Source organism: Vulpes lagopus, chromosome 2, assembly GCF_018345385.1.
Source record: "Vulpes lagopus strain Blue_001 chromosome 2, ASM1834538v1, whole genome shotgun sequence".
NCBI lineage: Eukaryota > Metazoa > Chordata > Mammalia > Carnivora > Canidae > Vulpes > Vulpes lagopus.
Genome location: NC_054825.1, coordinates 161,823,162 through 161,895,250, shown reverse-complemented (window position 1 = coordinate 161,895,250; position 72,089 = coordinate 161,823,162). Strand labels below are relative to the sequence as shown.

Genomic DNA, 72,089 nt, shown 5'->3' with positions numbered 1-72,089 from the left:
TTCCTCATTGCTTTCATTGCCCTGGACCGCTGTATTTGTGTCCTGCATCCAGTCTGGGCCCAGAACCACCGTACAGTAAGCCTGGCTACAAAAATGATCATTGGACCTTGGATTCTTGCCCTAATCCTTACCTTGCCAGTTTTCATCTTCTTGACTACAGTAAATGATGGAACAGGGAATATATACTGTACTTTCAATTTTGCATCCTGGGGCAACAGTATTGAAGAGAGGTTGAAGGTGGCCATCACCATGTTGACAGCCAGAGGGATCATCCGGTTTATCATTGGCTTCAGCATGCCAATGTCCATCGTTGCTATCTGCTACGGGCTCATTGCTGCCAAGATACACAAAAAAGGCATGATTAAATCCAGTCGTCCCTTACGGGTCCTTACTGCTGTTGTGGCTTCCTTCTTTCTCTGTTGGTTCCCCTTTCAACTGATTGCCCTTTTAGGCACAGTCTGGCTCAAAGAGATGTTGTTTGAAGGTAAGTACAAAATCCTGGACGTCTTGGTTAATCCAACGAGCTCCCTGGCCTTCTTCAACAGCTGCCTCAACCCAATGCTCTATGTCTTCATGGGCCAAGACTTCCGAGAGAGACTGATCCACTCCCTGCCTGCCAGTCTGGAGAGGGCCCTTAGTGAGGATGTAACCCAGACCACTGACACAACAGCCAAATCTGCTTTACCATCTGCAGAAGCAGAGTTACAGGCAATGTGAGAGGACTGAGAGCCATTTTTTAGCTCTGCATGCTCCTACCGTGCTCGCATTTTCAGCTTCACATTACCATGGGTCATACTGAAGCACTCATCATGAAAAATACTTTGGTGTTCCTTGATTTGGGAGGGAAAAAGTGACATAGATGTTATTTTGATTTTGGACCTCAGCCTGTACCCTGGGATAAGTGGAGCTTGTCAAAGAGTACAAGAAAGAAAAGAAAGTGATGGGGTGTTTGTAAAGTTTACATAAGAGAGTATAGTAGGGGGAAAACGTTTGTTATTTCACCATTAAAATTTTGCTTAGGGTTTTTAAAAAGCTGTTTTTAATCAGATTATAGAAATTTCTTTGTATTCTTAGTTTTAGTACTAAGAGTTTTCTTTTTTAAAATCATGAATAGCTATTGGATTGTATATCATGCATTTTATGTGTATATGAAGATGATCATTTAGTATTATCCTTTTATTACACATTACACTGATTAATTTCTGCATGTTAAACTACCCTTGCAGTCATAGGATAAGCCACACTTAGTCATGATGTATTTGGTCTATTTATAAATTATCTCATTAGATTTGTTTAGAACTTCTGCATTTATGTGTATGTAAAGATGGGTCTATTTTCTTTCCCTTAGTGTCCCTATCACCTTTTACACCAAACTTCTAATGGCCTCCTAAACAGACTTGGGAAGCGATTCCTCTGACTCTTTTCTTTCATAAATGTTTAGACTTTCACCAGTGAAGCCAATTGGCCTTGGGTTTTCTTTCTGGGAAGGCTTTTAGCAATGAGTTCAATTTCTTTAATAGTTATGTCCCATAACTATTTCTATTTCCTCTTCTGTCAATTTTGGTAAACTGTGACTTTCAAGGAATTTAGCCATTTCATCCAAACTGTCAAATCTATTGGCATGAAACAGTATAATAACTGTACATAGTAGTTGGTATGGTTTCCTTCACATAATGGGAGTGATGTAACATAACTAAGCTATCTGAAAGCAGGGATTTTGGTCCATTTTGTTCACTGATGGATCCCTACACCTATATGTAAAATAGTGCCTAATGAGTGACAGATGGATACTCAATAAATACTGAATTAATGAATCAATAACAAAAGTGTCATCCAGGTGTCAAGTAAAAACCTTTAATGTCTAGCTAAAATGACCTCTCACCCTCATTTTATGAATTGAGAGTACCCAGGGGATTCTCACTGCAGTTTACAATATTTACAAATTCCCATGTAGTTTATGTTTTTATGAACACCTCTGGTTTTGAGTTTCTGCTTCAAGTAAAGCACTTTGAATGTTGCCTGGTGCTTTTCTTTTGGAAAAAAGTCAGTCCAAGATAGTACTCAGCTTTTTTTTTTTTCTTTCTGCAAATATCACTCACAAATTATGTTACTAGGCAACATACTTTCCTGATGCACTGGCAAAAGAAAGAACTCAAACTAAATATTAGATAGTCCTGTTATCAAAAGTTCCTCACTCAATATGCTGCTTTACTGTCATCTTCCTTCTCCTTTCTTTCATGTCATCCCTAAAGTTTTGCATTTCCAGCTCACAGCAGTGTACCCATTTCATTTGCATTTTTGACTCCTAGAAATGCTTTTTTTAGTTCCCAAGAAATGTCCAACTAAGGTGTGGCCATAGAAAATAAGAAACAAGTAAGAAATGCAAGAGTGCAAAGCCAGGCGCAAAGGATGGTGTACATCTTCTCAATAGAACCAGTGCTTCCAAATAGGCTAATTAAGAAACTTGCTTCACTGTCAGAGCTGGGTTCTTAGGATTCTGCTCACTGGCTTTGGTTATTTGCAACAGAATAGTACCTGCTACATCCTATTTTTCTGTTCTTCATTGGAAGTCTTCATTGTGTATGCCCAGTTCCTATTGCACCATTATATATTAGGTCTCCGGAAGTGAGGATTCTTATAACTTTATGGAATGCTTATCACAAAGAAACACTTATAGACCTTATTGCATCTAAAACTCCAAAATAAAACACTGGGGCTACCACCCTTGGGAAGGATGGGATTACTTCTGCTTGGAAGAGTATACAGAGATGTGGAGAGGACAGAGGGTAAGATGTGGTACAGACTGCCAGCTTCCAACCCAATATTCATCCCCCTCCATTACAAAAAGTAGGTTGAAATTCAACCACCTAAAATAATACTTTTCTCAGCCATCCTTTCAGTTAGATGCAATAAATTCTAAGCAATAACAGGCCATGGTTATATCATATCAGCATATAAAGAGCTTCCTCATTCTTTTTAATGCTTGCATGGTATTCCACTGGATTGATGTATCAAAACATTTAATCAGTTACATATTAATGACTATTTAAATTGTTTCTAATCACTTCTCTGCCCCTTTGGCTAAATTGTTTTAAAGCCTTTTGTTGTTACAAACAATGCTATGAATAGCTGTGTACACACATGTTCTTTTGCAATATGTATAGGTTTATCTGAGGGTAAAATAAAGGTTACATATAACTTAGTTGATTTTCCTGCTCTTATTTATTGCTAGGGCTATAATGCCCATTGCTACATCTCTTAGGGAGACAACTTTTCTTGGTGGATATATGGAAGCCTTTAAATTAAATTAAACTACATAGTTTAGAGATATGTAACTATGTAGCAAAATTATAAAGGAAAGTGATAAATTGACTACCATAATCAAGATAGTGATTATAGGGGCACCTGGGTGACTCAGTGGTTGAGCATCTGCCTTTGGCTCAGGTCGTGATCCTGGGGTCCTGGGATCAAGTTCTGCATCAGACTACCTGTGGGGAGCCTGCTTCTCCTTCTGCCTCTGTCTCTCTGTCCCTCTCTGTGTCTCTCTCATGAATAAATAAATAAATAAATTCTTAAAAAAGAAAAAAGATGGTGGTTACAGTTGGAAGGAGGGAGGGAAAATGATCAGGAAAAAAAGTATATTGTGGCTGATGGCTTCTGGAATGGTGATCAGGATCTATGTCTTGACTTGTTGCTGGTACATGGGTATTTCTTTTACACAAATGTATTAATTTTCATTTTTTAAGAAAAAATTTATTTATTTACTTTAGAGAGAGAGAATGAGGGAAGGAGCAGAGGGAGAAAGAAAATCTCAAGCAGACTCCACTAAGCATGGAGTCCAACCTGGGGTTGAACTCACCACCCTGAGATCATGCCCTGGGCCGAAATCAAGAGTCGGATGCTTAACTAACTGAGCCACCTAGGTGTCCCTTATCTTTATGTTTATCTTTTATTCATTTTTGCCCTTAGGTTTGTTATATCCCACTTTTTTTTTTTTTTTTTAATATTTCAGTAAAATTTGGATTCCTTTTCCTTTGTACCAGGAAGCTTCATAGCTTCTGGACTCCTCAAGTAGGGTAACTCATTCATAGAGGCATTGCAGTTCTCTAAATTTTGATTTATTAGGACAGGGAGAGCTGGGGGGTCAAAAGGAAGCAGAAGTAAACAATTCCTGTTTGGCTGTCTTTTGTGTCCTTGCTTGTCTCAAGTGCTAAAGAAAACAAACTGAGAAATTGAGCTCCACCCTGTGGCTGCCAGAACACAAAGCAAGGAAATGGGAGTCTGGCTGCCTTCGCAGCTTTACAGCCTCATTGGGATTGACCCTCTAGGAAAACCAGATTCTCTCCTCCATGAGCTCCCCCAGAGTGAATTTTGTGTGTGTGGTGGGGGGAGGAGGGCAGAGGGAGAGAAAAAGAGAATCTTAAGCAGGATCTACGCCCAGTGTGGAGCCCAATGCGGGGCTCCATCTCACAATCCTGTGATCAGGACCTGAGTAGAAACCAAGAATCAGAACTCAACCAACTGAGCCACTTGGGTACCCCTACCCAGAGTGAATTTCTAAGTGCATCTGAACAAGGAAAACTATCTTCTAATCCAGGAAGTCCTCACATTCCAGAATGTACATTCCAGAGATAGGAGAGTGGGGATCTCTCCTGTATTTCATCCCGCCCTAAGATACTAGATAAACTTGCTATTAGATAAAGAGGATCTGTGTGAATGTCTCATAATCTTGGGATGCTGAAGATAGAGCAACTGTGTTTTTCCCTCTTGTTCCCATCTCATGGCTGTCCTAGCTCCAAATACCATCTAGGTAACTATTTCCCAAGTATGAATCTACAACTGATACTGCTCTGTCAGAATCACTTGGGTATTTTTTTTCTTTTAATATGGGTTAAGTCACTGCAGCATCAAGCCATCTGATTAACAAAGTCTGGTGCAGAATGCAGGAATCCATATTTATTCACAAAGCTCTCTGGTAACTGATGTGCAATCAGATTCCTCTGATGATTAGCAGCAAGAACAAAATAAGAAATAGTATCAGATCTTGGAAATACAGATATATCTTTATAGTCTACAGCCACCAAGAACAAATGGTCTTCTTGTGGGGCTGGTGAGGCAGCTATTAGGAAGGCCATGTGGGCAGTTCAGTTAGCAAAATACATCTTGACAGAAAAGTTGCTGTCCCCCGTATCTTATTCAAGGCCCTCTGCAGTTGCTTTGGTTTTAAAGTGGCAAATGTGGGTGAGTTAAGCTGTCAGTATTCTACTCTTCCATAGGAACAGCCAACAGAATTACCAATTAATCAGAAATATATCTTCCCCACCCTTTCCAACTCCAAATTCTCAGCCTCCACAATCACGCAAGCCGATAACCTTGCAATAAATCATACAACCACAGAACCTATTGGTTCTGTTTGTTTGGAGAACCCTAATATATTTAAAAATTGTTGTCAATTGTAATGGTATGGTGGCTATAGTCTTTTTATTTTATTTTATTTTATTTTATTTTATTTTATTTTTATTTGAGAGAAAGAAAGAGATAGTGAGAGAAAGCACAAGCCGGAGGAGCAGGAGAAGAGGGAGTAGCAGGCAGCCTGACGTGGGGCCGGATCCCAGGACCCTGGGATCATGACTTGAGCCAAAGGCAGATACTTAACTGACTAAGCCACCCAGGTGCCCTGACTCTAGTCTTTTAAAATCCTTATCTGTTATAGATACTACATTATTTAAGGGCAAAATGACATGACATATGGTATTTGATTAGAAATATTCTCCAGGGGAAAAAAGGAAGGGAAAGCAAACTGATCTCTCTCACTGGAAAGATCAACAAAATGTTTTCAGTTTTTGAAGCTTTCTACTCTTGTACATGTTTCCAGTTTGCACATTAAAGTCTTTTAAAAACTCATTCTATGACCCAACAAATCCACTCCTAGATATATGTCCTGCCAACAAGCATGTGCCTATGAACACAAGGACACATACATGATATGTGAGTGACAAACAGAGCTGAACAACAGAGTGTGCCCAAGATTATAAAATACTTACATATTTCATAATAGCCCCAAACTACAAACAAACCAAATGTCTATCAACAGTAGGATGAATGATTGCAATATATTCATAAAATGAGTTACTATACAATAGAAATGAACGAAGTAGCCTGTATGTCATGGATGAATCTTAAGATCATCCTGTTAAATGAAAAGCCACATATATCAGAATAGATTTGTTATATTCCATTTATGTACAGTTTTCCAAAAGGCAAAATTAAACTGCACTACATTTAGGTATACATACTTAGGTTTACTTTTAAAAGCCAAGGGATTAGTGTGCCAAGTGGCACAGTCGGTCAAGCATCTGACTTTTGCACAGGTTGTGATCTTGGGGTCCTGAGATCAAGCCCCACATCGGGGAGTTTGCTTGTTCCCCCTCCCTCTGTCTCTCAGGTAAATAAATAAAATCTTTTTTAAAAATTTGAAAAAGTAAAAGGCAAGGGATTTATTACATAAAAGCCAAGCAGGTGATCACAGCTAGGAGTAGAGAGCAGGTTTGATCTGAAAAGTATGCAAGGTTGGCTGGCAGGCTTTTGGGATTCTGGTAAATTTCTAGATCTTGACTTCTGTGGGGGCACATGGATATTTGTTTTATTTTTTTAAAAATATTTTATTTATTTATTCATGAGAGACACAGAGAGAAGCAGAAACACAGGCAGAGGGAGAAGCAGGCTCCATGCAGGGAGCCCGATGCGGGACTCATCCCCGGACCCGGGATCACGCCCTGAGCCAAAGGCAGATGCTCAACCGCTGAGCCACCAGGGGTCTCAGATATTTGTTTTATAGGAATCGGACAAGCTGTATACTTGTTTAATTCACTTTTCTGCACCTTTGTTATCCCTTAGAGTAAGAAGGTTATTTTTAAAAGATTTTATTTATTTATTCATGAGAGACAGAGAGAGAGAAGCAGAGACATAGGCAGAGGGAGCTCCCTGCAGGGAGCTGATGCAGGACTCGATCCCAGGACCCCAGGATTACGACTTGAGCTGAAGGCAGACACTCAACCACTGAGCTACCCAGGCACTCTAAAACTTTCTTATTTTTTAAAAAAGATAAGCCACCAAAAAGATTACCAGGTGTCCTGGTAATTTTTTTTTTTTTAATCAATTCCTCTTATGTCCATTCCCCTTTACATTAAAGAAGCCTTTTGGCTTCAGCAGTTCAGGCAGCCCGAAGTAGGGCATCCTATTCATATCAGAGCTATGTTACCTAAAATTTGGCTTCTTAGAAGAGAGAAATCTGGGAGAATCAAAGTACAGCAAAAGCAAAACAACTCAGGCTTGATTTGGGGTTGACGCTACTCCCGTTACCTTTACTTAAGAGTGAATGAAAACTCAAGTTGGAACACCACTCCCACCTAGTGGTTGCTTGGGGCTAAGACACATTTAAGGAAGCAGAAGTTCTGCTGAATCTCCTCCTCTCTTCATCCCTACTGGGAGAAGCTCAAAACTTGCTTCCTTCCCTGTCAGCTTCTCTAGATGGAGTTTTCTGGGGCTCCCTGAATAAACAATCTTCCAAGAAACCCAGGATATCCTCATTCATCCAAATGTATATTCCGGAGACTCGCCCTCACCTCACCCCTCACTGTCACTAGACTGAAAATAGGTTATAAATGTTTTACACTGTCTGCCCTCATATTCCCAAACTCACCTCCCTGCCTCCCCCAAATATGGTCTGTGGTGGTGTTTCCATAATGTTGATTTCCACCATGGCCACAACAGAAGCCAGGAAAGTAGTTAAAAATACAGATAAACAGATTACATATTCTATTATTTAGCCATAAAACAAACAAACCAACAAACAAGGAAATCTTGCCATTTGGTGACAACATGGGTAGACCTTGAGGGCATTATATTAAATAAAATAAATCAGAGGAAGACAAGTGCTGTTTGACCTCACTTATGTGTGGAATCTAAAAACAAACAGGGGTGCTGGGGTGCCTCAATGGTTGAGTATCTGCCTTTGGCTCAGGTCGTGATCCTGGGGTCCTGGGATCCAGTACTGCAACAGGCTCCCTGCAGGAAGCCTGTTTCTCCCTCTGCCTATGTCTCTGCCAGATAGACAGATAGATCTATCTGTCAGATAGATCTCTGTCTCTCATGAATAAATACATAAAGTCTTAAAAAAAATGTACAAACTTCAGTTACTAGAAAAATAAGCACTAGGAATGTAATGTACACCCTGATGGCTACAGTGAACACTACAGTATCGTACTTTTTTTTTAAGATTGATTGATTGATTGATTTATTGATTGATTCATGAGAGACATAGAGAGAGGCAGAGACACAGGCAGAGGGAGAAGCAGGCTCCCCGCAGTGAGCCTGATATAGGACTCTATCCTAGATCCTGGGATCATACCCTGAACCGAAGACAGATGCTCAACCGCTAAGCCACCCAGGTATCCCAAGTATGGTATATTTGAGAGCTGTTAAAAGAGTAAATCCGGGAGTTCTTGTCACAAGGATACATTTTTTTCTTTTTGTTTTCTTTTTATTGACCTAAGAGACAGATGCCAACTAAATTCACTGTGATCATTCCACAATATACGTAAGCAATGTCTCTGCCTCTCTCTCTAGGTCTCTCATGAATAAATAAATAAAATCTTTTTTTAAAGGAACTTCAACCCTTTCAGAAATATTGGAAAAGAGTCATTACTTCTCTATATGTCCTCATTTATCCTTATCTAAAATAATAGTCTGCAGATAGTATAGTAATTCATACTACTCCAGTTACAATGATACTGCACTGTTATGACATAAAATAGATATGCTGGAATTTTTTATGGGAAGCCTATGAACTAAAAATCACATAAATTACTTTGCTGAGTATACCTTTGGGTATAGTTTTGACTTCTGGAGCCATGCTAATGTTTTGCATATAAAAAATAATACCAACATCAACAAGGATGGGTACAAAAATTCTAAGAACAGAAACAGAAAATAACTAATCTAACTTTATTATTCATAATCACTCCAATGTAATTTTTAAACTGTCCCAAGTAACTTTTTAATTTATTTTTTAGTGATCTCCACACCCAATGTGAGGCTTGAACTCAGGACTCCAAAATCAAGAGCTGCACATTCTACCAACTGAACTAGCCAGATTCCCTCCACCCCCTTCCAAAGCATCTTAACTTTTAAACACAGCATTTTAGGGAACCCCGGGTGGCAGAGCGGTTTAGCACCTGCCTTTGGCCCAGGGTGCGATCCTGGAGACCTGGGATTGAATCCCACGTTGGGCTCCCAGTGCATGGAGCCTGCTTCTCTCTCTGCCTATGTCTCTGCCTCTCTCTCTGTGTGTGACTATCATAAATAAATTTAAAAATTAAAAAAAAATAAACACAGCATTTTAAGTATACATTTTCATATTTGGGACAAAAAGAAGTATCAGTGAATAGTAGTATAGTCAGAAATTTTTTCACTACAGTAAAAGTTAGCTGCCTTAAATTCCTTTCTGTGTATTCTAGGGATTGAGAAAATAAGTAAATATTTTCACAGCAATGAGAGAAAGATCTCTTGGAGAAGACAGTAACAAATATGGAAATGAGGAAGACTAGAACGAAGCATCATGTTGGTTTAAAATGTATGGGCATGAGGGGGCACGTGTACCTTCTAGTTCTGTCTACTGAGATGGACTAAAATCTATAACATCTCAGTCGCAATGGAGTACACCCAGCAGCCTGATCTTGGTTTCTTTCTTTAATATTTTTTAAAGTTTTTTATTTATGTAACCTCTATACCCCATGTGGGACATGAACTCAAGACCCCAAGATCAAGAGCTGCACTCTCTTCTGAGCCAGACAGGTTACTCTCTTTTTTTTCTTTTTCTTTTTCTTTCTTTCTTTCTTTCTTTCTTTCTTTCTTTCTTTCTTTCTTTCTTTCTTTCTTTCTTCTTTCTTTCTTTCTTTCTTTCCTTTCTTTTTTTCTCTTTCTTCTTTCTTCCTTTCTCAGAGACAAATGACAAACTTTTAATAAAATTTGTAAATTAGATAATAGTACTGAATCAATGTTCTTGATTTTAATAGTTATACCGTGATTATGTTGAAGAATGTCCTTGTTCTTGGTATTTACACATTGAAGAGGCATCACCTCTGAAATTACTCTCAAATGGCTCAGAAAAAGAAAACAATATGTATGTATGTATACGTGGAGAGAGAGAATATAATAAAGCGAAAGCAGTAAAATGTTAATACCAGGGGAATCTGGACGAAAACCTTTATATGGGAGACCTGGGTGGCTCAGTCAGCAAATCAGTCTTGATTTCAGCTCAGGTTATGATCTCAGGACTATAAGACCAAACCTCAAGTCCCATGTTAGGCTCTGCACTGGGCATAGAGCCTGCTTAGGATTCTCTCTTCCACTCCATCTGCCCCTCCTCCCACTCACTCATGCTGTCTCTCAAAAAAAAAAAAATCTCTCTCTCAAAAAAATTTTTTTAAGTTTTTTTTATTTATTTATGATAGTCACAGAGAGAGAAAGAGAGAGAGGCAGAGACATAGGCAGAGGGAGAAGCAGGCTCCATGCACTGGGAGCCCAATGTGGGATTCGATCCTGGGTCTCCAGGATTGCGCCCTGGGCCAAAGGCAGGCGCCAAACCGCTGCGCCACCCAGGGATCCCAAAAAAAAATTTTTTTTAAAGTTCTTTGTAACTATTCTTGCAACTTTTCTGTAATTTTGAAATCAGATCAAAATGAAGTTACGAAACATGCGTTCGCTTCTTACTTATAAATAAACTTACACACATAGCTCAAATAGTCATAATTCTCAAAGCCCATAAAGCATGCTCCATGATATTGTCAGGAAATAAACACCTAGATATATAGCTGAAATTGTTGGTACTTCTCTTATTCCAAAAATTCCATTTATACACACAATTAAAAAGTCTCATACCCCACAGTGAACACTGATCTCTTCTTCATATTAAAGCCTTTTGAAATGTTTTATCAACATGGTATTCACAGGAAGAACATGACTTCCTTCATATAAAATTATTTCTAGAGGAAATGATTTCCTCAGTTTATTGACCTTAATTTTTCCTAAATATAAAGTTTTATACACAGTAAAATTGCCTTTCATGGTATAGTCACCACCATACTTAATAAATCCATAGGTTTGCAGTCTTTTAACTTTTTTAGTTAAATTTTTAAAAAGATTTTATTTATTTGAGAAAGCACAAGTCAGGGGAGAGGGAAAAGCAGACACCTGCTCAGCAGGGGGTCCAATGCAGAGCTTGATCCTAGGACCCTGGGATCATGACCTGAACTGAAGGCAGACGCTTAACCAACTGAGCCACCCAAGTGCCCACTCCCCGCCTTTTTAAGATTTATTTATTAGAGATAAAAAGAGAAGAAGCGTGAGTAGAGAGATGGGCAGAGGGAAAGAATCTCAAGTAGTCTCCCCACCTAGTACAGAGCCTGACACAGGATACCATCTCAGACCCTGAAATCATAACCTGAGGTGAAACCAAGTCAGATGCTCAACCAAGCATCTTGAGCCACCCCAGCAACCCCCTTTTAAAAAAATTATCTATTTTAGAAAGAGAGAGGGCTGAGAGGGAGAGAGAGAGAATCCTAAGCAGGCTCCTGGCTGATTGAGAAGCCCAAGATGGGGCTTGATCTCACCACCCTGAGATCATAACCTGAGCTAAAATCAAGAGTTGGATGTTTAAGCCACTGAGCCACCTAGGCACCCCCGTAGGTTTGCATTCTTTATGTTTTATCTGTGGACATTTTTTTCATAATAAGACAAGGTTTTCAAAAAAGAAAAGGTTTTCAAGCATTTTATGGCAACCAGAGTTATTCCTTAGTGTAATTCTCCACTATCACATGCTTCTGACTTTCAATAAAGATTTTTTCTCACATTTGTTACTCTTCTATGATTCACTGTGGGGTAAACTCTCTGATGCATCTGAAATTTGGTTTCTCTATGAAAATATTGCAACACTCCTCCCCTGTGTAGTTTCTTTCCCCTGTGTGAAAACTTTTGCACATTTACTGAATTCAGTTTCTCTTGTATATGCATTTTCCTGATGAACAATTGCATAGCAGATTATTACTGAAGATATTTGTCATATTTATCTACTGAAAATACTGTCATATTTATCTACGCTTAATGTCATATTTAGATTTCTTTCTCATTTTATTCTCTACGAAAGTAAACATCATAGTGGAAGCTTTTCTTTAGTCACTATAAGAACTGCTTCCCATATGCCTGCAATTTCATGTTGGGATGACCTCCTTAAATGCTTTCTCATTTTCACCATATCCATCTGATTTCTCTACTATATGATATCTTTGACATCCTTTGAGGTATGACTTGACACCAAAGGATTTCACACATTCAGCGCACTGTAGGGTCTCTCTCCTGTATGTGTTTTTTTTTTTTTTAATTCATGAGACACACACACAGAGAAAGGCAGAGATATAGGCAGAGGGAGAAGCAGGCTCCCTGTGGGGAGCCTGAAGTAGGACTCCATCCCAGGACCCTGGGATCACAACCTGAGCCAATGGCAGATGCTCAACCACTGAGCCACCCAGGTGCCCCTCTGTATCTGTTCTTTGATGTCACTTAGACCAGGCTTCCAGGTGAAAGCTTTCCCACATTCACTAAATACATAGAACTTTTCTCCTGTATGGATTCTTCAGTGTATGATCAGTAGGGACTCACAGCTGAAGGCTTTCTGACAATCACTGCATTCATATGGTTTCCCTCCTGTATGGGTTCTTTGATGTACAATGAATTGTGACTTCTATGAGAAAACTTTCCCACAACCACTGCATCTGTAGGGCTTTTCTCCTGAGTGTGTTCTCTGGCATATACTAAGTGATGATTTGGTGCTGAAGACTTTTCAACATTCACCACAGTAGAAAGGCTTCTTCTCAGTATGAACTCTCTGATGTAAAACACATTCTGACTACCAAATGAAACCTTTCTGACATTGACTGCATTTATAAGGTTTCTCCCCAGTATGAATTCTCTGCTATAAAGTGAACTCTGACTGCTGGATGTAAGCCTTTGGACATTGTTTATGCGAAAAGAGTTTTTCTCCAGTGTAAGTTCTTTGGTGTTCAATGACCTGTGATCTGCAGACGAAAGCTTTCTGAATCTGACTGCATTCATTGGGCTTTTCTCCTCTATGTGCTTTATGATGTAAAGTGAGACTAAACTTAAGAGAGAAAGTTCTTGGGACGCCTGGGTGGCTCAGTGGTTGGGTGTCTGCCTTCAGCCCAGGGTGTGATCCTTGAGTCCTGGGATCAAGTCCCATGTTGGGCTCCCTGCATGGAGCCTGCTTCTCTCTCTGCCTATGTCTCTGCCTCTGTGTGTGTCTCTCATGAATAAATAAATAAAATCTTAAAAAAAAGAAAGTTCATATTCCTTACATCCATAGGGTCTTTCCCTTGTATGAGTTCTCTTATGCTTAATGAGATGCGGCTTACTAATGAAAGTTTTATGACATTCATTGCATTCACAGGGATTCTCACCTGTGTGACACTTCTGGTGTGTATAGTGAGCTGAGACTTACTACTAAAAGCCTCCAGACATTCCCTGCACTCATAAGGCTTCTCTCCTTTGTGAGTTCTTTGATGTAAAATAAGCTCTGTCTTTTGAATAAAAGCTTTCAGACATTCATCACATTCATATATTTTCTCCCCTGTGTGAATTCTCTAGTACACCATGACCCGTGAGTTCTATGAGAAAAATTTTCTGCATTCACTGCATCCATAGGGTTTCTTTCCTATGTGACTTCTTGGTATAGAAGGATTTGTAACACATGGTTAAAACATCTTTGACATTCACTACATTTATAAAATTTCATTTCTATATGACTCATATTCAGGCACAATGTCTTCTTACAGCTTCTCTACAATCACATTCACAACAATTCCAGAATGAGTGTTTTTGTGCATACTGTGGAAAAATAATTGCTTGAGTAGACTTAACTTGTCAGCTTTTTACTTTTTTTCTGTTCTGGAAAAGTAAATCTAAACTATGTTTCAAAGTTTTTCCACCTGAATCAAATTGACCAAAGTCTCTTCTCAGGTGAAATATTCTGCCAAATACATCACATTCCTGGTGCCTCTCCATGGGATCCAGTCTGTCAGAGTTTTCCTGGAGTCAATCTGTATCATCATCAACTTGCCAGGTGTCTTCTAGAAAGACCAATGAATATGATTAGGTACTGGAAGGGGCCAAACTCTCATAAGGAGGATCAAGGATCAAGGATAGAAATGGTATTCTGGAAATAGGATACAAGTTAGAGGCATCCAGTAGAAGAGGAGAAGACAGAAGGGAAGCGGAGTGGCATAGAGCCACGGTAAAGGGGAAAAATGCATGGGTATCTGGAAGCTTAATTCTCAGTAGGAGAAAGGCAACATGAGCACTATTGGTGATGAAGAATATAAATGCTAGAAAGAACAACCAAGAAGGCCAGGTCCTAGTTATGTTCCAGATCCGACACAGAGTGCAAAGACCTAAAGCATGTATCTCTTTTTTTTAAAGTTTGTTTGTTTATAATCTCTACCCCCAAAGTGGGGCTTGAACTCACGACCCTGAGATCAAGAGTCACATGCTCTACTGACTGAGCCAGCCAGGTGCCCTTAGGATTTAAGGATTTTTTAGTGTTTTCAAAATAACTATCAAAGGTTCTAGTTCTTTAGGCTTTCACTCATGGACCTGGCTTTTATCCACTCACCTAGATGGCCCTTGAACATTACTGATTCCCCTCTACAACTCCTGACTCCCTGCTCCAGATGGAGGACTGCTGCTAGACTGGAAGCCTAACAATCTGCTTCTGGATAACCATGACACAAAGAGCTTGGTCTTTGGAACTCTGAAGATGTAGGAAGGAGCTCTTTCAGAGTTAGCACCTCAGCAAACTGAAAAGCTTTCATCTGGAAGGTGAGAGCATGATCCTTGCTCTAGGTTCAGACAGACACAAAGGTTCTACCATCTATAAATCCTAAGTTCAAAGACATTAAACACTTCAGAAAACTTATAAATCCAGGCTGTTAAGAAAGGAATGGCAATAGACTGGGGGTTCACCAAGGGTCCTTACCCATAGACATAAGGTTGCTATAATTTTCCAACATTACATCCCAGTATACGTTCTTCTGAACAGCATCCAGTAGCCACCTACTGTAGACTGTGAAGTCTACAACCACATCCTTAAATAACAATGTTACCTGTAATGGCATATTCTTATTTCAAGTGATTTTTCACTCAGTGGTATGGAAAATATACATACGAATTTATTATCCTTTTTACATTACATACCCAAGGTTTGGTGAATCCAGTTTTGTCTTTATGGAAGAAACTTAAAACTCACCAAAAATATCCTGACATTCAAAAATCAACTAGTGTAACTCACCAGATGGACAGAATTAGGATAAAAATCACATCGTCATGACAATGGGTGCATGAAAACCATGCAACACAGGTAAGCATACATATGTCAAAACTACTCAATGGTTCATTAAGATTTGTACATTTTGGGGCACCTGGGTGGCTCACCGGTTGAGCATCTGCCTTTGGCTCAGGTCATGATTCCTGGGTCCTGAGATCGAGTCCCACGCCAGGCTCTCTGCTCAGCAGGGAGTCTGCTTTTCCCTCTCCCTCTGCTGCTCCCCCTGCTTGTGCACTCTCGCTGTCTCAAATAAATAAACAATATTTTTAAAAAATGAGCATGAGATTTAACAACAGAAATCATTGGTGATCCTGATTTAAAAAAAAAAAAAAACACTTTTAGAAGAAGGAGGAGATTAAAAGCAACCAGAATGGGTTCAAATAAGAAAGGGAGAAGGGACTAGTGATACTGATTTTGGGCAACTCTTTTGATTTTTGACAAAAACTTCGTGCCTAAGTGCCAGAAAGCATTTTCTGATTGTAAGGAACTGTCTTAATGGAAAATGTACTTCAAAAAACAATGTACTTCATAAAAATGCCTCTTTTTCTTTTGATTATGGCTGTCATTGGCACCAGAGGAAAACTGGCAACTCCACTTTGAACGCTATGGTTTACATAGCAATGTTTTATTTTTTTTTAAAGATTTTATTTATTTATTCATGAGAGACACAGAGGGGTCGGGGGCAGAGACACAGGCAGAGGGAGAAGCAGGTTCCATGCAGGGACCCTGATGTGGGACTCCGTCCCAGGTCTCCAGGATCAGGCCCTGGGCTGAAGGCGGTGCTAAACTGCTGAGCCACCCAGGCTGCCCATAGCAATGTTTTAATGTTGACCTACTATCTGTATATACACCTATGTTCCAACTGGCTGCATGTTAATCTTCCTTCTGTGCCTTTTCCCACCTGACTTTCCTCTGTGTGTAGTGTTGCTCTTAATTAGGTACATTCTTAGAAATGTCCTCAAATCCTTTGGGAAGACAGCTCACCTGAGATTTGGTCATTTTCAGCTGCTCTTGGGAAATGGCCCGTGACTCCAGCATCTGCTCAAAGACTTTTCCAGGTCTTCTTTGAATCTTGTTAAGAGCTCTGGTCAAGAGCGACAAGACACTGCTTGTTCAGGAACCTCTACTTCCTCACATTGTAGAATCTGTCTTTTCTCAGAAAGTGAGACCTGTGGATTTAAGGGGAATATTTACTTTAGATGGCATATCAAGTACAACTGTATAACAGAAAGAAAATAAAAGAAACAGTTAAAAGTGCAAAAAGCTCTACAGCAGCATCTGTATCAGTAATAACAACCACCTCTTATCAAGTGGCAACTATGTTACCCACTATTCTAGCTACTCTACATAGATTTCACTTAATGTTCAGTTCACAACCCTCACAGTCACTATCAATTTAGTTTATACAAGTGAGAAACTGGACACTCAGAGTTTAGGTAACTTTCCCAATGTTCTAGCTAGTAGTATAATTGAGATATAAACCAAGACTTAACTCTAAAAATCCACATTCTTTCCAGTAAAATAATTTGAAGATTTTGTGACCATTTTTCCTTTTTTTAAAAATTTTATTCATTCATTTATGAGAGACACAGAGAGAGAGAGGCAGAGACACAGGCAGAGGGAGAAACAGGCTCCATGCAGGGAGCCTGATGTGGGACTCGATCCCAGGACTCCAGGATCAACACCCTGGGCTGAAGGCAGGCACTAAACCGCTGAGCCACCCAGGGATCCCTTGTGACCACTCTCCTAAAAAATCTCGAGAGAGAGGGAAAAAAAGGAAAACTGCATAATAATAAAAACTTGGCAATGGGCCCAGGTAGATTCTTTTTTAAAGACTTATTTATTTTTGAGAGAGAGTGCAAGCATGAAAGGGGAGAGGGGCAAAGAGAGAGAATTTTCAAGCAGACTCCTGGCTGAGCAGGTAGCCTGAAGCTCGATCTCAGGATCTCTCTCTCAGATCTCTGTGCTCAGGGTGGAGTCTGCTGGAGATTATCTCCCCCTCTCTCTCCCCATCTACTCCTCCCCCTGCTCAGGCTCTCATCTCTCTAAAATAAATAAATAAAATCTTTACAGAATATACTGGGGTGCCTGGGTGGCTCAGTTGGTTAAACCTCTGACTCTTGATTTTGCTCAGGGCATGATCTCATGGGTCCTGAAATCGTGCCACAAGTCCCACTGACTCTCAATGGGAAGCCCGCTTGAGATTCTCTCTCCTCTCCCTCTGCCCCTCCCCCCACTTAAGCAGGGTCTCTCTCTCTCTTTCTCTCTCTCAAATAAATAAATAAATAAATCTTTTTTAAAAGCCTAAAATAAGAAACATAAGGAAAAGCTAACAATTGTTATCTCTAGGTAGCATATTTTGGGGAAGCTGGCTTGTTTCTCACTACCTGTTTCACGAGCAACGGAAAGAAAAATACACGAGGGAAATTTACAAAAACCCAAGGACTAAAGGCAGAAGCCACACCTTTCATAATACATATATTTTGCAGATTAATTTAATCACTTCACAGTATTTTCAATTTTCATAGAAAGAGTAAGAAGAGAATATGACTTGGGGTCAAAGGAGAGTTGAAACAGGCCTTACGTAGAAGATTGGGTATGATAGACAAAATTGTGTGTCAGCTACGACAATCATATGCCCAGAAAGCCTGTTCCCATCTTCCCAGGTGGTGGACTCAAATTATTATTATTTTTTTAATCTTTATTTATTTATGATAGTCACACAGAGAGAGAGAGAGGCAGAGACACAGGCAGAGGGAGAAGCAGGCTCCACGCAGGGACCCCGATGTGGGACTCGATCCGGGACTCCAGGATCACGCCCTGAGCCAAGGCAGGCGCCAAACCCCGGAGCCACCCAGGGATCCCCTGGACTCAAATTATTGAAGCCCCCTGCCCATCAAGATCTCCCCAATTCACCACACTTGTCAGACCTGTGCACAACCAGGACAAGCTACTCAATCACAAACACAACCAGCCGGTCCCACCACTCATGCCCACACTGCTATGTCATCCCGAACCAAGCCACCCCATTCAGGGACCCTCCACATTTCGGTTATCCGACTCTCACAGCCAACCAAGCACGGACCACCAGCAGTCTCCGAGAAGTAACCCCCAGCCCTCGCTGACCCACTCCCGTGACGCCTGCTCTCACACGCAAGCCACCGCTCCAGTCACTCATCACAGAGCCTCCAGCCCACCTCCAAGCGCCAGACGCCCCCAGGCTGCCTTCACCAACCAAGGGCCACCCTCGCGGAGCCCCGGCTGGGCGCCGCCCCTGTAAGTGAGCAACTGCAGCCACCTCAGCAGCTGCCGCCATTTCAAAGGATGGCGACGCCACTTCCGCTTCTGGTCCCACCCAGCGCTGACGGCTTCTGGCTTCTCTCGTTCACTCCTGGGCACGTGGAGGTAAAGGGTCCCATCTTTCCAAAGACTCGAATTCTGCACAGTCGATACATATCGAGGAATACGGCCCCCCGCAATGATTGGCTTCTTCACATTGGGCGCAGTCGACCTCAAATAATGGGCTGGGCAGAAGCCTCTGCAGGCTTCTTCCGCTCTAGGTCTCGCTTCCTGGAGCAAACCTTTCCAGGCCCACACTCTGCAGCACGTCGGTCGACGCCGTTACAGACGCTCAGTAGCGCAGGAGACCCGCGGCGAAACGGTCCCCGCCCAGAGGGAGAGGTGGTTGCTCTTCCGCTAGACCGCGGAATCCGGAAAGACCTCTGATGAGGGTGGTGTGCTCTGCACGGAGCACCAGTAGACACGTGCACTGAATAGAAGTAACTCTAGGGTATTTGAAAGTGATGGTCATGGAAGCAGCAGCACCGGGGCCAGTAGGAGAGGGAAGCCAACCTGGAGGACAGACTCCCTGCCTGACGGTGAGGAAGAGGGGCGGCTGGGGGTTGGGGGGGGGAGGTGGGCAAGCTCGGGGGGCTGCGGGTAGAGGGGGCTCTCCACGAGGCAGAGGGATGGGACCACAGCAGAGCCAAAGTGGTGTGTGTGTGGGGGGGGGGGGCTTGCAAATGCAAATCCTAAACCCAGGAAAAATGCAGAGATCTACTGCATTTCTGGAAGCATCTGGTGGGCTCTGCAGATCAACCAGCCCTACAACAAACTCCAATCTGTTACACATCCTGGGAAATCAGAAAGCTAGTTACATCATCAAAGAAAAGTATACTTCACCTGAATGTCTCCAACCTAGGTTGGAGATGTCAAAGACCTTACTTTTGAGTTCCTCTTCAAACGGCAGAAGACAATTTTTGTGATCCCCCAACAAAGTGGAGACCCAGGTTCAAACAGGGCTAGTCACATTAATGTATCCTCTTGTCATGCTGCAGCAAAATCTCCCATATGCTTTTATGGCTCATATCTCTTAGGGAAATCCCCAGTGTTTTAATTTCCACTATTTAATTTCTTAGCTTTGGGAGTAATGTCATGATTACATCTCAGAGGTGTAAATGCCAACTATTCTTCCAGTCTCCACTGTGGAGGCTTGGCAAGTCTGAGTACCCACCTAGATATATGTATTGGACCTGAAACTGAGACTGTCTCTACAGGTTTATATCCAAATTGCTAGGTGTTGTAGATGAATTATCTCCCTCCCTCCAAAATAAAAAAAGGTATGCTGACCTAACCTCTGATACCTCAGAACATGACTGTATTTGGAAAGAGAGTGGTAGATGGAGTTAAAGATGAAGCCCTACAGGAGTAGAGTGGGCCTGTACTCCAGTGACTGGTGTACTTATAAAGACGGGCACACAGGGGTAAAGCCATCATCACAGAGATTAGAGGTATGCAGCTGCAAGGTAAGGAATAATAAAAATTGCCAGCAAGTCACCAGAAGCTAGAAGAGGCGAGGAAGGATTCCCCAACAGGCTTTTGAGGGAGCATGGCCCAGATGACACCTTGATTTTAGACTTTTAGCCTCTAGACCAGAGAAGACATTAAATTTCGGTTGTATTGAGCCACAGTTTATACTAGTTTGTTACGGCAGCCCTAGGAAGCTAACAAAGTAGGTGATATAAGAGAAAGCAGGGACACCTGGGTGGCCCAGCGGTTGGTCATCTGCCTTCGGCTCAGGGAGTGATCCTGGAATCCCCGGATGAGTTCCATGTCAGGCTCCCTGCATGGACCCTGCTTCTCCCTCTGCCTGTAGCCTGCTTTTCCCTCTGCCTGTGTCTCTGCCTCTCTCTGTGTCTTTCATGAATAAATAAAATCTTAAAAAGTTACTTAACTTTAAAAATATCTTTAAAAAAATAAGAGAAAGCAGTGGGAAGCACATCTGGCCATAGATCTAAGCCACATTCCTCATTTGAGAAATACCACTACCAGACGTTTTCATTTCTTTGAAAATAGCAGCTGCTTCCAGTTTTTCAGAACCCAGGGACAGAAGACATGATTACTCATCATCCTCAATATTTTTTTTAAAAAAGATTTTTAAGTAATCTCTACACCCAATGTGGGGCTCTAACTTAAAACTCCAAGATCAAGAGTTGCATGCTCAGGGCACCTGGGTGGCTCAACTGGTTAAGCGTCTGGCTTCAGCCCAGGTCATGATCCCGGCACCCTGGGATCAAGCCCCATATTGGGCTCCCTCCTCTGTGGGGAGCCTGCTTCTCTCTCTCCCTCTGCTGCTCCTGCCTGCTCATGCTGTCTCTCAAATACATAAATAAAACCTTAAAAAAAAAAAGTTGCATGCTCCACTAATTGAGCCAGCCAGTTGCCCCAATTCTCAATAATTTTTAATGGATTTATTTTTCTTGAGTGACAACCAGGTGACATTTTTAAAAATTTTATTATTCCAAAGGGCTAAAACTATTACCAGATGCATTTATTTATACCAGTAAAGAGGGTTTTTTTTTTAATATTCTTGATCTTAAGTCTAATTACTTCCCTTGCAGTTTATATGATATAAACAAATTTACAACGTTGGCATTTCTTGACAGATACTACACATACAAATGAACAAAGATTTTGTGGTACACAACTGTCTTTCATGATCTTACAAAACCTGAAAACTATTATATACATGTACTACAAAAATACTCAAAGCAAATATATTCATCTTGGACCATTCTTAATTTACTGCTTTGACTATCCAATATGTTCCAACATGAAACAAAGTGTCTTTTGGCATACCAAAGTTATTTGTTCTTCCTGACTACTTCATGTTATTTTCTGTAAATAAATAGTAATGTGACAGGAATGAAATTTTTCTTGGGATCCCTGGGTGGCGCAGCGGTTTGGCGCCTGCCTTTGGCCCAGGGCGTGATCCTGGAGACCGGGGATCGAATCCCACGTCAGGCTCCCGGTGCATGGAGCCTGCTTCTCCCTCTGCCTGTGTCTCTGCCTCTCTCTCTCTCTCTGTGACTATCATAAATAAAAAAAAAAAAGAAAAGAAAAGAAATTTTTCTTATAATGTTTATATGTAAGCCACCTTTCCCAGCATCATTATACCACACTAATTCTCCTTAATAAGTGTTATCTGATGCACACCAAGTTTGGACTTCATGCCAGAGGCATCCCTTATCACAAGTCTTCCATCATCTATTTTCTTTGGTATGAAAGCTCATGTGTTTGGAAGGTATTCCAGGATTCACACCATTTGTGAGGCTTTTTTTTTTTTCTCAGTGAAAACTTACAGGATAACCCATCAAAAATTGCACTCAGGTTTTATTTCTATGCAATATATAATGGATTTCACCTCTCAAGAAAAGATTTTGACTTTTCACCTTATTCATATGCCTTTCCCTAATGAAATGATGCTACACCAGCGATAGATAATTTCCCTATATTCACTGCATTTAAAAGATCTCTCTCCTGGATAAGTTCTCTGAAACTGACACCGACCAGAAGTATTCTTTTTTTTTTTTGACCAGAAGTATTCTAATTTTACTGAATTCATAGGATGTCTCTTGTATGAATTCTCTTGTATTCATCTGACATCTCACTGAAGTCTTTCCAGTGCTCACTGTGTTCCTGAGATTTCTTTCCGGTATGAATTTCCTCATGTGAAGTAAGAAAAAATTTGACAGAGAATGTTTTCCCACACTCATTACACTGATAAGGTTTCTGTCCCGAGTGACTTCTCTGATGGACACTGAGGTATGATTTCTCAAAAAAGGCTTTTCCACATTGAGTGCACTGATACGGTTTCTCTCCTGTGTGGCGTCTCTGATGTCTAATGAGCTGTGACTTCTGGTTGAAGATTTGACCACATGGAACACATCCGTAGGGTTTCTCTCCTGTATGGCACCGTTGGTGGATAATAAGATGGCTTTTTTGGCGGAAAGCTTTTCCACATTCATTACATCCATGGGGCTTCTCTCCTGTGTGAATCAACTGATGTCTACTGAGCATTGCCATACTGCTAAAGGCTTTTTGGCATTCAAGACATACAAAGGGTTTCTCTCCTGTATGTGTTCTCTGATGGACAATGAGCATTGCCTTTCGTATGAAAGCTTTTCCACATTCACTGCATTCATAGGGTTTCTCTCCTGTGTGAGTTCGCTGATGGACAATGAGATGTGACTTGTCAATAAAAGCTTTTCCACATTCACTACATTTATAAGGTTTTTCTCCTGTATGGATTCTCTGATGTGTTATGAGAGATGACTTTTTATTAAAGGCTTTCCCACATTCCTTGCATTCATAAGGTTTCTCTCCTGTGTGAGTTCTTCGATGCACAATAAGCTGTGAATTGTCTATGAAAGCTTTCCCACATTCGCTGCATTCATAAGGCTTTTCTCCCGTATGGATTCGCTGATGTGTTATGAAATGTGACTTTTTATTGAAGGCTTTCCCACATTCCTTGCATTCATAAGATTTTCTTCCTGTATGATTTTTCTGATGTACAATAAGTTGTGATGTGTGTACAAAAGCTTTTCCACACTCACTGCATTCATAAGGTTTCTCTCCTCTATGAATTCTTTGATGTGTCAGGAGATGTGAGTTTTTATTGAAGGCTTTCCCACATTCCTTGCATTCATACAACCTTTCTCCTGTATGAGTTCGCTGGTGAACAACAAGCTGAGACTTACTACAGAAGGTCTTCTCACATTCTCTACATCCATAGGGTCTATCTCCTGTATGAGTTCTTTGATGGATTATCAGGTTTGACTTCTGCATAAAACTTTTCCCACAATCAGTACACTCAAAAGGTTTCTCTCCTGTATGTGTTCTGTAGTGCAATCTGAGCTTTGTCTTCTCCCTGTAAGCTTTTCCACACTCTTTGCATTCAAAGGGTTTCTCACCTGTGTGAGTCCTGTGGTGGAGAATGAGGTGATACTTTGTTCTGAAAGATTTTGGACACTCAATACATCCATACGGTTTCTCTCCTGTATGAGTTCTCTGGTGTAGAGTGAGATGACATTTTGTACTGAAAGCTTTCTGACATTCAGGGCATCTGTACGGCTTCTCTCCTGTATGAGTTCTCTGGTGTATTATGAGCTTCGACTTATACCTGAAGGATTTTGGGCACTCACTACATTCATAAGGTTTCCCTTCTGTGTGGATTCTGTGATGTCTTTTAAGATTTTTCACCATGCTGAAAGTCTTCACACAGAAATTATGTTCACTGTACTGGGCTTGAGTATGGCAGGTTTCATGTAGAGTATGGAAAAATGATTTCCCGTGGCCGTTTAATTGATCAGAATTCATTTCTGCATAGTTTTTACTCTGAAATTTTGAATCCAACTTTTGTTTCAAACATTCTCCTCTTGAGAAACACTGAAGAGGTCTTTCTACAAATGGAACAAAGTTTTTGCTCAGAGAAAATAGTTTTCCCAATGCATTATTTTCATTACTTCTCTCCACACATTCATCCTTCTCAATATTTTCCTGATACCAACCCTAAACTTGCCACATTACTTCTAGGGGAAAAAAATTAGTGAATCCTACCATTATGAAACAGAGGGGGATGGAATCTCAAGTCACTATCCAAGGAGAATGGAGAGAGTGATACAGCAAGTGCACAAGATAAGTCAGAGGCATCCAATAAAAGAAATAAATATTAAGCAATGAACTGAAGGACATGGGTGTCCTCAAACTTTTGAGGGAATCTATGAATATCTGAAAGCATAACGGAAGAGCTATGTGAATATGGATAAGATATGGGGAAGGTGGGTTGTGTCTAACAAGCTGAAAAAGAACAACTAAGCCAAAAAAGAAAGACCAAATGAGAGACGCCAAGATCTGACCCAGAGTAGATAAAAGGAGGTCCATCTTCTACTTGGTGGCTACCAAATGAGTCATATATGGTAAAAGAAGGAAGCACCATTCACTCTGATGACCTCTTTTCACCTGCTCTAAGTCACCTCTTAAGGTTCAGAGATGATGATACAAAATATTAAAATAACGAGGGTCCCAATGCACCAATGATCAACTGTCACTTGGCTTCCACTAACTCCCACTGCACAGGTGTACTCACCTGGACTACACTGGCTTAGGAATTCTCTCTCTACCATTCCTTGTTCTCCTTCCTCCAAGTAGACCATTGCTTCTGGCCTAGTAGCTTGATAACCTGTCAAGAGATAATCACACAGAACTGAACAATATTAGGGCCTATGATGAAGAATTCTGTTTCAGGGAATAGATAGTAAATCTCAGCAAAACAGAAACTTTTCATTCAGAAAATGAAAGTAAATACCATCATTGTTTAGTTATAAAGAAAATAAGTTTTATAACCTATACAACTCCAAAATCAGTAAGAATACCAGAGTACCCATAAATTGTACCAATGGGGGAAAAAACAGGCAATTAATGGGCTCATGCTGAGATATTTAGGAAAATCATCTTTACCCAATGATATTAGGTTGCTATAATTTTCCAACATCACATCCCGGTAGAGGTTCCTCTGAACAGTATCTAGTAGCTGCCATTCTTCCCAGGTGAAATCCACAGACACATCACTGAATGACAACAAGCCCTGTAATAACATAATCCTTTTTAATCTGGAATTACATAATGGAATAAAATATAGAAAATATATAGGATGTTATTCTGATTAGTTTTACTATAGAAATTTATAAACAAGTATTTCTCTATATCTAGTTTTGATTTATACTTTGTGAGCTAATTAATCCATAAACTATCTTTTCTGCATTCTTTTTTTTAAGATTTATTTATTTTTTAAAAAGATTTATTTATTTATTTATTTGAGAGAGAGCACACACATGCGAATGCAGGGGGAGGGGCAGGAGCGGGGGGAGGGAGAGGGAGAGAGAGAGAGAGAGAGAGAGAGAGAGAGAGAGAGAGAATATCTCAAGCAGTCTCCCTGCTGAGCACAGAGCCTGATGCGGGGCTTGATCTCAAGACCCTGAGATCATGACCTAAGCTGAAATCAAGAGTTGGATGCCTAACTGACTGAGCCACCCAGGAGCCCCTTTTTGCATTCTTCAGTCACTTCTTCACTCATTCACTCACCCAATGTAAAATGTTGTTAAGACTTTACCTAAAAAGCATCTGCAACCCACATTAGGAGCATTTAATGTTACCTACTATTCACTGCAACAAAAAAGAAAGTAAACCATAGTTCTGACTTCAAGTAGCTTCTGCTCTTACAGAGCGGCAAGTATACTCTTTTACAGATTTTATACACAGCAAGACATCATGGTTTAACAAGGGTTACAAAGGAGTATACTCAAGTTCAAATATGGGCACAAGTGGGTAAGGACCTAATAGTTCTGAAGAAAAGGTCAAGCTGGCAGAGGTGCAGCATGTTTAGTGGTGTGTTCCACAGCAAGAGCTAGAAGACACTGGAGCTGTGGGTCTTACAGAGGGAGCAGGTGTTAAAAGTGTTAAATACCATGCTGAGTTCAAGGAACTGCAAGAAGTTCAGTGAGACAAAGGAGAACAAAGATAACGGATGCCCTGGGTACAGGCAGCAACAGACCTTGAAGCAAGTGTACACATTTCCTTCACACTTGGTAGACACTGCAGTGTTTTTCACATACAAAAGTATGTTATGCTCAGAACTGCCTCTTAGAAATTGACTATGCTATGTATTGAATCATGATACTCAAAAAAAGCAAACACAGAGCTCTTACTATGTGCTATATATTGTTCTAAACACTTCACATATGTTGATGCAATGATCTACACAATGACCCTTAGGTAAAAACTATTCTTCTCTTTGTAGATAAGAGAGATTTTTAAAGTTTTCTAGCTATGCCTTCTATATCTCCCACATTTCCTTAGAAAGATCACCATTCACTAGGTCCATACTCTGGAGGAAAACCCATCACAGATATGTCTTCACACTTAATGTCTGGGAAATATTTACTCAAAAAGTTCATGTGCTTCCTCTTTATGTACAAAGTAAATCTTATAACATGTTTCTATTCTTTTGTGATGGTTTCCAGTATTACCACAGAAATGTCTGCAACTCAGCTCCTGGATCCTGCCACTTATGTGGCAATGTCCCAATTGTTAGCACCTTGCAACATGTGACATACAGATAAGATAAAACTCCCTTCCTGATTGGCTACCTCCAGATCATTATTGTCTCCCAATCTAAACACATCTCTCCCAGCTGCAATATATCTATATACATCATTCACTTTGATTATATACATTTTCTAAATTGTTAACCATAGTTGTCACACAATGTTACACTGGTTTCACATGAACAATATAGTGATTCAACAAGTCTGTAGTTATGCTCTGCTCACCATAAGTGTAGCTACTGTCACAATACAACACTATTACAATATCACTGATTATATTTCCTATCCTGTACCTTTGATTCCCATGATTTATTCATTCTATATTTGGAAGCCTGTATCTTCTACTCCCCTTCACTCATTCTGCCCATCCCCTGAACCCCCTTACCAACTCTGACAACCATCAGACTGTATATACTTCTAGAAACTTCTAGAAATCTGGGAAATAAACCACTCACCTGGGACTTGGTCATTTTCAGAATTCAGGTGTCTCATCAAGAGTATCCTCAGCAAGGATGAGTTTCTAGACTTGAGATCTACTTTTTTTCCTTTATAGAAAGTGCCTCATTCTAGTAAGCCAGAATCTATGGATTCAAAGAAAGATTTGTTTGAAGTGGAAATAATAATAAAAGCAGGTTCTTATACATGCAAGGAACTGTTTTAAGCATCTTCTTTTTTTCACTTAACCCTCACAGTCCTAGAGGATTGACTCTGATTATTCCATTTTAGAGAAAACCAAGAAAGGAAAGGTCAGCACCTAGCTAACAGCCACACACTATCTGATGGACCAAGGATTAAAACACAAACCCTCAATTGATAGAACCTCTGATTCCAGGGAAAATCACCAAATTATGAATTATCCTTTTATCTTAACCAACTAAAAAAAAGGGTGGGGGGGACATGTCTAAAACAATTGTTTTCACACAAAGACATCAGAGAAGGGAAATAGGAGAAGACCCTTGTGTGCCACAGTTCACTGCCTGGAGACTTTCTAGACCACAGCACAGGGAGGAGGAGCCCAAAAAGAGTCTAGCAGTATCGCTGAGTTAACAATACAGAATTCAGAGTCAGAGAAAGCAAAGATGGCTAACACTTGCCAGGCAGTATACTATAGAAGTGAGGGAAAACTCACTCTACAGATGCACGGAGGGTTCCTTTGAGTCTCCGGCTAAAGACCACTGACCTGTGAGGAAACCACTCAGGCCACTGGAAGGGAACAGGTGGACCAATACCTGGCGATCACACAAGATCAGGAATAGTGTTCCCACTAGCCTGTGTGGAAAGACCTTCTAATATGCCTGGTCTCATGATATGCAGAGGTCTCAGGAGAATATTACCTCAGGAATGGGGACAAAATAATCCCAGACAAAAGATTCTTTTGACCCCACTAAATAAAGCTTAAAAGAAAGCCTTCAAAAAAACTGTTTCAGAGGAACTTGATTACATCCCAGAACTAACCTCAAAGGAAGTTAAAGGAATCAAAGAAAATCCTGCAAACTACAATGTAAAACTGACAATATATGACATCCAATAAGAGCAGACATGCAGAGAAGCAAGGAAATATGACCCATAACTAGGGGGGGAATCAAGCAAGAGAAACAGACAGAAATGGCCAAAGGGAGAGACCAGTGGGCCAGCACACCAAAAATGCTTTATATATGCTCCATATATTCAACAAGTTAGAGATAAGCATAAGTGTGATGAAAAAATAATAAAATGTTTAACAAATGCTATTGAGACAATAGGGCATTTGTGTTTATCTCATACCAAAACTAACATAAATAGATTATAAATGTAAGAATTGAAACTGTCAGGGTGCCTGGCTCACTCAGCCTATAGAGCACATGACTGTTGATCTCAGGGTTGTGAGTTCAAGCCCCACGTTGGGTGTAGAGATTACTTTAAAAAAGAGGAAACAGGGCAGCCCGGATGGCTCAGTGGTTTAGCGCTGCCTTCAGCCCAGGGCGTGATCCTGGAGTCATGGGATCGAGTCCCACGTCAGGCTCCCTGCATGGAGCCTGCTTCTCTCTCTGCCTGTGTCTCTGCCTCTCTCTCTCTCTCTCTCTCTCTCTCTCAATATCTCTGATGAATGAATAAATAAAAAAAAATTTTTTTTATAAAGAGGAAACAGTGAAATTTCTAGAAGAAAGCACAAGGGATCCCTGGGTGGCGCAGCGGTTTGGCGCCTGCCTTTGGCCCAGGGCGCGATCCTGGAGACCTGGGATCGAATCCCACATCGGGCTCCCGGTGCATGGAGCCTGCTTCTCCCTCTGCCTATGTCTCTGCCTCTCTCTCTCTCTCTGTGACTATCATAAATAAAAAAAAAAAAAAAAAAAAAAAAACAAGAAAAACTTCAAGTGACCTTGGATTAGGCAAAGATTTCTTGAACAGGGCACAAAATGCACAATAAAAGAAGTGATAAATTAGACCTCCTCAGTACTAAAAGTTTTTGATGCTCAAAAGACACTTATAAGATGAAGGATCAAGCCAGAGGCTAAAGTAAAATATTAACAAAATGCATATTTGACTAAAAGACTTCTACCTAAAAAATACAAAGAACTTTTCCAACTTCACAAAAGAGACAATCTAGTAAAAAAGGAACAAAAGACTTAAAGACACTTACCCCCAAAAGTAGAGATGGCTAATGAACTCACGAATAGCTGCTTTAGGTTACACAACAAAAGCAAATTAAAACCAAAATAAAATATTGCTACATACCTGTTAGAATGGTTTGGATTTATTTATATTTACATTTATTGACTGCTTGATTGGCTGTAGGCCCAACTTGGGGCTCGAACGCACAACCCTGAGATCAAGAATCGCATGCTCCACCAACTGAGCCAGCCAGGCACCCCAGAATGGCTATAATTTAGAAGACTGAAAATACTAAATACTGACTAGGATATGAAGAAAAAGAACTCTCCTGCTGGTAAAAATACAACATGGTACAGCCACTTTGACTTGTACATGAATATACACTGCAACTTTATTCAGAATATCCAAAACTGACCCCCCAAATAACAAAATATCCATCAACTGGGGAATGAACATATTACATACAGCATATCTGTACATTACTGCTCAGCAGTAGACAGGAATAAACTAATGATAAATGGAAAATCACAGATGAATCTGCAAAGTATTTTTCTAAGCAAAATAGATGAATCTGAAAAGTATTTTTCTAAGCGAAAGAAGCCAAACACCAGCAACTGACAGAGTAGGCAGTTAGCTAGATATGAGCAGTCAACAAGTGATTTCCAACTATAAAAGGGCAGAGGCCAAGTTCCAAACACCTGGGAAAGACCCCAGGGGATATGCTTGTGTTCTTCCCTATAACCACTGCCCTACTGTAACCTCAAGCTTTATTATAATACATTTAAATTGGGGTTTTAGTCCCCTCCCCAGAGAATGGCTGCCTAAACAGTTTCGACAAACACCATTTAAGATAAAAAATTCCTCTGGTAGGCAGAATCCCTTACATGACTGGCTGCAACCTTAGTCAGAAACTGCCCCAGCTATGACCTATAACCTATCCAAACACCAAAAGAAAAAACAATCCTGACCTGGAGTGCAGCTGCCACCTCTGGGCCTGTCAGCTGTCCCATCTCAAGAATGTACTTTTGCTTGCTTAAGACTTTGGCTCTGAATTCTTTCTTGGCAGAGCTCAAGAACAGAAGCCAGGGAATGGGACTCCTGTTAACACAACTACTTACTGTGTAACTCAGTTTGTATGAGGTGTTAGAATACATATAATAGGGGCACCTAGATGACCTAGTCAGTTAAGGATCTGCCTTTGGCTCAGATCATGATTCCAGGGTCCTGGGATTGAGCCCCTCATTAGGCTCCCTGATCAGTTGGGAGCATGTTTCTCCCTCTCTTCCTCACTTGTGTTCTCTCACTTGCTCTGCTCTCTCTCTCAAATAAATCTTAAAAAAAAAAGAAAAAAAAAGAAAAAGAAAAAAGAAGGACGCCTGGGTGGCTCACCAGTTGAGCATCTGCCTTCGGCTCAGGGCATGATCCCAGGACTCTGGGATTGAGTCTGACATTGGGCTCCCTGCGAGGAGCCTGCTTCTCCCTCTGCCTATGACTCTGTCTTCTCTCCGTGTCTCTCATGAATAAATAAATAAAATCTTTAAAAAAATAATAAAAAGAAAACCAAATATAGGAAGAATTTTATTCTAGGAATGCAAAGATAATAAGAGCCATTCAATGATCTGAACAGATGAAGAAAAGACATGTAAGAAAAAAAACAGCCACTGACAATTTAAAGATTTATTTTTTGGGGGGGTGGGGGTGGGGAAAGAATCCTGAATAGGCTTCCTACTGAAAGCACACCTCAATATGGGGCTCAATCCTAGGACCGAGATCATGACCTGAACTGAAATCAAGATCTGTTGCTCAAATGACTGACACACCCAGGTGTCTCTCCACTGGCAATTTTTTAAAAAATTACTAAACTAGAGATAGGGACCCTGGGTGGCTCAGCCAGTTAAGCATCTGACTTCAGCTCAGGTGATGATCTCAGGGTTCTGGGGATCGAGCCCTGCTTCACATTCTCTGCTCAGTGAAGAGTCTGCTTTTCCACCTCCCTCTGCCCTGTTAGAATGGTTTGGATTTATTTATATTTACATTTAAATATATGTATTCCCCTGCTTGTGCTCTCTCGCTCGCTATATCTTTCACAAATAAGTAAATAAAATCTTTTTTAAAATTTAAAAAATAAACTAGAAATAGGCAAGGAAGAGTATCTACAAAATAATCCACAGCATTTCTTTATTTTTATTTTTAAAAGATTTTTTACTTATTTATTCATAAGAGACAGAAGAGAGAGCGGCAAAGACACAGGCAGAGGGAGAAGCAGGCCCCATGCAGGAAGCCCGATGTGGGACTCGATCCCGGGTCTCCAGGATCAGGCCCTGGGCTGAAGTCCGCGCTAAACCGCCGAGCCACCCAGGCTGCCCCACAGCATTTCTTTAAAGTTAGGGACAAGGATAACCTCTTTCTGAACATTTAGTAATTGCTTCTCGGCCTTTTGGCTAAGATCAAGTGTAGTTACCTGAACATTTAGTAAAACATATACCACAGATCAAAACCTGAGAAATAAAATGGGAAAAATAAATTAAAGGAATGAAGATTGGAAAAAAATAAAACTGTCATTATGCAACTGTTTTAATAGCAATATAAACATTAACTGCAATTTCATATTCAAACAGTGAAATTTGGGCAGCCCGGGTGGCTCTGCGGTTTAGTGCCGCCTTCAGCCCAGGGCGTGATCCTGGAGACCCGGGATCAAGTCCCCATCAGGCTGCCTGCATGGAGCCTGGTTCTCCATCTGCCTGTGTCTCTGCCTCTCTCTTTCTCTATGTCTATCATGAATTTAAAAAAAAAAAAAAAAAAAAACAGTGAAATTTAAAAGGGGAAGAAAAAGTATTTACAAGGTACTTGCGGGGAAACTGTGCAAGATAAAAGTTTTATTATAGCAAAAGGAAGGGTGCCTGTGTGGCTCAGTGGGTTAAACATCCGACTCCTGACTTGGCTCAGGTCATGATCTCTGGGTCATGAAATCAAATCCCCAGTTGGGCTCAGTGATCAGCAGGGAGTCTACTTCTCTCTCTCTCCCTCTGCCTCTACCCCGACTCATGCACTCTCACACATGCATAATCTCTCAAATAAATTTTTTAAAAGATTTTATTTATTTATTCATAGAGATACAGAGAGAGAGGCAGAGACACAGGCAGAGGGAGAAGCAGGCTCCACGCAGGGAGCCTGACATGGGACTCGATCCAGGGTCTCCAGGATCATGCCCTGGGCTGCAGGCGGCGCTAAACCACTGTGCCACCAGGGCTGCCCTCAAATAAATTCTTAAAAAAATAAGTAATTTAAAAAATATTATTATAGCAGAAGGATACAAATCATAACCCATCAAATGGAGAGAGACAATAGGGTACACAAGATTTGGGAGCCTCCCAAACCAGAAGTTTCCATTGTCTTATCCCTTTGGAGTCAGGACACATTACTCATCCAGCATATCTACGAGTGACAATATGTAAGATACTGCCAACCACAGAAGCTCACCTGAGCTTCAATGTCTATAGTTTTTATTAGAATTTCATTAAGTAAGCATGACTGATCTAATATCCCTGGCCATGTGACTCAACCTCCAGCACCTTTACCATCTCAGAGTTTTGAGCTGGTTATCACCAGGCTCAAAGCCCAAACTTTTAATCATATGGTTGGTTTTTCTGGCATAAATAGCCTCACCCTGAGTTACCTAACTGGGATAACTAGCTACAAGAGCCACCATTAATAACAAAGACACTCCTGTTACTCAAGACATTCCAACAATTTAGAGGCTACTTCCCAGGAACTGGGAACAAAGGCCAGTCAAATTATTTATTACAAAATAACTAGCATTCCAAATATGTGACTATTCTCTAAAATGAGTAAAGACAAACTTCTCAGTTTTAAAATTGGCCTCTGTAATATATAAAGATGGTGAATCACTATGTTGTACACCTGAAACCAATGTAACATTGTGTATCCACTATACTGCAATTTAAAAATTAAAGTAAATTAAAAAATGGCCAATGAATATATAAAAATGTGATTAACCATGTTAGTAATGAGAACAGTGCATATGGAGACCACAATGAGATGACGTTTAAACCCAAAAGATGGTCAAACAGCAAGACTGAAAATACTAGTGTTGGAAAGCTTATGAATCAACAGGCAGTTTTATAGATTGCTGATGACAGAGTAAGGTGGTACAAAAGCAATTTGGTTTTTCCTTCTAGATAAAAATCTACTTTATGTCAAAAATTATACTTTGAGGTATATACCCTAGACTAGACAAAATGTCACAATGACTAGAAGACGTATAAGACTTTACAGAACTTCACTACTTGTAACAGCTCAAATGCAGAAACAAATGTGCAACAGTATGAGAATGGATGCATGAACTATGTTACATTTATGTAATGAAATTCATATTAATGAACCAAACCTACATGCAAGATGGATGAATCACAGACTTGTACTGAATGAAGAGCAAGCCTCAGAAGACCATATTATAATATCCTTATTATAAACTTACAAACTGGAAAAACTAAAGAGTGTACTCATTATGGTAAGAGTATATCCATATACATGTGATAAAATTATACCAGTCAAGGGAATAATACATTACTAATTTGTGAACAGTAGTTGTAAAGTTTGGGAGGGTTACACGGAGGGACTAGGAAGACAGAACAAGGATGGAGCCTTTTCCATTTTTAAACAAATATGACCTTTAGTAAACAAAACTATAAAGAAAAGCTGAGACTAATCACTTTTTCTAAATCAGGGTATCATATGAGAAAATAAAAGGATGATGTACTCATTGTTGCTAAAGATGTAGAAAAACCTGGCACACTGTGCACAGAAACATTAGATAATGGAACATTATTGGGGCATTTGGTGAAACTAAACCAAAACCTTTAAAATATGCATTTAATCTGGCCAACTTTTATCCATTAAAAAAGGAAAAATATCCATAAAATATAATTCAGTTTAAAAATACATTTCAAGGGATCCCTGGGTGGCGCAGCGATTTGGCGCCTGCCTTTGGCCCAGGGCGCGATCCTGGAGACCCGGGATCGAATCCCACGTCGGGCTCCCAGTGCATGGAGCCTGCTTCTCCCTCTGCCTGTGTCTCTGCCTCTCTCTCTCTCTCTCTCTCTCTGTGACTATCATAAATAAATAAAAATTAAAAAAAAAATACATTTCAAAACATTACAGAACTTAAAGTGACTTTTATCTGCTTTTATTGATAAGTATATAATGTAGTGATGAAAAAACTGAAAACTCCATTTAATATCAAATGTAAATACATATAAATAATGTATATATGTATGTATATGTTTATATATATAAAGTTAACAATTGTTTCTCCCATTAAGAAAGTATACATTCAAATAATAATAGCTACCTTCTGCCAAGTACCTACCTATTATGGATATAATATTTATGTCCATAAATAAATGTCATATATGTATATATATATATATATGTGTGTATATATATATATAAAATGTCCTTTAGGGGACATTCCAACTCTAGTGTTGGACTAGTGTTTAGGGGTGCCAGGCTGGTTCAGTTGGTAGAGGATGTGACCTTGATCTCAGAGTCATGAGTTCATGCCCCGCCTTGGGTGTGGAATCTACTGAAAATTTTTTTTTGCAAACCTATGTGTATTGTGTATTTGGGAATAAAGGCCTTTGGGAGGTAACTGGGTTTAGATGAGGTCCTGAAGGTAGGGCCCTCAGGAGTATCTGTGAGGTAGATACCAAACTAATTGGGAAAACTGAGAATTACAGAATTTAGTACTTTACACCAAGTCACACATATGTAGCACAACAGACATAAAAAGCTAGGACTAGCTTTGTGCAGTAACAGTGTCATAGCAAATGGGCTTTATCCAAAGCACGATTATTACTAACTGAAAAAGCTAGAACTAATATGATTTCATGCGTGTGCAAACGTGTGAACACTGGCTAACACGCACACAGACATTCTAAGTATTTATGGTACGATTTTAACAATTCATGGATGTATTGATGGCAGGTATACAGGCGATCATTTTGCTATTCTCTCAACTTTCTGTATGCTTAAAATTCAGCTTTTACAAAAAGCAGGGAAATAGGGGCACCTGCATGGCTCAGTTTTTGGCCGTCTGCCTTTAGCTCAGGTCGTGATCCTTCAGTACTAGGATCCGGCCCGCATCAGGCTCCCCGTAGGATGCCTGCTTCTCCCTCTATGTCTCTCTGCCCCTGTGTCTCTCTCGTGAAGAAATAAGATCTTTTTTTAAAAAGCCGGGAAAGGGGATCCCTGGGTGGCGCAGCGGTTTGGCGCCTGCCTTTGGCCCAGGGCGCGATCCTGGAGACCCGGGATCAAATGCCATGTTGGGCTCCCGGTGCATGGAGCCTGCTTCTCCCTCTGCCTATGTCTCTGCCTCTCTCTCTCTGTGTGACTATCATATAAATAAAAATTAAAAAAAATAAAAAGCCGGGAAATATGACACCCCAATATACACACCCAAACATCTCCCTGCAGCTCCTCCAGTTCCAACCCCACGCACCTCTCCCGCGAACACTGGGCTGCTCCTTACCCTTGCACTACGCTCTAGCATCCATCACAACCCCCCAGACACCTATTTTCACAGGGATTACGGACCCTTCAGATGCCCAAACCCGAACCCCAGAAACCCCAGATGCCTAACCCCCAATCCTTGCCTCACCGACCAGACCCCGACTGGCCCCTCGGTCAGCGGCTCTCCCAGTGCCTCTGTCTACGGCCTGGGGCGCGACCCGGAGCCCACCTGCCGCTGTCAGTAGGAAGAGTCTCTTGTCCTAAACACTGATGCCACTCCAAGCTTCTGCCAAGGCCCCCAACCACACCGAAGCCGCCTGAAACAATCATCCCATCCCCTAAGAATATCCAGCACAAACCGAACCTCAAGTCGCGGGATTTCCACTTGCGCAACTCTAAAAGCCGCTTGTACAAACCTAACGTAACTTCCACCGCCAATCTGTGACCTTACGCCGTGGGAACCCAAGCTTCGGTACGCCACTTCCGCTTCCGTTCACCTGGTTCGCTGACCCCTGTAGCCGGTTCAGTGGTTCTTTGGAGTGAGTGATCAACACACAAACCCTCATTCTGACCCTGGTTAGAATTATCGCGGGGCTACGCCACCGCACCGATTTCGTAACGTTGCGGTGGGAGCCGCCATTGTGAACTGTGCGCCGCCATCTTGGATCATGGGCCGTACGGAGAGCGAAGTGGCCACCCTAGGCGACCGGAGTCGGCCGGCCAGAACTGAAAGGTGCAAGTCCAGCTCATCCTTTCTCTTCAAGACTTCTCATCTCCGGTTCTTCCACCTCGGCAGCGACCGTCAGTGCTATGGTGCATGCTTAGTAGGACTTCAGCGCTCTCGCCTACTGACCTGACCAGAGCGCTAAGCCAATCACAGACCAGGCCTGAGGCGGAAATGGTTGAGCCCGGCTGTCTCGTCGCCCTTGGGAAGCCGCTCGGAGGGCGCGGCCATATTGGGAAAGTCTGGGTCCGTACAGCGAAGGGCGGACCTGGGGCAGGGAACTAGGGGTGGCGAGGATGCCTGTGGCACATTTGAAAAAACCAGCGTTAGGAGACTAGAATTGGATTTGAAGGAGCAGAGGCGTCATCAGGAGAGTTCTCTGGACGTGTGCTTCATAATCGAAACGGCTGTGGACCAGACGCTGACAAACGCGAGCCACGCCGAAAGAATTAGTCTTGTATCTCGTATCCCAAGATAAACTGGGGGACATTACAGAAGGATCCTGTGTATCCTCGTTAGTCACAGCCCGTCCGGTCATTTGTTTTTGTGAATATTGTGTAAGTAATGATCCTTGCTGCATTATTTTTAAAAATTTTGTTCATTTATTCATAAGAGACACAGAGAGGCAGAGACACAGGCAGAGAGAGAAGCAGGCTCCATGCTGGGAGCCCGACGTGGGAGACTCTTACGGTATCCCCAGGATCAGGCCCTGGGCCGAAGGAAGACGCTCAACCGCTAAGCGGTCCCCCTAGTTTGCATTATTTAATCATTTTCCCCACTGGTTGGTTGTACCATCTCTATCCTAAGTCAAGTGTCCGCTCTCTGCATGGCTCTGATTTCCGACGTTCTGTACCACTGGTCTCTTGCTTATCTATTGCTGGCACTATGTTTTAGCATTGGGAGCTTTCTAAGTCTTACAGTCCTATTAAAGCAAGGCCTCCTGCCATATATATATATATATTTTTTTTTTCTACAAGCCTCTCTTTGTTCTTTAGCCCTCCCCCTTATGTTTAGGGCCCTTATATTTAATTTTTTAAAGATTTTATTTATTCATTCATGAGAGAGGCAGAGACATAGGCAGAGGGAGAAGCAGTCTCCTCATGGGGAGCTTGATGCAGGACTCCATCCCAGGACTCGGATCAGGACCCGAGCCAAAGGCAGACGCTCAACTTCTGAGCCACCCAGGTGCCCCACTGCATCCAATTTAATAGTCACCCTAATAAACTAAAAATTCTGATTCCCCAAATTATTTCTATCCAACTTTATTTCCATGCTTCTCTCAATTATTTCAAAGAAAAATATCACAAAGCATCAAAGTATTAACACATGCAATACTATATTTATTTGATTGCTTTCTACATGAAGCTGAAAGCCACTACATGACTAAGATGTATATAATGACAGTATTGTTTGAATATCATGAGAGACTCCACATACTAAGGGGAAAGAGTGTCCCACACAGTAAAGAAAGCATCGAACCCTAAAGAATAGAGCTCAGAGATTTGGGTTAGAGTCTAGGACTAGTCAAATCTATCTGCAAATCTGTTTGACTATCAGCTGTATCTCCTTATTTTGTGATCTAATTGTGTCTTCCTTCTCACATTTCTCTTCCAGCCCTAACTGTCACAGGACCCACTGGCTCATCTGTCCTAGGGAGACTTCTGTAGAGTAACAACACAGGCTCCATAAAGAGCTGTGAGGATCACAGACAGTATGGCTGAGCTCTTGTAAAACCCTCTCACACTAGCCTCAGTCAACACCACGGCCCTCCTCTCATCCAGTAGTGAGAACACTACTGGGATCAGAGACTCCAGAATATGAGACAGAGTAACACAGCCAAGTCATGAGTCAGATTGGATCTGGGTGAATTAGTGTTTCCTTCTGGAAAGTTGACACATGCTTCTGATATATCACATCCCACCAACTCCCAGCCCTGCTCCAGGATCAAAATGAAATGTGCGATATAACCTATGCTTTGTGAGACCAGGAAAGTAAGGATGATAAGGAATACGTAAAAAATCACTGGGTATTGACACTGTACCAGCCAGTGCTCTCAGGGTTTTAAATGAAGTGATTTCATTCAACCTCCAATAACCCAATTAACTAAATTATTATTATTCTCATTTGGCAGATAACAACAATGAAACCCAGAGAGTACAAATGTCTTGCTTAAAGTTACAAAACTAGTTAGTGGCAGTTGTGGGAATTGACCCCTTCAATCCATGTCCTAGGATCCTGTCATCCACTTTGTTTTGCCACGAACGAAAAGTTCCTGCAACAGAACCCAAAATGTGCCACTAGGTTTACTTTTTCTCCCAGGTGCTTGTGCTTTGTGGAGTTTCTTTTTATTTCTTTTTTTTTTTTCCTAAAGATTTTACTTATTCATGAGAGACACACAGAGAGAGGCAAAGATAACAGGCAGAGGGAGAAGCAGGCTCCCTGAAGGGAGCCCAACGTGGGACTTGATCCCTGGACCCAGAAATGCCTTGAGCTGAAGGCAGATGCCCAACCGCTGGGCCACCCAGGCGTCCCTGTGGGGTTTCTTTATGAAAAAAAAATTTTTTAAATGCAAGTAGGAGTGAAAGGGAAAAATTCAATTAATATATGTGCCCTAAAGGCAACATCAGTCAAATATAAATATGAAAATTAAAATAAATGGAACTGTGAGGAACAAGTTCATTGCTCGTGACTTAGGCACAGTCAGAGTTGCGAGTTGGAGCAGGTGAAGTTTGAGAAAGCTCCTGGCTTCAAGAGTTCTGGAAATAATCCTTGGGTCTGATTTAGAGATGACCGATGAGGAAGAATGAAATTGGAAGAACCTAGGGCAGCCTGGGTGGCTCAGCAGTTTGGTACCGCCTTTGGCTCAGGGCGTGATCCCGGGGACCCAGGATCAAGTCCCATGTTGGGCTCCCTGCATGGAGCCTGCTTCTCCCTCTGCCTCTCTCTCTCTCTCTCTCTCTCTCTCTCTCTCTCATGAATAAATAAAATCTTTTTTTAAAAAAGGAAGAACCTATTCACATCAAGGGGAACATAGTGAGATATGAGAGGAAAAGTGCATAGGAAGATAGAAATACAAATCAAGGAAAAGTGATATTAGAAGAGCTACCAATTTCTATATTTCTAATCCACTTGCCAACAAGTGGCTCACAGTCCATTCAGAGAAAATACCAACAGGTAGTTTTGTGATGACCTTCTGTATGTCCAGCTTTAGGGCCCTCAGGTAAATTTACACTGAATGTTCAGTGTCAAAGAATATTCTTATCCTATTTTACATGGATAGAAAATGAGACAGAATTTAACTTTGCCAAGGTCCCTCAATCCCAGTAATTGGTGAGCAAGGTTTGATGACCTGAGATACATACTGTTTCATTATTTGTAAATATTTGGGAGAGGATTAATTTACTGGAACATTGTAAAAGCAGGTGTCTAGATACCCATGTCTAGATTCAGACTATCTCTGTGCTACACACACACCCACCCACACACACACACACACACACACACACACACACACCCATCATTCAGATCCATCCCCCAAACCTCCAAAACAACAACACAAGATGAAATTAGGAAGTCAGTATGGAGTCATACTGAGATGGGATGAATTTGATGACAACCTGCCAGTTGTGTGTCTATCTTGCTGCAAAGTACTGGCTCTAGAATCAAGTAGAGGGAGCAATGACTACTACTTGCTAGAGATTTCCTGTGTGCAGGCAATGCCACACTCTTTAACATTCAGTCACCCTACTTAGTGTGAGGAGTGACAGTGTTCCTACCTCTGGCTCACAGGTTAAGAAGCTGAGACACACTGTCAGGGGCTCCCAATCCCTCAGTTTGTAGGAGGCAGAGTCAGGAATTTAAAAATATCTGTTCTGGCCCCAAAGGCTGGACTCTTACTCAGTATTGCTTTTAAACGGCGCCTTTTGGGGGCACCAGGGTGGCTCAGTTTGAGTGTCTGCCTTTGGCTAAGGTCGTGATCCTGAGGTCCTGGGATTGAGTCCCACATCAGGCTCCCTATGCCTGCTTCTCCTCTGCCTATGTCTCTGCCTCTCTCTCTCTCTGTGTCTCTCATGAATAAATTTTTTAATGAAATAAAAAAATAAATGGTGCCTTTCAGTGGTGAAGAAAAGCATATACTATCACAAATCCCAGCAGGACCCACACCCATCCATTTCTCCAGCTCCATTCCAAATCCTGAAATCTGTCTGTGAGGACCATCGTGGAGTAGCATGAGTCTCTGTGTGTATGTATGTGTAGAGAACAGGGGCCACGACTAGAGTCTGAACGTTTACCCTGAAATCTTGACATCAAACTTATCAACTGCTCGAAGTCCAGTTCTCAGTGGTCTGAGCCAATGAAACACCTCGTCTGCACTCTTATGTGGAAAAAGGGAGGACTACAATCTTCTCCTCTCTGGCTGGCTTTGGCTTCAGCAATGGCCAGCCCCCATCCAGCTTCAGACCCATGACCATCCCCTGCCTGCTGTGGGGTCTCCACTGTTATGCTCCCCAATTACTCTATCAGCCCAGAAAGGAGTCCAGAGCTGAGGTAAAGCTGCACTGAGACCCCCAAGGGGAAACCTCTGTTCTGTCCAGTTCTGCATCTGCCCTCTCCCTTTGAACACTCCCCCCCTCAACAAACTTTATCTGAGTCATAATGAAACACTCACCAGGACTGCTAGTGAAACTGGCAGCAAGTCTGTGGCCACCAAAATATATGTTAAGTAGAACCAAAGCAGTTACATGTCATAAGATTCTCTGAGTTCACCTCCCTCGATGGGCTGCAATTACCCTGTCACCCACAAGGTGTTGACACCTTCTGCAAAGGGACTGTGGTGCTGTTAATGTCCCAATTAATGACCGTGGTGCTGTAGTCCCAAGACAAGTCAGCATCAGCAGTTCCTGGGGGTTACTAAGACACAAACTAACAGGTGCAGCTGTAGGAAACTTTGCTGAGTTGACCCAGTGAACCCTGTGTCTAAGGGAGGACAGGACACACAGGGCATTCTCAGATCTGTGCTGAGAAAGGTCCTACTGGGGTCTGCAAAGTGAATCTTAATCTCCAAGTCCCGCTCCCACTCAAGGGTCATGGTGTTGAGATGTGTCACATTCACAGTAGACACTAAGTTTTGATGTTTCATTGTTAAGGGTGTGATCTTTGTTGATGTCTGAGTCATCCAGACAAATGCTATCCTCACCTTCTTGCAGGAGCCCTGGCCCTTGCTGCCTGTCCCACACCCCTCTCAGGCCATTTCCAAATTTGTCTTCTTGAACTGTCCAGGGGCCAAGGTAGCATAGTAAACAAGTGACTCCACTTGCCTTTTTTTTTTTTTTTTTAAGATTTTAAAATGTATTCATTTGAGAGTGAGTGAGAAGTGGGGAGGGGCAGAGGAAGAGGGAGGAGCAAACATCATGCTGAGTAGGATGCCGGACATGGGGCTTGGTCCCAGGACCCCAGCACCATGACCTGAGCCGAAGGCAGACACCCAACTGACTAAGACACCCAGGCAGCCCTCCACTTGGCATTTCTGAAGGTGCTTCCACCCTAATCCTTGAATCCCTGCTATGAGTAATAATGCCATTCACACGGTCCCACTTCCTTTCTTTCCTTCCATTGCCCAGGATTAACTGCAGACTTTTCTCTTTTTTTTGTTTAAAGATTTATTTATTCATGATAGACATAGACAGAGAGAGAGAGGCAGAGACACAGGCAGAGGGAGAAGCAGGCTCCAGGCAGGGAGCCCGACACAGGACTCGATCCCGGGACTCCAGGATCGTGCCGTGGGCCAACAGGCGGTAAACCGCTGAGCCACCCAGGGATCCCCCCTAACTGCAGATTTTTCTTGATGTTTCTTTTTATACTTTACGTGTACTTGCTCTTCCATTGATAAGTCAGTTTAGATATTTCCCTCCCTCCCCTAAACTAAAATGATGAGATCAAGATTCTTACACAAATTTTTATCTTCTTTCCCCAATTCTCTCCCAAATTTTTGTTTTACAATTTCTATGTGATCATTGTTTTAGCATTTTAGGCTCTGAGACTAAAATTCCCACAATCTGCCAAAGCTCTTATAGCTCTGCTTAGAGGAATTCAATGCTTAATCTCAGTTCTTGTTTACCTGTTCATCTCTTGTGGGTAAAATTCACATTTCAGGAACTTCTTTGAGAAGTTCACAGGAATTATACTCCATCAGTTTTTTAAAGATTTTATTTATTTATTCATGAAAGACAGAGACATAGACAGAGGAAGCAGCAGGCTCCCTGATGCAGCACTCGATCCCAGGACTCCAGTATCATGCCCTAAGCCAAAGGCAGATGCTCAACCACTGAGCCACCCAGGTGCCCCATCCATCAGTTCTTGTATGTTCAACAGTATTTGCATCTCAGAACTTAAAAGACTTATTTGAGGTAAAGGTTATCTTTGTGACATTAAGCCCTCACATTTAATAACCAATCTACTTCTTCCTTTATTTTGGTTATCTTTAAGATTTTTTAATAAAGTGGTACAAACCTTTCAAATTCTATAATTTTTATTGTGAATACTTTTCAAAAATGTTCTGATTATTGCTTAGCACTCAACTGAAACTGCATATTGATCAAGTATCCAGAGATGATTCTTACTATTCTACATGGTTGTCTGTGGATCTTCCTGTCATTCCACATAGGCAATTATATCATCTGCAAATAATGACACGTTTTTCCTTGGTTCTCAATTTTAAATCCTTTCATTTTTATTATTGTCATACTGTGCTAGTTAAGATCTCCAGGAGTGTTCAGGAGAGAAGTTGCAGCAGACCTCACTGCTGGACAACTAGGGAACATCTCTAAAATTTTATCATTATTTGTAATATTCACTGCCCGGCTTTGGTAGCTAGTATCTATTAAGTTGAAGATGTATTTACGTCTGTTTTGCTAAGCAGTTATCTTTTTCATAAATAACTGTTGATTTTTATCTGTATTTTGAATGCCAGAGTTCTTGCAATGATACTTTTTTGAATATATTTTTATTGATGTAAAAATTCACATAAAATTAGCATTTCAAAGTATACAATCCAGTGACATTTATTACATTCACAATATTATGCAATTATCACCTCCACCAAGTTTCAAAATATTTTCATCATTCTAAGAAAACAACAAACCATAACCATTACTCAGTCTCTGTGTCCTCTTCTCAGGCCCTGGTAGCCACCAATTTGCCTTCTATCTCTAAAGATTTACCTATTCTGCACATTTCATATAAACAGGAATATGAAATGTGATCTTTTGTGTCTGGCTTCTTTCACTTATCATTTTTTGAGGCTTATAACATTTAACGACACTTCACTTGTACACACACACACACACACACACACACCGCATTTTGTTTATACATTCATTCACTGACAGACACTTGGATTATTTTCACCTTTTGGTTATTGTGAACAGTGCTGCTGTGAACATTTCATGTACAAGTACTGAAGTACCTGCTTTTAATTTTGTTGAAAATATAGCTGGGAGTGGAATTCCAGGGTCAATGATAATCCTATGTTTAAGTTTTTAGAGGAACTGCCAAATTGTTTTCCAAGGCAACTGAACCACTTTCCATTCAAGCTATGTTCAAGAATTCCAATTTCTGAAATGTTATTTTTTAAAAAAAGATTTTATTTATTTGAGAGAGCAAGCACATGAGAGAGAGAGGCAAAGGAAGAGAGAGGTAGAGGGAAAAGTAGACTCCCCCACTGAGTAGAGAGCCCAATGTCGGGCTCAATCCCAGGGCCCCAGGATCATGACCTGAGCCAAAAGCAGACATTCAACTGACTGACTACCCAGGCACCCTAAAATGTTATTTTTTATATTGGTAAATATTGGGCATTTTAGGAAATGCTAACAGAGAAAATGTTTCTAGTTCCCAGGATACGTTTTCATAATAAATTCAAAGTTCCTGCATTATACAGCACTTGCAATAAATATACATGGTTGCACACATAAACTCAAGTCTTTTCTCCCCTTTCATCTCATATGTTGCTTATTTTTTAGTACTTCATGTAAACCTTTTATCACTTTTGCATATTTAAGAAATAAGGAGGTTTCAAGGAGTGATGGATCATCACACTTGGCAGAAACATTACAAAAGACAGTAAAAATAAGGAGAGCAAACTTACGCAGTCTAATTCTTTAGAATTCTTATTGAGTCAAAATATATATTACAAGACATTCTGATTTATAAGGAAATAGAACATTCCTGTTTACGTGAGATTTTATTACCTAATATTCTATGTCTATGTTGAGAATTTATTAAACCCTAAAAATTATATTCCTTCATGTAATTCCACAAAGTAATAAAGTCAAATACATAAAGTCAATGTTATATAGTGTAGTCCACAATATAGCCCCTACATACCCTTATCACTATTCAACTTATTCTTATTTTTTCATATATTCAAATGGCATCATATTTGCAGTGAAAGTATTTAATATTTGTAGTAGAATATTCTCTGGAATCCTTTCTAAAACACTTATGTTAAGCCCTTACAAAATAATTTAATTCTATACATAGTTTTGAATTTAACTAATTACCTAAATCTAAAATGCCATCAAACATAGAAAAGTAGTAACAACTAAATGATGACATTCCATCAAATATAACATGCATCACAATTGAAGATATGGTCAGATGTAAAGAAACAAATCCAGAAATACAAAAATAAAGTACAATTAATCATTGATGCTTTTGCCACACTTATTGCTGTATAGAGCTTATGATGCTTAATGATATCCAATCTTCCATAGAAAGCATTTTTAGTGACCATAATCACAGTATTTCTATAATATACAGTATGATTCCTTAAGGATTTCATAACTTAACTGAACCTGGAAATTGTTCCCAGAGAATAGGATTTCTCTGCTACATGAGTTAGAGAGCAATTAGAAAGATCTGCACTAACTTCTACTTCCAGACTTCTCAGCCTGCTCCTACCTACAGGTCCTGGATCTGAGCCTTGGCCTCCCTCCATAACCCTGCCCCCACAGCCCACATTTTTCTATCCTGGCTAATTTTCCTGCCTAATTGGCTTTTGTGCAATTCAGAGGGTCTTTCTTCCTCATAAACTGACACTTTTTTTATTTATGTAGCCTTCAGTCAATGGGAGATTTTTGTAATAAGAAACCAAGTACCTTCCTTCAGTCCTGAACAAGTTTTCCTCTGATTCCAACTCAAAGTTTTATGTACTTTCTAATTTACTACTCACTAAATGTGTGAATATGACTTCACCCTCCTTACTATTCTACATTCTTAAAGTCCTGGTTTTGCTTTACATTTCAGAAAATGTGAAATTTAGATCTGTTCAATAAAACACAAAATTATTTTAAAAAGCTCTGAATTGTAAACAAAGCATTTTTTTTTGTAAATAAAGCATTTTAGATAATCACTGCAATTAATGACATTTCTTTCTTGGTATGCAAAGAGTTTTGGGGCCAAAGGATTTATCTATTATATGAGTTTGCAGAAAATTAGTGGCTTTGACATCCAGATGAAGGCTTTTACTACATTTTAATACATGAATAGAGTTTTCCTCCTACATGAGTTTGCTGATGTAAGGAAGATATTCATTAACTAGAAAGACCATACCATATTCATAGCATCTGTAGGATCTTTCTCCTGTACAAGATGGTAAAAGAGTTTTTACTTTCTAGAGAATGCTATCATCATCACAACATTCCTAAAATTTTTATGTACAACAAGATGTGATTTTTCTTGGCTTTCTGCACTCACTGCATCTGCAAGGTCCCTCCCCCAAATGAACACCCTAATGTATAAAAATGTGATTTGAAAAGAATGTTTTCCCTCTTTCACTACATCCACAGGTGTTGCCTCTTAAATACATAGCCTCTGAAATTCAAATGAAATTTTTGACAATCACTGCATCTCTGTTTCTCTCTTTTGGTAAGATCCCTTGTGGTATACTGGGAAGAGTCTTCAGATGAAAGGCTTACAACATTCATTTCCTATAGAAGTTCCATAAAGGTCTAGTATAATCACAGCATTCATGGCATTTCTATTCTATATGAGTTCTCTGAACATATAGGACTAACCAAAAACTATTTCTCACATTTCTATAGTCATTGCACAGAGAATTTTCCTCTATGCTGAGTTTGCTGATGATTAAGAAGAGCTGACTTCCGAAAGAAGGCTTTTTGACATTCATTGCATCCATAGGGCCTTTCTCCTGTGTGAGTTCTCCGGTGACCAATGAGAGTTGACAAAGTAGCAAATGCTTTCTTACAATCACAGCACTCATATGGTTTCTCTCCTGTATGAATTCTCTGATGGACAGTGAGATAGGATTTAGCTGTGAAGGCTTTATCACATATACTACATTTGAAGGGCTTCTCACCTGTATGGGTTCTCTGGTGTATAATGAGAGTTGACTTACAGGACAAAACCTTTCCACATTCACTGCATCCATGAGATTTCACTCTTGTGTGACAATTTTGCAAATGGTTAGTGAGACCTGACTTCTGGATGAAAGCCTGTTGGCATTCGTTGCATCCATATGGTCTCTCTCCTGTGTGAATTCTCTGATGAATCATAAGATGTGCCTTAGTGGAGAAGGCTTTCTCACAGTCCAAACATTCATAGGGCTTCTCTCCTGTATGAATTCTTTGATGGACAATAAGATGTGCCTTTGATGTGAAAGCTTTGTCACACACACTGCATTTGAAGGGCTTCTCACCTGTATGGGTTCTCTGATGTATAATGAGAGTGGACTTAGAGGACAAAATCTTCCCACATTCACTGCATCCATGAGATTTCCCTACTGCATGCTGAGTTTTCTTATGATTAGTGAGATCTGACTTCTGGATGAAGGCTTGTTGACACTGACTGCATCCGTATGGTCTCTCTCCTGTATGAATTCGCTGATGAATCATGAGCTGGGCCTTTTTTGAGAAGGCTTTCTCACAATCCAAGCATTCATATGGTTTCTCTCCTGTGTGAGTTCTCTGATGCACAGTGAGATGTGTCTGAATCATGAAGGCTTTATCACATATTCTGCATCTGAAAGGTCTCTCTCCCGAATGAATTCTCTGATGTAAAGCGAGTTTTGACTTCCAAGGAAAAGCTTTCCCACATTTACTGCATCCATAGGACTTCCCTTCTCTATGACGAGTTTTCTGATGATAGATGAGTGCTGACTTTGTAATGAATGCTTTTTGACATTGACTGCATCCATATGGTCTCTCTCCTGTATGAATTCGCTGATGGATTATGAGCTGGGCCTTTTTTGAGAAGGCTTTCTCACAATCTGAGCATTCATATGGTTTCTCTCCTGTGTGAGTTCTCTGATGTACAGTCAGATGTGTCTGAACCATGAAGGCTTTATCACATATTCTGCATCTGAAAGGTCTCTCTCCCGAATGAATTCTCTGATGTAAAGTGAGTTTTGACTTCCAAGGAAAAGCTTTCCCACATTTACTGCATGCATAGGACTTCCCTTCTCTATGATGAGTTTTCTGATGACAGATGAGTGCTGACTTTGTAATGAAGGGTTTTTGACATTGATTGCATCCATATGGTCTCTCTCCTGTGTGAGTCTGTTGATGAATAGTTACCTTTAACTTGCTGGGAAAGGCTGTCCTACAATCACAGCATTCATGGGATTTCTTTCTTGCATGAGTTCTCTGACACATGGTCATGAGCGGTTCATAAGCATTCACTGCACATTCATTGGATCCACATGGTTTCTTACCTAAAGCATTTGAGTAATAATTAGTGAGCCTTGTCATTCGAATGAAAGCCAGTGTACCTGCTACAGAATGAACAAGATACTAAGTCTAGAAAAATATTTGTTTCTATTTACTATAAAAAATACTAATGAGACAATCAGTAAAATTTGAGTAAGCTCTGTAGATTGGGTAATAGTTCTGTATCAATGTCAATATTCTGATTTTGATTATTTTAAAAATTATTTTGGGTATATGAAAAATTGTTTCTATGAAATACACACCTAAGTATTTAGGAATAAAGAGTTCAGAAAAACACTATGTACATGTGTATATGTGTGAATGGAAATAATAGATGGAAAGAATGTGATAAAGCAAATGTGGTAAAATATTGCCACCTAGGGAAATCTAAAGAATGTGTAAAAAAATTTGTGTATAATTTTGAGGTTTCTAAGTCTAAACTATTCAGAAATAAACATTTTCAAAAGGAGAAAAATATAAAGGACATTTATGTAAGGATATATAGGAGTATTACTTATAACAGCTCGAATGTTAAAGGGACAAATTGTTTTATGTTCACACAATGGCACTCTGCACAGTACTCTGGTACTCTTGATGTAGCACTGGTTACACAGTATACTGACTGTAAAAATTAACTGAGCTGTATCCTTATATCTGTATATTTTTGTGTGTGTATGTTATACTTCAAAAATACTTTTACATAAAAAAGTAAGCATTTATTTAGGCAGGAGTCAGTAAATGCTCACATGTAGAAGGATACTGGAAGGAATCTGGATATTATTAATAGTAACAGGATGCCATTTAAGAGAGAGAGGACATGTCCTGATTTTCACCTTAAGAATGTCATCCTATGTATCAGTTATCACACTAACAAGGTCTCAAGTATTGTGACACGAATACTATTTTTAGGATTGTGGACTGTACTTGTGAAAATTGGCAAAGACCTGCTATGGTATATAGCATTTTTCCTGAATTATACTTTAGATCTTTCCCTCTATCTTCCAACTCAGAAGACTGTTCTTTCCATATGATGGCTTATCTTTTGTGCCCAGATAATTATTGGAGACCGATGTCTTTATAAATCCAGATGTTTCTAAAGTTTTTGTGTTCATGAATTTTGGGGGTGAGAGGATACAAAAATTGACTTCTATTACTTACTTTTGAAAAACAAACAATAAATAAGACCCAAAGATCTGGCTATCACATGGAGAAAATAAAGAAGCAAAAGTAAAGAAGTGAGGGATGCCTGGGTGGCTCAGCAGTTGAGTGCCTGCCTTCGGCCCAGGGTGCGATCCTGGAGACCCGGGATCGAATCCCACATCGGGCTCCCGGTGCATGGAGCCTGCTTCTCCCTCTGCCTATGACTCTGCCTCTCTCTCTCTCTCTCTCTCTGTGTGACTATCATAAATTAAAAAAAAAAAAAAGGCTTCTATGATAACTAGAAGAATTGTTATATCACTTGATCAGATTAAAGGGGTGAAAACAAGAGTTGTAGAGAAAACAGGAAGGGACATTGCCAGAGAGGAATCAGAAGAGGATAAGAAGGTCTGGAAGCTGCACAGAAAACATTTTTACTGGACCTGAATCAATCCAAAGAGAGAAAAAGAGGTGCATCACCCTTGAAACACCAAGCAAATGAGAGCATCAGTAAAGATTTAGGTATCTGTAATGACCTTTAAAGTTTGGGCCTTGTTAAAACACAGCTGGAAGAGGTCATCCCTTCATGGCCAACTATGTTACTTTCAAATCTTACATCTTTCTGTTCTCAGTTGCTCACTTACCTGAAAAGCACTGACAATGCATTTCATCTTCTATGCTCCATGGCTCTTCTCCCTGCTTGAAATTAAGGATCATTTCTGGCTTGGTAGCTGGAGAGCCTGTTCATGGGAAATGACAAAGACTTGGACACTTATAACTGGACTTATGGGGGATATCTAGGAAGACCACAAAAATCTCAGGAATTGACATACTTTCACCTTGACAGATTAAAGATCTATTGAAGGTGAGAGCACATAAGTTGTATCTGGGAACAGAAGAAAGACTAAGAATCTATTGCCTATAATCTAAAGTCCAGTATCTTGACACTCTTTAGAAGCCAAAGCAACTGAAAAAAGAAAGGCTATTGCCTGTGACATTCTGAATGACACACGGTAATAATCTTTAACCATTGTCACAGGTTGCTATAATTCTCCAACAACATACCTGAGTATAGATTCTTCTGAGTAGAACCTAGTAGCTGCCACCCTTCCCAGGTAAAGTTCACAGATACATCTTTAAATGATGTTAATCCCTATAACACATTGTTCTTCAGTTTGTGAGAATCATTACTGATGTGAAACAGACCTCTAAGTGTATGTACTGGTTGTTTTTACCATAACTTACAAAGGCTATGACTTTGTGTAATAGTTTTCATTATTCATTATGGAAAGTAAAATGCCATTAAATCTGTCTTCCCATATTATGTGTCAAATCAACATGTTGTACACCTTAAATTTATAGTTATACATCAAATATATTTCAATTTAAACAGTCTATTGCAATCGCATGCTTAATTATCAACTAATCCAATAAATTAGAAATTTCTGAAAGGTATGCCCATTAAATCCTGTAGGTAATGTATCTCTGAAATAGAAATCTCTGAAAAATATATTTTTAAAAATTTTATTTGTTTTGTTTAAAGACACTTTTAATATCTACATAAAAGATAACTATGTACTAATATAAAAACACAGCAATTATTGACCCTCAAGGTGATTTTATCTTTTTTCCCCAACTAAATCCTACCACCTTTCATTTATTTTTATTGAGGTATGATTGATATACATTCATTTCAGTGTGCAACATAATGATTTGTAATATATTTGTAAGATGACTACCACAGTAAGTCTAGTTAGCATTCATCACCATACATAGTTACAGGGAAACATGTATCAACAGAAAGAACACAGAATCAGACATGAAATGACTGTACATGAGTAATTATCAGCACAGGATTATTAATATTTTTTAACATAATGAGAGATAAGATACCCAAGAATATATGGAAGGAATGAAATATTTTTTAAATTTTTATTTATTCATTTGAGAGAGAGAGAGAGAGCCTGCATGCATGAGCAGAGGGAAGGGTGGAGTCAGAGGGAGAAGCAGACTTCCCTCTGAGTGGGGAGCCCAATGTGGATCTCAGTCCCCAGGACTTCAAGATCATGACCTGAGCTGAAGGCAGATACTTAACCTACTGAGCCATTTGGGAGCCCCAGAAAGAATGAAATATTAAAATGACCATTCTGGGGCACCTGGCTAGCTCAGTCATTAGAACACATGACTCTTAATCTCAGGGTTGTGAGTTTCAGCCCCATATTGGGTGTGGAAATTTATTAAAAATAAAATCTTTAGGGCAGCCCCGGTGGCTCAGCAGTTTAGCGCCACTTTCAGTCTAGGTCGTAATCCTGGAGACCAAGGATGGAGTCTGCTTCTCCCCTCTGCCTGTGTCTCTGCCTGTGTGTCTCTGCCTCTCTCTGTGTGTCTCTCATGAATAAATAAAATCTTAAAAAAAAAATACAATCTTTAAAATAAAAGACCATTCAGATGTATATAAACCAGTAGAAAATTTAAAAAATAAAGCACTGCTGATTCTTGAATAATTGGGGATTAGGGACACCAACCCCCTGAGCAGTTGAAAATCTACATATAACTTTTGACTCCCCCAAAACTACTAATAGCCTACTGTCAACCAGAAGCCTAGCTAAAAACAGTTGACTGACACATATTTTATGTGTTTTATATACCGTAGCCTTACAATAAACTAACCTAGAGAAAAGAAAGGTTATTGAGAAAAATCACAAGAGAAAATACATTTATAGTACTGTATTTACTGAAAAAAAAAAAAAAAATCCAGGTGGACCCATTCAGTTCAGACTCACGTTATTCAAGGGTAAACTATACAGTTAATCATCATTATTTGCAGTTTTTTTTTTTTAAAGATTTTATTTATTTATTCATGACACACACACACACACACACACACACACACACACACACACACACATACACAGAGGCAGGGACACAGGCAGAGGGAAAAGCAGGCTCCATGCCGGGAGCCTGACGTGGGACTCAAACCTGGGACTCCAGGATCGTGCCCTGGGCCAAAGGCAGGCACCAAACCGCTGAGTCACCCAGGGATCCCCTAAAAGTTTATTTAAGTATTCTCTACACCAAATGTGGGGCTCAGACTCACAACCCCCAAATCAAGAATACCATGCTTTTCCAACTGAGGCAGCCAGGACCCCCTATTCACAGATTTGATTATGAATTCACATACTTGCTAAAATTTCTTTGTACCCCCAAAATCAATAATCACAGCACTTTTTGTGAGCATTTGCTGGCAGCATTGAGTAGTTTGAGTCATGGGTAAATGGAGTTGCCCCACACGCATGCTCCCAGCTGAGTTTGAACAAAATGATATTCTGCCTTGTTTCCGCTCTCATACTGTAAACAAGTTTCCTTTTAATGGTCTATTTAGTGTCATTTTTTCCACATATTTATGGTTTTTGTTGGTGATTTGCTGTTTAAAATGGTCCCTAAGCACGGAGCTGAAGGGCTGTTTAATGTTCCTAAGTGCAAGACGGCAGTGATGTCCCTTATGGAGAAAATATATATGTTTGGCCCTGAGTTATAATGCAGTTGGTCATGAGTTCTATATTAATAAATCAATATGTTAAATAAGGTATCTTTAAATATAAACACACACACAAAAAGCAAGGTTATGCATTGTTTGATGAAAATGTTGTACCCAGGGGCTCATAGGAATTTAACCCATATTTCCCCTAGGAGCAATGGTTCAATATTTGGTAATTTGTTTATGGTGACTTTACAGAATATAATTACTGTAAATAACAAGAATCAACTGTATATAGTAACTAAAATTGGAAACCTGATTGACAATTTAATAGCTGAACAGATATGGATGAAGAATTAGTATATTTGAAGAGAGACCTAAAAAAAAAACCCAAATGCAAATAGATGAGCTACATAAAGGAGAGGGTAAGAAATATAGAGGTGAATTCTAAAATGTATGTGGATGTACAAAAGACTTAGAATATCCAAGGCAATGCTGAAGAAGAAGAAAAGAGGACAGCATAACCCATACAGATTTCAAGACTTAAAATGTAAAAACCTATAGTAATTAAGATAGTGTAATATTATTAGTAAAAGGATAGTAAATACAACAATGGAACAAAAAACAAAGATCCCAGAAAGATAACTCAGTGTACAAAATCATCTATTTTATGGCAAGATGCCAACGTAATTCAGTTGGGGGGGGGGAATAGTTTTCAATTAACTGTACTAGCTCAACTGGATAACTATATTGGAGAAGGCAAGATTTTCACCCTCATTTAACACATACCAAAAAGTAAATTCAAGATAGATTACAGGTCTAAATATAAAGTAGGGGCACACAGCTGGCTCAGTTGATAAGCATGCAACTCATGATCTCAGGGTTGTGAGTTTGAGCCCCACATTGGGTGTAGAGATTACTAAAACAAAAACAAAAATACTTTTTGAAAAAGAAAAAATAAACAGTAAGGTATTCAAATTTCTAAGGTAAAACTTAAAGACTACACTGATTATTATGGGATATGCAAAGATTTCATAAACAAAATGCAAAAAGGACTAACTAGGAAGGAAAATATTGATAAATTGATGAATATTGATAAATTATTATCAGGCATGACTGATCTTTACAATTCTCACAACCATGATCCACTCAAAAAATAACATTCTGTGTGTGCTTGTCAGTTATACTGATAAGGTCTACATAACATAAATACAGCCTACCAGTGGCTATAGGTAAAGCTGTCACTTTAATTACTCATATCAGAAAGAGAGAAAGGTGTAAAATCAATTACCTAATTGTCACTTTACAAGGCTAGGAGGAAAAACAGCAAAAAACAAAACAAAACAAAAAAACTAAACATGCTAAAAAATCAATAGTAAATGGATACACAAGAAAATAAAAAAGATTACTAAAATTTGTAAAGCCACAGGAAGACTTATTAACAACAACAAAAAAAGAAGACAAAAACAAAGTGATGAAAAACTAATCAACACTACAAATCCTAAAGACACTAAAAACAACAATATGGTATTTATCTTTAAATGACAAAGTACATTTTAGGTACATCATAGTGAAAACTGCTGGAAACCAAAGATAAATCTTGAAAACAGCCAGAGGGAAACAGAAGGCACATTATATTCATGGAAAGAGTAATAGGAATGATTTCTGGCTTCTAACCAGAAATAATTCCAGCAGGCTGGAAGATACTATAATCTCATCTTTAAAGTGATAACCAAACAAAAAAGCATAGGGAAAATATTTTTTTAAAGATTGATTGATTCATTCATTTATGAGAGACACAGCGAGAGAGAGGCAGAGACACAGGCTGAGGGAGAAGCAGGTTCCCTGCAAGAAGCCTGATGGGACTCCATCCTGGATCCTGGGATCATGTCCTGGGCCAAAGGCAGACGCTCAACCGCTGAGCCACCCGGCATCCCAGGGAAAATATTATTTAAAAATTAGTATAAAATAGGAGCATCTGGCTAGCTCAGTTGGTTAAGTGTCTGCCTTCAGCTTAGGTCATGATCACAGGACCCTGGGATCTAGCTGGTGGGTCTCCCTGCTCAATGGGGAGTCTGCTTCTCCCTCCCCTCTGCCCCTCCCCCAGCTGTGCTCTCTCTCTCAAATAAAGAAAATCTTTAAAAAATTAGTGTGAAAAACATTTTTCACTACTAGAAGTCCAACACACTACACATTACACAGAGTCACTTGAAATAAACACATTTTTATTTATTATTTTTAAAAGTTTACTAACTTATTTATTACTAATCTCTACACCCAACATGGGTCTCAAACTCATGACCCTGAGATCAAGAGTCACATGATCTTCTGACTGGGCAGCCAGGCACTCCAAGACATTTTTAAATAAACAAAATGTGAGAGAATTCATTCCTGAAAAACATACGCAGAGAAATCATAAAGGATGTTTTCAGGCTGAAGGAAAATTATGCTAGTTGAAAACTCAGATCAGCAGAAAGTAGTGAACACCAAAAATGGTAAATAATGGGATATTTATAAGGTTTTTATTCTTTCCATTTTCCTTAAAGGGTTAATTGTTTAGAACAGAGGTCTATAGGCCAAATCTGTCTCCCTGCCTATTTCTGTAAATTAAGTTTTACTGGAACATAGCCACATCCATTTATTTACACATCTATGAATGCTTTCACTATAGAACAGATTATTGAACAGATTTTTTTTTTTTTTTAAGATTTTGTTTGAGAGAGAGCACAAGTGGTGGGGAGGGGAAGGGGGAGGACAGAGAGAACCAGACTCTCCGTCGAGCAGGGAGCTGGAGTTTGGAGCCCAGGGTCCAGAGTCCAATGCAGGGCTCAATCCCAGGACCTGAGAATCATAACCTGAGCTGAAGGCAGACGCTTAATCGACTGAGCCACCCAGGCACCCCGCTGAAAGGATTTGATATAGACTGATGGCCAGCCAAGCCGAAAATATTTACTATCTGGCCCTTTACTGCATAAGAATGAAATTAGTAACACTGTAAGGTGGATTTATAACAATAAAAAACTAAAAAGTGGGACAATAGTAGCTCAAAAGACAGGAATTATATTGCCATTAGGTTATTACATTTTTGGAAGTATAAAGTAGACTGCGTGAATTACAAGTGTGAAGTAGGAAAGGTAAGGTGTTATGTATGAAATGATTAGTGGAAAACAGCGCAAGGTCAGTTCTAAGTCAACCTTGATGAATTAAAGACGTCACACTGTGAGCTCTATAATAACCACTAAAATAATAACAATAAAATCAATAATAATAATGAAAACAAGAGATACTATTCAGCATAGTCTGCCCTTGAGACACTAAAATTCACCATTCCATGTGCAAAATGCACTTTTCCCTTAAGACTAAGAATGAGACAACTGTCTACTCCCACACTCTCCATCATATTAGAGGATCTCACAGTGCAAGAAAGAAAGAAAAAACAAGAAAAATAATAGGCTTAAAGATCAGAAAAAAATATTGTTGCTATTTGCAGACAACAGGATCATGTATAAAGAAAATCCAAGAAAGCCTACAGAAAACAACTAAGACTTATGGGTGAATTTACCAAATTCAGAAGACAAAAGGTCAAAATATTTTTAAAAATCAGTTATATTTCTGTACTAGCAAACAATTGAAAAATAAAATTAAAATGGTACCAGTAAAAATAGCAAAATAAGCCCTTAATACCCAAGAATAAATCAAATAAAAGATGTACAAAATTGCTATGATGAAAAACACAAAACATTACTGAATAAAAGAATAGCCAAACAAAAGAAAAACTGCATCACGTTCACGGATGAAAAGGCTCAACCATTAATTGTATTTTTTACCAACATAGATTTAATATAATCACTACTACCAAAGTTACAGAAGGCATTTAAAAAAAAAAAAAGCTAATTTTCACATTTATATGGATAAACAAAGGATGCAAAAAAGCCAAAATAATATTGAAGTAGAACACAGTTGGAAAAGTTAATTATCTGATTTCAAGACTTAAGTTCCAGGGGATGCCTGGGTGGCTCAGCAGTTGGGTGCCTGCCTTGGGCTCAGGTAGTGATCCCGGGATCCAGAATCAAGTCCCAGATCAGGCTCCTTGCGAGGAGCCTGCTTCCCCTTCTGCCTATGTCTCTGTGTCTCTCTGCCTGTGTCTCTCATGAATAAATACATAAATAAATAAATCTTAAAAAAAAAAAAAACTTAAGTTCCAGGAAATAATTATTTCCTCTAGGGAGCTGGTCTAATTTCTCCTTATGAACAATACATATCATGTAACTTTCAGTGTTTCATCCATTATTTGCATTAGGTAGAATTCTAAAGATGCCTGCCCCTTAGTTGTTCAATCTAGATACTATGTTTGGAGATTTAATCAAGGCTACTTCTCAGCTGACTGTAAATAGGAAGATTAACTTGGACTATCAGGATGGGCACAACGTAATCACAAAAGCACTAGAAACAGAAGAGGAAGATGTATCAGGAAGGAGGTTGGAGAGACCAGAAGCATAAGAGGAATGCAACTGATTGCTGGAAGAGGACCGCATGTAAAGCACCAGAAGGAATATAGACAGCCTCCAGAAATAAAGATCAACCTGCAGCTGATACAAAGTGAGGAAAGAGGGGGCTGGTCACAAGGGAATGAAGTCTACCAACAACGTGGGTAAGCTTGGAAGCAGCTTCTTCCCAGAGCCTTCCAGTAAAAACTCTGTGGACTCACACCTTAGATTTTAGTCTTATGAAATCCAGGGCAGGGGTGCCTGGGTGGCTCAGTTGGTTAAGCATTTGCCTTCAGCACAGGTCATGATCCCAGGGTCCTGGGATTAAGCTCTGAATCAGGTTCCTTGCTTGGTGGGGAGGCTGCTTCTTCCTCTCCCTCTCCCTGTAGTTCCCTCTGCTTGTCAAATAAATTTTAAAAATCTTAAAAATATATATATCTCCCTCTCTCCCTCTCCCTGTAGTTCCCTCTGCCTGTCAAATAAATTTTTAAAATCTTAAAAATATATATATCCAGGGCAGAGAAATTAGCCAAGACAATCCAGATTTCTGACTTAAAGAATGTGGAATAATAAATTTGCATTAAGTTGCTAAAAGTTCCTGAGAATTTGTTTTGGCACCAAGAGAAAACTAACATATTACTGATACTGTAAACATTATAAACTATTTATAATTAAACTTAAATACGTCATACATTATGTATCTATTCACCTGTATTCATTTAGGCAAACTCAATGATCTACATTTCATTATTCTACCTTTGTCTTGATGTTGCTTTTATGACTTATTTTTCCTAAATTCTGAATTTAGAAATGTGTGTATGTTTCCATTTGATAATTATTTTTATAAGCCTCTGTAAACCCATGACAATGAAGGGCAAAACACAGAAACAAAAACCCACCAGGGCCTTAGTCATTTTCTTCTGTTCTTAGGAAATGGCTATCATTTTTTAGTCTACTGTCTTTTCTGGTTCTGAACATCTGACAAAATAGCTCTGATCGAGGATAAAGGAGATATTTCAATGAAAAGCTTTTAGTTTCAACAATTACTCAACATCCCTCTTTTCATGAAGGAAGAACTCTTCTTTTTCTTTCTTCTTATTTTTTAAGAGAGAGAGCATGTGAGTGCATGGGGTGGGGTGGGCAGAGGAAGAGTGAGAATCCCAAGCAGGCTTAATGTTCAGTGTGGAGCCTGAGTCGGAGCTCAATCCCACAATCCTGTCATCATGATCTGAGCCAAAATCAAGAGCTGGATGCTCAACTGACTGAGCCAATCAGGTGCCCCATAAAGGATGAATTCTTAAATGCACAAAGCTGGAGTTAGAAAAAGGAGCCCTCAGAGAGCCAACTAATCAGCTCACACACCAACTAGGAACTTCTAATCCTCTACCTTCACTCCTAAAACACAAAACACAGAGAAAGCCAAACCAGGAGCTACTGCTCACTTGTACAGCACCAGGCAACTATGGGATACCTTATTCTGGACTTCTTAAGGTCTGGCAGGTTCTAAATTCTAGAGAGCCAAGTTCTAGACTGGAAATCAAGACCAAGTAGGTGGAATCTGTAAACCTATACAGACTGTTGTAGGTTCTAAAGTATGTAAATCAAATTTCTTTCTGCCTAAATCACCTCCCTGTTCATAACAATACTATTGGAAAGTTGCTTGCTTAGTCCTCAAGGCACTGCATGGCAGACATTGTTCAAGAAATTTTCTGCTCATGGTGACAGAACTGGTGAGGGGAGGTCAGGACAAGACACCCCTTAGAGGACACAGATACCCACAGTTTTTTCTGAGAACCAAGAGGGGAAGTGATGGGATAAGAGGCAGTCAAGTTCAGTAGGACCTACAACCAAATTCCTCTCCCTAGCTCCAAGATGGGGTCCATCTAGTCCCCTAGAGCAGGAGGAATGGGGACAAATGTCTCCCATAAAACAAAGTTGCTCTCTAAAGCCATCTCCTGCCCCAGCCACACAGCAGGACAAACCTACCAAGACCTGCCCTTGTCCACACTGAGCCACAGGATAAGCTTGGATTCGACCCACGGACAACCAATTCCCTCACATGCTACATAGAGAAACCATGGATGTCTTTGATAGGGTTCTGACAGGCACTCTCTTCACCAGCCACTTGAACTCAAGCAGAATTCTCATGTGAAGAAAAATAGACAAAAGCAGATGAACTGCATGTCCCAGAACCCCTGTAGCAACCAAACAGCCAAGGACCAGCCACTCACTAGAAAAACAATGTATCCCAAACTGTAACTCTCAGAAACCTGTGGTGTGGCACACATGCCTCAGTTCTCAGAAAAACCAGAGGGCCAAGACAGAAACCAAACTACACTCTCCAACTTTAGTTGGGCCTGGGTTTCTTCCTCATGGGACCTGGTCCTCACTGATGGAAATTACCTCCTTCTGACTTCTTTTTGGGAGGCTGAACAACCTGGGATTGGTGGCTCCAGTGACTAGACTGGGCCTCATCTACTCTTTTGCTCATGTGGAGAGAAACCCCACAGTAAATTATAATTTTTATCATCTACTTGATACAACTTTCTTGAGCATACAGAATATTTGTAATAGCTGTTTTTTTTTTATTTTTTTTATTTATGATAGTCACAGAGAGAGAGAGAGAGAGGCAGAGACACAGGCAGAGGGAGAAGCAGGCTCCATGCACCGGGAGCCCGATGTGGGATTCGATCCCGGGTCTCCAGGATCGTGCCCTGGGCCAAAGACAGGCGCCAAACCGCTGCGCCACCCAGGGATCCCTGTAATAGCTGTTTTTAACATCATTTTCTGTCACCTATGCCAATTCTGGGACTCTACTGACTTTTCTTCATGTTGCAGACCTGGTTAGGTTTTGAGTAGATGCCAGACATTGTGATTTTGACATTGTCGATTTTCTTGATGGATTGCTTTCTTTTCTCTAAATACTACTGGGTATAGGTCTGGGAAGCAATTAATTTACTTGGAAACAGTTTGGTTTTGTAGTGGTTTGCATTTATGCTTTGTCAGGAGGGTTCAGAGCAGCCATTAGTCTAGAGCCAATTTGAGTGACCCACTGAGGCACTATTTTTCTGAAGTTCCATTGTGATTTTCCAAATGTTGGGCCGGGGCAGGGAGGGGGAGTCCATTCCAATGGGTGGAAACACAAATTACTTCCAACCTGTGCAAGTTCCAAGGATGGCTCTGCCCGTTCCTTTCCAGTAGTTCTTTCTCCAGCCGAGGGAGCTTCCTCACATATGTGTGATCACAACTTCAAATCATGTGGGGAATGTGCTACATCTGGGTGCAGCTCCTCTCTGTAACCTACCCCATAAATTTGAGCCACCTTAAATTCTCCAAACTCTAAACTCTCAATTCAGAGACTGCCAGAATCTGATTAGATTCTCCCTCCTATGCTGAATGGAAACTCTCTCCAGGCTGGAGGTAGTCATAAGGCTCCCTTCATTTGTTTCTTTTCTCTTGAGATAGCTATCCTGATCTCCCTATTGCCCAATGTCTGAAAACAGCCCACTCGTATTTTTTTATTATTAATAAGAGTACATAAGCATTTGTTAAAAAAATTGTTGGAATTGGCTGTGAAGAATTCTGGTACTTAGGCACATTATGGAATATGCATTCTATACTCAGAATAGGATGTTAATTTATACAATTTCAGAATAGATACAAATACATTTGGCAGCATTTGCAGCACATAAATCTCATGTTCCTTTAGGGCATTTATAAGTTATTTTCCAGTGCTGATCATTTGATTTACGTATTTCAAAAGTATTCCTTGCTGGTCACATATAATGACACAAGTGTTAAGATTCCCTGATTGTAGAAAAAGTTACTTCTTGTGCACACTTCCATAAATTTAATGGCTAGGTAGGAATTTACCATAGTATGAATTCTCTGAAATCTAATGTTTTTGTAGACAGAATGGCCTCCCAAAGATGTTCATGTCCTAATCCCCAGAACCTGTAACTATGTTCCACTACACTGCAAAGGTCATTTAAAGTAAAAGATGCAATTAGGTATTCTAGGGCCATCTGACTTGTTTCTAGAGTTTCACATGCTCACAGAGGAATTGTGCCTCAGGACAAATTATATGCAGAGCCTCCCCAATGCTTGATTTAGAGCTTTTGAGCTCTTAGATTTTTTATATTTTTTAAAAAGATTTTATTTATTCATGAGAGACACAGAGAGAGGGGCAGAGACACACAGGCAGAGAAAGAAGCAGGCTCCACACAGGAGCCCCATGTGGTACTCAATCCCGGGACTCGAGGATCACGCCCTGGGTCAAAGGGAGGCGCTCAACTGCTGAGCCACCCAGGTGTCCCTGAGCTCTTGATTTAGATGAGATTTTGGACTTGGATGGGATTGAGATGCTAGGAGAGAGTGAATATATTTTGCATGGGGTATGGACACAAATAATTGGATGCCAGAGAATGATCTGCAGTTGGCAGATAATACCCCCCCCCCAAAAAAATGTCCACATCCTAATCTCCAGGACCTGTGAATATGTCACAGTATAAGGCAAGGGGGAATTAAGGTAGTAGGCAGAGTGATTTTAAGATAAGAAGGTTATCCTGATTATCTGGGTGGGCCCAATGTAGTCATACAGGTCTGTAAATGTAGGAAAGAGGTAGACATCAGTGCCAGAGTGATGGAAGAACTGATCAGCTATTGCTGACTTTGAAGGTGGAAGGGGTCTGCAAGCCACAAATTTAGGCAGCTTCTAGCAGATGGAAGAGCAAAGGAAAACGGGTTCTCCTAGAGCATCCAAAATTAAATATAGCCCTGCCAACACCTTGTATTTAGTCCAGTGGGATACATCTCAGACTTCAGACCCCCAGAGCTGTAATACATGTGAGTTGTTTTAAACCACCAAATTTATGGTTGTTACAGCAGCCTCTTATCACATTCATCATATTCATACGTTTTTGCTACAGGATGCAATTCCTAGTCCCAAGATTTCATTTATTAGAAAAGTCCCAGATTCCCAAGGTATAAAATTGTGACATATTAGTTTGGCAATAGAATTCCCAACTTAGAATTTCCATCTTTTATTGCGTTCAGGGGTTTTCTCCTTCCTATAAGTTCTTCCACATTTTACTAAAAATGTTGTCCATATTTGGTGTCTCTAGAGGTGTATTTCTACATTTCTGTGATGTGATGAGGTAGAACTTATCATTGAAAACATTATCACATTCTTTCCTAATATTCTGGTCCTGTGGGAATTCTTTGATGCCAATGGAAAAGGCTTCCCTACAATAGCTGCATTTCTGCCCAGTGGGATTTCATAGATATTTAATAAGTCTGAATTCTCACAGACTTATCCTCTACCACCAGTAGAGCCATTGTATTCCTACCCAAAATGAGCTCTGACATATAATGTGTGGAATATCCTTGCTAAAGGCTTTTCTAGTATCAGATAAATTATGGTATCAGAGATTTTCTTTCCTACACAATGTCTGTAACATAGAAGACATAATTTATTACAGAAGGTGTCACATTCACTGCATTTGCAAGACTTATTCCCTGTGCAAATTCCTGACTATCTACTGAGGCCTGATTTCTTTGAAAAGGCTGTTCCACAAACATTACATTTCTATCCCCAAGGAACTCACGGAGGTTTAACAAGGGCTGAGTTCCCAAGGAAGGTATTTCCACAGGCACTGTGTTCATCTGGTTTTGTTCCTGTGCAAGTTCACTCATGTATAAAGAGCTGTGACTCCCTGATGAAGGTTTCTCCACCTTCAGTGAATTTATAGCTTTCTCTCTTGTATGAGTTTTCTTGTGTTTAATGAGGACTGACATGTGGGCAAAGGCTTTGCCACATTCACTGCACACATATGGTCTCTCTCCAGTATGAGTCCGCTGATGCTGAATGAGCTTTGACTTGCTCCTGAAAGCTTTTTTGCACTCACTGCATTCATAAGGTTTCTCTCCCGTATGAATTCTCTGATGCTTGGTCAGATCTGACTTAAAAAAGAAAGTTCTTCCACATTCACTGCATTCATAAGGCTTCTCTCCTGTGTGAAGTCTCTGATGTGCAATGAGGTATGCCTTCTGGGAAAAGGCTTTCCCACACACGCTACATCCATAGAGTTTCTCCCCAGTGTGAGATCGCTGATGTCTATTGAGCCGGCACTTTCGGCTGAATGCTTTGCCGCACTCACTGCATCCATAGGGTTTCTCTCCTGTATGAGTTCTCTGATGTACCATAAGCTGTGACTTTCTGGAGAAGGCTTTTCCACATTCATTACATTCATGGGGTTTCTCTCCAGTGTGAGTTCTCTGGTGTTCAGTGAGCTGAATCTTCCTCATGAATGTTTTCCCACATTCACTGCATCTGTGAGGCTTCTCTCCTCTTTCAGTTCTCTGATGCCTAATGAGCTGTGCCTTCCTGGAGAAGGCTTTTCCGCACTCACTGCATTCATGTGGTTTCTCTTCTGTATAAGTTTTTTGATGTTCATTGAGCTTTGATTTAGAGCTACTGGGTTTAATGCATCCATGGCATTTAATTCCAGTAACAGTTGTATCCTGCTGGATGGAGACTGATGATTTCCCACATCTACCAAACTTATCAGAATTCTCTCCTGCATATCTTCTATTCTGGGTAACAAAACCTAAGTGTGATCTCAAACTTTTATAACATGAGCCAAACTTATTGTGTCTTTGTATTAAAGGAACAAGACTTTTGCATAAATCGAAATTATTTCCAAGTGCATAACTTTGCTGACATCTTTCCAAAGTTTTACTCCTGTTTTGGTTTTCTGGGTGCCACTGCATATGGTCAATCTCCCATATTTCTTCTAGGAAAAAGAAGAATGAAAACATCCATGATAATTTTAGGGGGAAAAAATGTAAAAAAAAAAAAAAAAAAGCCATGGTTTGGGCTAGCTCTCTGTAAGATCCTAGTCTAAGAGAAATATACCCTGTGCTCTGTGAAAAAAAGACAGTATTATAAAACAGCAAAAGGAAAAACAGACTACTTCAGAAACAGCCTAGAATGAATAAATATAACTTGGGATTCTTTCCAAATAGGACCTTGCAAAATGGTGACAGAAGTAAAAATAGAACCACACTGTGATTGGAAAAGAACAAAAGAAGATGGAGGGGATGGATCCATTCATCCAACAAACACTGAATGTGCTGGTATTTGGGAATATACTACAATATGATATTTAAGCGTTAGAATAATATTAGAATATCAAAATCAGAATAAATCAATGACACTAAGGTACCTTATATAATCTGTCTCTCTTGAGCTGTCATTCTAATAAAAAGAGAGAGAGCAAGATTGAGGGGGGAAAGAGCAGATCAACAAGTAACCAAAGAAAAAAATTACAGAATGTGCAAAATGATATGTATATTGAAGGTGATAGAGCAGTGGTAGGTTAATCTTAGATAAAATAGTTATCCACGGGGATCTCTGGGTGGCTCAGCAGTTTAGCACCTGTCTTTGGCTCAGGGTATGATCCTGGAGTCCTGGAATCAAGTCCCTCATTGGGCTCCCAACATGGAGCCTGCTTCTCCCTCTGCCTGTGTCTCTGCCTTTCTCTCTCTCTGTGTATGTCTCTCATGAATAAATGAATACAATCTTTAAAAAAAAAAAAAAGCTATCCACGAGACAAGGAAAGTTAAGGTGACATAAGATAAGAATGAGCAAATGTTATGCAAATAACTTGATGAAGAACATCCTTAGAAGGAACAGCCAATGCAAAAACCCAAAGGCAGAAAAACTTAGGCATGATCAAGAAACATAAGAGAGGCTGATGTACCTGCATTGTCTTGAGCTTGAGTGAAGTGGAAATAGATAAGTTTCAAAAGGGAGGAAGAATTGAGAACATATAGATGATGTCTTCCTCTAGTCTTCCTCTAGGAAGACTTTGTTAGAAATTAGATTTTAGCTAAGAGCAATGGCCATAGGCGACTGAATGTCTTTTGGCAGGAATACAATATTTTCCCAAATACCAATAATCACGTATCTGTTGTATGAAGAATGAACTGGAGAGATGAAGTTGTTGAGAGAATACACAAGAGGCCACAGCAGAGTTCAGGCAAGAAGTAACAGCATTAGCATGAATGACCATCATGGAGATGGAGAAATAGACAAGGACAATGACATAGTATAGAGAAGGGAAAGACAATGACAGGACAAAAAGATAAGGCTCAGTGTAAGAATGGATGCCAAAGGAAGAAAGAATCATCAAGAATAACTTCTTGATATGTGGCTTACACATCTCTATAGATGCTGGTGCCATTTAATACGATGAGGAAGATTAGGGAGACAGGTTTGGCACTGGTGGGGAATCAAGTGCTTCATTTTGAGGGACACATTAGGTTTTATATAATATATACGTTCAAGAACAAATATGAAGTACCTGGTTAGATCTATGAGTGTGGAGAAAGTTCCAGACTTCAGATAACATTTAAGTGGGGCTCCATGAGTGGAGCCCAATGCAAGGCTTGAACTTACAGCCCTGATATCAAGACCTGAGCTGAGATCAAAAGTCAGCCACTTAACCAACTGAGCCATCCAGGCACCCTTTCAGATAACAATTTTAAGTCATGAGTTTATAAATAGTACTTAAATATCTGGACTACACAGAACCAGATGAGATAATATAGGAAGGATGGACAGAGAAAGAGGAAAGCACAGGACAAGAATTTCATGGATTCTACGTCTTAAGAGTTTTGGGAGAGGGCTATGCAAAGAGAATATGAAAATCCCATCCAGAGACATCAAAAAAAGTGTGTGTGTGTGTTTTTTAAAGAATTTATTTATTTATTCATGAGAAACACAGAGAGAAAAAGGCAGAGACACAGGCAGAGGGAGAAGTAGGCTCCATGAAGAGAGCCCGATACAGAACTCGATCCCGGGGCTCCAGGATCATGCCATGGGCCAAAGGCAAGTGCCAAACCACTGAGCCACCAAGGGATTCCCCCAAACATCAAAAAAATGTTGATCAAACATATAAACAATGTGGGTTTTCGTAACAAAGGGCTAGAACTGGAAAATCAGAATGTAGGACCTACAGAATTTCATCCCAAGATCATTGAGGTAAAATATTCAACAATCATCTTGTTACTTAGTCTTTCCTTCACATTCCACCTGCACACCAAAACTAAATTTATATAAAACACCAATCACCTATTTAGAGTAATACTGTAGTCAATACTTGAATTTTCTTTGTAGAAATGATGCAACCTCATCCAGTCCAATATATCCAGACACATATATGTCCATCTAGAATTTAAAAATAGGTCTTTAGGGGCACCTGGGTAGCTCAGTCAAGCATCCAACTCTTGATTTCGCTCAAGTCATGATCTCAGGGTCATGAGCTCAAGCCCCATGTCTAGCTCCATGCTGAGTGTGGATCCTGCTTAAGATTCTCTTTCTCTCTCCCTCTCCCTCTTGCCCCAACCCTACCACCTGCATGTGTGCACATTTTCTCTATTAAAAAAAAAAAAGTCCTTAAGCCATTTGCCCTTGTCCTAGAGAAGAGTACAGTTTATTGACTGATGGAAACATCACCTTCTCCAATCAGTTTAATCACACTATAACTGTGTACTGTGCTGTTCAATAAAATTTTCTGCAATAATGGGAATGTTCTATATCTATGTTTTCTAATATGGTACCCACTAGCCACACTGACTATTGAGTACCTGAATGTGAGTGACTAGAGTAATGGCAGAACTGAATTTGTAATTTTACTTAATGTTAATTAAATTTATGTAGGCACATGGGGCCAGTGGCCAACACACTGGATAGCACAGGTATAGGCCATCTATATTCATATAAACCATATTCATTATTTGCCATTATAACCTATTTGATATACTCATTCCCAAAATTTCTTCTTTCAACTGATGCCACATTCTTCCTTCATCTCTCTGTTCCTACATCATCTCTGACACCAACCAATTAAGAGAATCCCCAATCAAGAACAAAACATTGACCTGCCTTATCTTCCATATATCCTAGAACTCCAAACTCAAACTTGCCATGTTTCGATGCTACTATCCAGCTATCAAGACTCAAGCAAGCTATCAAGCAAGGCTGTCTAAAAATAGCACAAAAGATAAAATAGAACTAAACTCACCCTCTACGCCAATTATTAACATAAAATCCACAGTAATCAGCCATTTCCTTTCACATAGTCTCCTAGAGGCCAATCTGTTAAGAATCTCCTACATTACCTTCCTCATTTCCATCTCCAAAAACTTTTTACTGACTCATATCATTTTTATTTGAAACTCAGCTATCTTTCTTGAAGAAATTATTTTATCAATCTTCTAAAAAGTATTTTATTCTTTCTGTAACACTTTACCAAAGTGTTTACCAAATCAATTTCTCTAATTTTGCAAAAACAGTCCCTGTCTATGCCTCATAATCAAATGCTAAAAATTTTAGGATTTTAGGCACATACATCAACCTAAGACTTTGACATTTGGAAGGGACTTCCATCCTGCATTAGACTCAAATCTTTCAGGGTGTATTAGAGTGGTCGTTCTTCAACTACAGGGATCAAAGCACAGTCTTTCCAATTTCATATGCTCAGGGCACTCTCCATATTGAGTAGAGTAGAAGCCAAATCTCAAGATGAAGCCTGTGGTCTGAAAAAGTTCCCACATAGTTTATACACACATCTCTGATTTAAACACACACACACACACACACACACACGAAGAAGAAAAGAAAGAAAGAAAGAAAGAAAGAAAGAAAGAAAGAAAGAAAGAAAAAATAAGACCTACTTTCAAGATGTAATGAACAGATGCAAGTGATGCTGTGAGTGATTATGTAGTCTATACACAGCAAAGAAGAGTAAGATAGAGACCTTTTCTCTATATGGAAAAAAGCCTCATATCAACCAGTAAAACAATAAAATAACATGTGATCATTACTGAGTCAATGCAGTGTAGACACAAAGTACAGAGAAATCAGAAAAGAGGGAGTTCCAAGTGTGCACTGGACTTTGTGGAGATAAAAAGAGCTCAAGGTGAAAGAAGCCAGTATCTGGCCAGAAAAATCCAACACAATCAAATGCACAGGTGCCAGTCCTCCAGCTTATTGGACATTATATTATCCACTTCCTCCTCTTTGGAATGAGTTTGTCACTTGTTTTCAGGACATTTTCTGACCCTCCTCCTACCACAGCCCAATACTTCTCACTCTACCCAGCTGGGTTCTTATCTTCTCAACCTCTAAATATATGTGGATCTCTTGTTTTTTTAACCAGTTCTTGTTCCTCCTGTTTTCTCATCAAGTTCCAGTTCCCCTTCTTTAATGCCCCATGCCCACAGAGGAATACAGCCATACAGCATTAAAAGGGACTAAATGAACACAGTCAGTGTGTGTAGCAACCGCTGCAACGCAAGACCAAATGATCACAGCCTACTCAGGGGTGGGAATTGAGAGTGTACAATTTCCAAGGGCCTTTCCAAAACAACAAAATTTAACAGAAATAGCAGAGACCATCAGAAATAGTACAGAAAATTCAAGGGAAGTCACAGGTGACCAAGCACCAACATGTACTGCAGCACAGCAGAACCTAAGTAAAATGCACTTGGAGTAAAAAGATTCACTAAGAGGAAAAATGATCTCAGGTTACAACACTAAAGCTGAGGGGAAAAGGACTTCTCGGGAAAATTATTCTTGGTGCAGACAAAATATAGAATTAGAGATCAGATCAGACTACAGAAGGGGAGGTGTCAATTTGGAAATAACTGTCAGACTACAGACAGCTTAACTCTTCAAATATATATGAGTACACTCTATTATGGTGAAATCATTATGCGAGAGGAAGGAGGACTCTGCTTTTGCATACAGGAAGGAAGACATCAAAGGGCGGCTGCCCTGGGGGCTGGCAACAGACCGGGGATTACATGCAGATTAGACTTCAGCAGAAGAGGTCACTTTGGTACTCTCCAGCAGAGAAAGAAGAATTTAGGCCTAGAGAATGAATGAAACTCTTAATATGAGAATCAAGCAGAAGATTAAGACAAAAACAAAAAACAAACCCAGGACCAGGAAGTTGGGGAAGCAAAGACTGAATAAGTAGACAGAGGTGCCCTAAGAGTAAAGGTATGTGTAATTTTCAAATGCCTTCAGGTGAGGTGGGGTGTCAGGGAGGGATTTCAGCCCTTTTGAAAGGGGCAGGGATGTGCAGAAGATGAGGACTGTGCCAAGTGCAAAGCCGTCTGTACAGAAGAAAATCGTCAAAGAACAGGTGGTGGGAACTCTGCAGAAAAAGAAGGGGAGAAGACACACACAAGCTGGGCAGGAGGGAACCAGGTAAGAAATCTGGATCCTAGATGAAAGGCTGTAATCAGATCTAGAAATGAGAAAAAAAGAAAGACCTCATCCTTTCACAGCAGGCAAAGAACAGCCCTAATGAAGAAGAGAGATACAGAAAGGAGTTGATCAGATATCTGTGTCACCAACTGGTATAAAAAAAAAAAAAAAAAAGTTCCCCACACACTAATTCCAGAGTGTTAACCTTTCACTGATCAACCGGAATTTTAGTGTCCTTTCTCCTCATTTTCCTGATTTTCACTCACTCACCTGGACAAGTTTGACTATGAGCTACTCCCTCTACTGTCCATGGCAGTCCTCCTTGCTCCAACTGAAAGAGTGAATCTTGTTTGCTGGCTTGATAACCTGTAAAATGGGAAATCATGGACAACTTGGCACCAAGTACTTAAGCCTGAGGAATCTATGAAAACTGGAGAGAGGTTGTACATCATTTGTACTTCAGTAAAGTAAAATCCTTTTCCCAGGAAAGGGAGAACATCTACACTCTAGGGCCAAAGAGGAGAGTAAGAGTCTATACCCTACAATGTTTAGTCCAAACCAGGAGATATTTCAGGAATACTACAGATTTTATTGAATGAGAAAGAAAAGGCAACTGATTGTGATGCTGTCCTCACCCAGGGACACCAGGTTATTGTAGTTCTCCAACATCACGTCCCAGTACAGGTCCTTCTGAGACAGAGTCAGTAATTGCCACTCCTCCCAGGAGAAGCTCACAGCCACATCCTCAAATGATAATGATGCCTGTAACAACAAATGTCAATGCAAGCTAAGGTAGAACAGATGATGTGGAAGAGAGGAACAGAAACAGATTCTGGTCATTTTCCCATGATACATTATGCACACTGTGGGTATTTCACATACCACATACACCATGTATCTTAGTCCACTCAGATTGCTATAACAAAATACCACACACTGGGTAGCTTACAAAAAACAGAAATTTAACCAGTGATTAAGAAGGTATAAAGGGAGCATGGCTACTATCTGTACTCCAAGCTGTTATTAAAGAATGGAATTTTCAGCTGTCTTCTGCCAAATGGCAAAATTCTCCTTCATGGAGGACCACTCACAGATCAAGCACCCATTCATTCTATTAAATAATTCAGGTTTTATTCCTGGGTAAAGTGTGGACTGCTAGAAGGTTGTATCATCCAGGTGCACAGCTTTTGAAGAATTTATCCAATCGAGTTCTGCTTTGGCATTTACCCCCTTAGCTTACTCTGAGGAACACAATGAGAAAAAGCCAAAGGAAACATCCTGTGTCTTTATTACATGACTGATACTGAGGACACTGTCTACCACAAAATTTCGGTGAAGAGTGAGGAAAAGAAATTTAAGTACTAAGAGCAACAAAATTACTTTCCCTGAAGAACTGGTTTGCTTTCTCCTCATAGATAGTACACATCATGTAGCTTTTCATGTTTTTCTCGTTATTACAGGTACCAAGAAATGAGACACAAATTCAAAGCTAAGGCAGCCCACAAAGTCTTACACAGTCATTTACCTTGGTTCCATCCTTAAGAGCTTTGTATGAATCCTATGACCTATATATTTTCCTTCCTAACCTACCCAGATTTTAAGATTATCACCTAAACTTATTTTCCAACAGATGCTGACTTTTATCAACTATAGTGTCTCATTTTATCAGACCCTGTTTTAGAGGCTTCCACAAATCCACTGGGAAACAAAGGACAAAATAGGTAAAATAAACCTTACCTGGGCATTGGTCATTTTCCTGTTCTAAAGAAAGGGCTAGCAATCCAGGATATGCTCTGTCTTCTGTCTGCTCTGGGCCTGCCTGGAGGTTATGTCAGATATCTCAAGTCAGGCTGCTGCCAGAAATGATGATCTCCTAAGCCTGGACCTTCTCCTTCTTCCAGTACTGATAATGTCTTGTTCCCGTATCCTAGAACCTGTAGATTCAAGAGCAAATTCAACTGTAAGACTACATGCACCCAAGACTCACAGCTTTCCCTTGCCATGCTGACTCACTCTAACAAAAGGCCCTAACATTTCCTCTGCATCTTTAACACCAGGGAAGCTTTTATATCATGGGGCTGTGCTCCATAGGTAGATAAGGAATAGGCAGGAGGAATGCCTTTTTTGGGGGTGGGAAACTAGAAAAAAAGTTGGACTAGAATGGGTATGAAAGAGATGGGGGGGGGGACCCAGCTCACGATCTTGTCCATTGCCAAGTTCTCACACACATCAATTTTAG

General features: G+C 40.1%; 4 protein-coding genes across 7 annotated transcripts in view; 1 reads left to right on the top strand and 3 right to left on the bottom strand.

Annotated features, from left to right (window-relative positions):
- The window catches only part of FPR2 (formyl peptide receptor 2), a 6,644-nt gene extending 4,823 nt beyond the window's left edge, over positions 1–1,821 (top strand). Inside the window, exon 2 of the mRNA XM_041737370.1 lies at positions 1–1,821. This exon is cut by the window's left edge and continues 350 nt beyond it. Coding sequence (XP_041593304.1) covers positions 1–717 — 717 coding nt within the window. The 3' untranslated portion in view covers positions 718–1,821.
- A 19,408-nt stretch (positions 1,822–21,229) lies between these two features.
- Positions 21,230–36,472, bottom strand: LOC121484437 (zinc finger protein 268-like). Of its 4 annotated transcripts, none has more exons than XM_041743708.1 (5): positions 36,386–36,472; positions 27,354–27,479; positions 25,253–25,379; positions 24,882–24,974; positions 21,230–24,195 (listed from the first exon to the last, which is right to left on the bottom strand). In XM_041743708.1, exons 2-5 carry the CDS (start codon positions 27,366–27,368, stop codon positions 22,355–22,357), a joined length of 2,076 nt encoding a protein of 691 aa, XP_041599642.1. In that variant the 5' UTR covers positions 27,369–27,479; positions 36,386–36,472; the 3' UTR covers positions 21,230–22,354. The 4 variants fall into 4 exon arrangements, with proteins under 4 accessions (XP_041599642.1, XP_041599643.1, XP_041599644.1 ...); XM_041743709.1 differs by having other exon boundaries at positions 36,438–36,465; XM_041743710.1 differs by lacking the exon at positions 36,386–36,472 and adding an exon at positions 36,170–36,343.
- A 6,858-nt stretch (positions 36,473–43,330) lies between these two features.
- LOC121484451 (zinc finger protein 268-like) lies at positions 43,331–70,505 on the bottom strand. The gene is made up of 4 exons (XM_041743742.1): positions 70,486–70,505; positions 70,121–70,216; positions 50,250–50,301; positions 43,331–48,473 (listed from the first exon to the last, which is right to left on the bottom strand). The coding sequence occupies exons 3-4, from the start codon at positions 50,269–50,271 to the stop codon at positions 46,846–46,848; spliced, it is 1,650 nt and encodes a 549-aa protein (XP_041599676.1). The 5' UTR covers positions 50,272–50,301; positions 70,121–70,216; positions 70,486–70,505; the 3' UTR covers positions 43,331–46,845.
- On the bottom strand, positions 57,211–71,725 carry ZNF577 (zinc finger protein 577). The gene is made up of 4 exons (XM_041743757.1): positions 71,588–71,725; positions 70,486–70,612; positions 70,121–70,216; positions 57,211–64,364 (listed from the first exon to the last, which is right to left on the bottom strand). The coding sequence occupies exons 1-4, from the start codon at positions 71,600–71,602 to the stop codon at positions 63,010–63,012; spliced, it is 1,593 nt and encodes a 530-aa protein (XP_041599691.1). The 5' UTR covers positions 71,603–71,725; the 3' UTR covers positions 57,211–63,009.
- Between the last annotated feature and the right edge of the window lie 364 nt (positions 71,726–72,089).

Bases quoted from the DNA above. Each gene is read 5' to 3' on its own strand.
- LOC121484451 (XM_041743742.1), bottom strand. From the start codon at position 50,271: ATGCATTGTCAGTGCTTTTCAG. The intron at 48,474-50,249 runs GTAAGTGAGCAA...CAAATGCTTTAG, and splicing joins GCATTGTCAGTGCTTTTCAG to GTAAGAAACCATGTGGATCC.
- LOC121484437 (XM_041743708.1), bottom strand. The intron at 24,975-25,252 runs GTAAAGATGATT...ATCTCTTGACAG, and splicing joins TAGCAACCTAATATCATTGG to GTTATCAAGCTACTAGGCCA. The intron at 24,196-24,881 runs GTGAGTACACCT...TTCCATTTGTAG, and splicing joins CCTAAGCCAGTGTAGTCCAG to AAAGACCTCTTCAGTGTTTC.
- ZNF577 (XM_041743757.1), bottom strand. The intron at 70,217-70,485 runs GTGAGGACAGCA...CCCATTTTACAG, and splicing joins CAATAACCTGGTGTCCCTGG to GTTATCAAGCCAGCAAACAA. The intron at 64,365-70,120 runs GTGAGTGAGTGA...TCTTTTTCCTAG, and splicing joins TCATAGTCAAACTTGTCCAG to AAGAAATATGGGAGATTGAC.